The sequence below is a fragment of the Chiloscyllium punctatum genome, chromosome 20, assembly GCF_047496795.1.
Source record: "Chiloscyllium punctatum isolate Juve2018m chromosome 20, sChiPun1.3, whole genome shotgun sequence".
Taxonomy (NCBI): domain Eukaryota; kingdom Metazoa; phylum Chordata; class Chondrichthyes; order Orectolobiformes; family Hemiscylliidae; genus Chiloscyllium; species Chiloscyllium punctatum.
The window spans coordinates 44,126,931-44,199,019 of record NC_092758.1 but is presented as its reverse complement, the minus strand read 5'-3'; the positions used below and the strand labels follow the sequence as shown (position 1 = coordinate 44,199,019).

At 40.4% G+C, this 72,089-nt stretch overlaps 1 protein-coding gene across 4 annotated transcripts; it reads right to left on the bottom strand.

Annotated features, from left to right (window-relative positions):
- Window positions 1-20,197: 20,197 nt before the first annotated feature.
- Window positions 20,198-57,958, bottom strand: LOC140492094 (uncharacterized). Of its 4 annotated transcripts, none has more exons than XM_072590826.1 (5): window positions 57,774-57,958; window positions 49,958-50,101; window positions 48,724-49,389; window positions 23,555-23,630; window positions 20,198-21,662 (listed from the first exon to the last, which is right to left on the bottom strand). In XM_072590826.1, the coding sequence occupies exons 2-5, from the start codon at window positions 50,007-50,009 to the stop codon at window positions 21,578-21,580; spliced, it is 879 nt and encodes a 292-aa protein (XP_072446927.1). In that variant the 5' UTR covers window positions 50,010-50,101; window positions 57,774-57,958; the 3' UTR covers window positions 20,198-21,577. The 4 variants fall into 4 exon arrangements, with proteins under 4 accessions (XP_072446927.1, XP_072446926.1, XP_072446928.1 ...); XM_072590825.1 differs by lacking the exon at window positions 57,774-57,958 and adding an exon at window positions 50,465-50,544; XM_072590827.1 differs by lacking the exon at window positions 57,774-57,958 and adding an exon at window positions 50,242-50,260.
- Window positions 57,959-72,089: the final 14,131 nt, after the last annotated feature.

Genomic DNA, 72,089 nt, shown 5'->3' with positions numbered 1-72,089 from the left:
TTTTTTTGTTTTTGGCTTAATCCTTCATCTAAATTTTTCATTCAAAAGAAAAATAATAGGAAATATCCTTCTTTAGGACATCCAAATGTTTGTTAATTATGGACAAAATATTTTGGATACATAAACTATAGACTCAGTTTAAGGAATCTGGGCACAAATTTGTAGGTGCTAATTTTAGTTCATGATGTCATTCTCCTTTCTTCCCTGAGAAAAGAAAGAGGCCACATGACTTTGTGAACCCATTCTGGGAATGGCACAGTCGGACAATTAAAATACCTGTGCATTGATTTCCCTTTTTGATCTTGCTCAATTCCTATATACTACCTAGTCAGTTGGTCCCTTTTATTAAGCGCCAGAGGTTCCAACCTACCTCAGTTAGGAGCCTCCTTTATAATTAGATCTTAGAACCTATAACATCCAAAGAATTCCAATGATATTTCTGCTGCTGACTGAGTGGGCCTTGGCAGCCTGTTCAGTAAAACCTGGTAGCAAAGGAGGGAGACCTTCTAAACAAAATCAAAAGGTTGCTTCTGGTTTCTCACAATTGGCGATTCTACTGCCTTAGATCTTCTCCACCAAATAGATTGCCACTCATGTAGCATCTACATATTTAACCTGCTCTCAGTCAGCCAGCTGCCCATCCAAAACAGGTAAAGAATAGAAAATAGTTTTTTTTTTGTTTTTGGCTTAATCCTTCATCTAAATTTTTCATTCAAAAGAAAAAATAATAGGAAATATCCTTCTTTAGGACATCCAAATGTTTGTTAACAATGGACAAAAGATTTTGGATACATAAACTATAGACTCAGTTTAAGGAATCTGGGCACAAATTTGTATGTGCTAATTTTAGTTCATGATGTCATTTTCCTTTCTTCCCTGAGAAAAGAAAGAGGCCACATGACTTTGTGAACAAGTTGTGCAATAGCAAATACGTTACTGTCTAATATCACATGACTAGAAACTAATTTGATTTCCAAGTGTTTCACAGGCTGGCTCTGATATAATTCTGACTGCTCCTTGTGAAACTACGACAAAAGTATTTAACTTTCATGTTTCTGTTCCTCTAGCAGGTCTTAATTGAAGTCTAGCATACGTGAAATTTTTTTCAAGCATTTACTAAAGAATTTACTGGAAAAAAATTGATGTTGACTTTTTCATAATTTCTATCTCCAGGCAATCCAAGCAAGGCGAGGTGACCTGAAACCAAGACTATAGAACACTTGCAAAGTGTTTGCCTAATATTGATGGCATTTTTAAGATCTTGTATGTCAAATTGAAATTTCCAAGAAGCTGTCAAGATGTGTTTTTCCTTCCAAAGTCCCCTTTCCATGATCTTTTCAAGGAAGAAAATTATCTTAACAACTAATTTGTGGATACTGAGTTAATTCATGGGCTCTGCCCCCATGATTAGTAACTTCCACAAAGGCTGACAATATTCTACTTACAATGCTGATGACTTCAATTCTGTTTCAAAATGATCTGTGTCCCTTGCTAAGCTGATCTGGTTAATATATTTAATCAACCTGTTCAGATATGCTACAACATCGGTGAAGCAGGTAGTATACCCAGTTTTGTGAATCAAACATTCAGGCATGTTGTGACACAGTTCCTGTGCTGTTAGTACTTGAAAACAGAGCTTGCAGTCGAGCGGCAGAGACACTACCACAGGATCCTTCAAAGTTATTTTTCATTAGTCTGTTCAGAAAGGTTAATACACACCTCTGGGGCAAGTGGGACTTGTACCCAGATATACTGATGTTGTCCCTACCGCTAGACCAATGTGCCACATGAGTTCTCCAATCTGTCTGGCACTGCTGCAAGAATTACATCCACCCAATGATGTAGAAATTTGACTGGGTATGTATTATCCACAATAAACAATAGAACTTTAATCCAGCTAATTATCACCCCATCAGTCTATTCTCAATTATCAGCAAAGTGAGGTGTCATTGATATTGCTGTCAAGCAGCACTTACTCTGCAGTAACCTGTTCAATGATGCTTAGTTTGGGTTCCTCAAAGTGTCCGTAGCAGAAGAATCGTTGACAATCAACCAATCAGGTCAGAATGGTTAGTCAGATTATGCATAATCTCCTTTAAGTTTTTGTCGCCAGGCCTTGAGCAGTGTTTGAAACAATATAAAATGACATTTAGAAATTTGCCTATTTGTTAATTTGATAATTATTGGTATTTGAGTGATATTTTAATTTAGTCATAAAATGGGTTGTGGAGCTTAGCATTGAGACTCTGTTTTACGTCTAATCTTCAAATATGGGGTGGGGATTCATTTGCTTTTTATTGAACCTTTTTTTTCCTAATCAACCTGATTGGACATGATATGGTGCAGGTGGTTCTTGAATCCAGATCTCTTAGTCCAGGCAAAATGACCTCCCGCTGTGCCACAAAAGGGCCCTAATGGAGAGTTTGTAAAGCTTGTGAATACACTATACCTGTGGCATTCAGAAAAACAATCCTAATTGCCACTGGGTGAAAATATTGGACCGCCATCTCTCAGAACAACATGGGAATACATTCATCATACAGATTGTAGCAGTTAAAGGAAGCAGGTCCCTGCAACCTTCCTAAAAGCAATTAAGGACAGGAAACCTTGATGAAGAAGAAAAAAGTAGTGCTGTCTAAGTAAATAATTGTGTCACTGATTCCGCTGCCTTTGACAGATTGTCATATATTATGAAGGCAGCTGGAATTCCATTATATTCCCAGCAATTGCATTTTCTTCTTGTTCCATGTGACTTGAAGACTAATTCTGGATCCCACTTGGTCAAAGACTATTAGGGCTTTGATAAAAATGCCCATAACTTCAGCCAAAGCCATCTCCAAATTTACATCTGTCCATATAGTCATGGATGGTCCCACCTTCACTTTTATTTTCTATTTTCAACTTGCAGAATAAATATCATTTTATTATGATGTGTCTACACCTGTCCTAGAATAATGTTAGGAGAAGACAAAGCATTGACACTGCAGCATTAAATGCAAAAGGCACAGAGAGCTTTACATTAATTTTAAAAAGACTGCTTAAGTGGGTGTACAACTCACTAATAAATCAGCATCACCAGACTTTAGCTATCCAGGAAGCCAAAAGCATATTTTCAAATCAATACCAGCATTGTATAGTGGTTCATTATCCTGTACTGTTTTTCTTTTCAAAGAAGCATTTACTGGAACATCCTCAGAAGAAGCCCCAGCAGTTTGTGTGAAAATAGCTGGAAAAGAGCATCATGCATCATTATGACCATCACAGAGGACTCCTTAATGACTACTATAAAGGGCATCAGAGCACAGCTGATTACTAAGGCTCCTCATTGTTTAATAGAATGTCTTGGTCTTGATTATCTTAATTATTTCTTCCTCGACTTCAAAACAGGCAGTTCCAATCCAGTACCCATCCTAGAACATGACAACACACCAACCTCTTTGATTCTGAATGACAAAGTCAATAATAATCTGTTTGTATCTGCATGGTTTAAACACATCCTTTCCTGTATGACCTTAACCTACATGACTAATAGAGTACAACATCAGTTACCATTTTATTGCGATTCTTGAGAAGATTTGTTGCTCAGTTTGGGGTTCAGGTTGTAAGTTTGCTCACTGAGCTGACAGGTTTGTTTTCAGACATTTCATCACTATGTTACATAACTTCATCAGTGAGCCTCCAGTGAAGCACTGGTGTTCTGTCCCACTTGCAATTTATGTCTTGGTCTGTTACGGTGGGTTATATAATTTCCAGTTCTTCTTCTCAGTAGTTGGTAAATAGGGTCCAAATCAATGTGTTTATCGACGATGTTCCAGTTTGAATGTCAGGCCTCTAAGAATTCCCGTGTGTGTCTCTGTTTAGCCTTGTCCTAGTCGAAGTGGTGTCCTCCTTCATCTGTATGTAAGGATACTAGTGGTAGTTGGTCAGACAGATAGTGATAGACAGGCAGAAAACTAACCACCATGATACATGAAAATCAACTAGCCACCAAAAGACATGACCCACTATCACTAGTATCCATACAACTAGATGAAGAAGGACACCACTTTGGACAACATTTTAATTCTAAGGCAGGCTAAACAGAAACACACACGGGAATTCCTAGAAGCCTGGCATTCAACTTCTTCAATAAACACATTTGGACCCCATTTACCAAACTCTGAGAAAATGAACTGGAAATGATATCACCCACCGTAACAGACCAAGACACACAAATAGAAAGCAGGACAGAACACCAGCGCTTCACCAGAGGCTCACTGATGATGTTACCTGGCATGATGATGAAAGGTCTGAAAACAAACCTGCCAGCTCAGCGAGCAAATTTACAATCTAAACATTCATTTTTTAAACAACAAACTGCAAAGTTAATATATGCCAAACTGCAACTTTCTAACTTTGGGGAGGAACGTTGCACCCTTCAGGATATGTCTGTGTGTTGGTGGGGAGAGAAGGGGAAGGGGCAGAGGGATACAGGTAACAATAGGAGCCATTGTTGAAGTGCTGGGCCTGTCATCTACTCACTTCTGTTTCAATTTTACCTGCAGTGGGAGAGACATTGGACAACCAGCTCACCCATGGGCCAATTAATGGGTACTTAAGGATATCCACCCACCTCCACTAGGATTTTATCCATGGTGGGATAAGGGAAAGCCTTCATCATGCAGCCTTTTTGTGAACTGAGGAGAATGGTCCTTTATGATAAAGGACGCTGTGCTCAATAGAGGACCCCATCAAGGTAATTCCCACCTCCCAAGTTCTTACAATTCCCCAACCTCTCACCAGGACTTGCTAACCTCGTCCAGTTAAACCGCAGTCTTAAGTCTAGGTTGGAGGAATTTTATTTTGTATAATGGTCTCAGTGAATGTATTATAAGAAGTTGTCGTGCTTTATGTCTATTTATGTTGGTTAGAAATGTGAGACAATGAAATAACAAAAGCAACTGTTTTCACTGAGGGAAAATAGAGTCATAGAGTCATACAGTATGGAAACTGGCCAATTGGTCCACGTAGCCCACACCAAACATGTTCCCAGACTAAACTAGACCCATTTGCCTGCATTTGGCCCATATCCCTCCAAACCTTTCCTATTCATCTACTTATCTGAATGACTTTTAAATGTTGTAACTGTACCTGTATCCACCACTTCCTCTGACAGTTCATTCCACACATGAACCACTCTGTGCAGAAATGTTACCTTTCATGACCTTTTTAAAACTTTCTCCTCTCTCCTTAATATTTTCCCCCTAGTTTTGAATTCACCCATTCTAGGGAAAACACCCTTGCTACTCACCTTAGCTATGCCTCTTATGATTTTATAAACCTCAACCCCTCATCCTCCTAAGCTCCAGTGAAAAAGGTCCCAGCCTATCCAGCCTCTTCTTATAGCTCAAACCGTCTATTCCTGGCAACATCCTGGTAAATCTTTGCTGAACCCCCTACAATTAAATAAGATTCTTCCTATATACAAGTGAGTGAATTACACAGGGACGATCCAAATTGGTTCTTCTGGCGGAGTCCGCTGGAGACATTGCTGCATAAGAAGCTCTCTTTCCACTACCTGATACAATGGAGAAGATGTAGAAGAAAGCGAAAATAAAAATGAACAAGAGAGAACTAAGAACTGAAGACTGTAGTGAGGACAAAAGGGTGCATCTCCATCCAATTTTAACACAGGTAGTATATAGCTTGTGTTGCTCTGACAATCACTTCCACAATCCTAGGTATATGTTTGTTCTGCTTTTCTCATGATAAAGTTGCTCAATAATGAACATTCATTGTTTTGTTTAATTCTGAAGCAGGAAGAGATTAAATTCTGAGGTATATGGAATCTCTTTCTAAGGGATTGCTATTTGATTGGTCAACAGCTCTTGGAGGTGAGACTTATTTTGCAGAAATAGTCAACAGCTTTGGACTAATTAACAGCTCAATGACCAGATGACGGCTGCAGAGTAACTTCTCAAGTAGGGTAAGGCAGACCAGCCCTAGGTGTAGTTTCATGTCAACCCTTTCTGACTTCCTTGCTCTATACTTCAACCCCCTTAAACATATCTTTCTTTCTGATGGTTCAGTGCTTGTGCTAAGTGAAAGCTGAGGATTAACATTACAAAGTATGGCAAAAGAGTTATGGGAGTGAGATTGGTTAGTTTATCCTGCGTTATGATCATTTCCCTAGTCGCCACCAAAATGTTAAATATCAAGACATGCAGCATGGGTCTGAAGTCACATGTAGCCCAATCATTGTTGGGGTGGCAGATTTCCTTCTCTGAATGATGCTAATAAATAAGTTGGGTAATAACAACTAATCCAGCGTGTATTATAGCAGTTTCTTATACCAGCTTCTAATGCCATTTCACAATTACCCCTTCCATTATTCCCACTATCATAACTTTCCCAAAAGATTACATGGCTGTGGGAGGACAGAAATGGGGAGGGTAGAGAATGGGGGAGAGAAGAAGAGAGGAAGCGTTTTGGCCAACTTGAGTGTTGTACAGACCAGATGGGCCATTTGTGTGTGACAATGGGTATAGCTTCTGAAGATTTGTACTGGGAATCCTAACAGCAGGTTTTCATGGCATAATACATGATCTAATAATCATTTTTCCACAACTCTTGAGTTAATTGTATATATGTGAGCTTCTATCATAAGCAGCAGAGCTTAGAAAAAAACAGTCGGACTGCAGTTATTGTGATATTCAGCTACAGACTATATAAATCACTATATTATGCTCACATGCCCATTAGTTAAGTAAGATGCATTAGGGTTATACAGAGCTATGAGTGTGAGGTGTCTGATTTTTTTAAAAAACATTCTGCAGAAGAAGAATTTTCCAACACAAGACAGTGACATCAAAATCCAGAACAGTGTAAAGATAGCATGGGCCTTGTTAATTTTGATAAGGTGCAGCTTAACTCCAATTTAGAACGACATTGACACAGGGCAGATACTGATTAAAACAATTTGAAATACTCATATCTGTACTGAAGCAATAAACATGAACATGTGCCAGATAATGGGATAATTAACAGCCTTTGTACCAAGATACTAATTATTAATTAATCTGATTGAAGCGCATAGTCTAATAAAATTATTTCAATTATGATTTTGCACAGTATTTCAGAATGCTCCAAATTTATGAAGGGATTACATTTTTAAAGAAAAGTAATCAGTGATTTGATGACCTACAGAAGAGCAACAAATGTAATTTGTTGTATTTTGTAATGTATTTTGCTCCAGCAGTGACTTGACTGAAATTTTAGATACAAGTCATGGAATGCCAAATTTATTTATTGTTCTTGTAAATATAATTAAAATTCTCATCTTAATCTACGTTTGGAACAAAGCTTCTATCGAGTCTTGAAGTGTCAAGATAAAATTGACCAAAAAACACACTTCAGCGAAGTAAACATAAAACTGAGCAGCTTCTCTGAATAGGGGCAAGCCTTCCCCGGTGTACACTGAACAGAGGCCAGAGGGTTGTTCCTACAGAAAAATATAGTTGCATTGATCTTTGAAGAAACAGTTGAGCCAATGAGAACAATAAGCAGTGATCATTTGAAAGAAGCAAAGACCATATCAGAAGTAAGAAAAGGTTATTTTCAAGATGGAGAATGCAGATGTCAGGAAACTTTAGAAATAATCAATAGATTTCAGTTCCATAAAGAGATGAGTAAAACAGTGCTGTAACACAGGTGAGTAGACTGGGTGTTTTCACCCACATGGGGGAGTCCAGAACTAAAGGGTATAGGTTTAAGGTGAGAGCAGAAGGATTTAAAAGGGACCTAAGGAGCAAACTTTTCTCACAGAGGATGATGTCTGTCTCGAATGAGCTGCCAGAGGACATGGTGGAGACTAATACAGTTAGAACATTTAAAAGGCATCTGGATGGATATATGAACAAGAAGGATATATGGGATATGGGCCAACTGCTGGCAAACAGGACTAGAATATTTCAGATAGCTGGTGGGCATGGAAGGATTGAACCAAAGGGTCTGTTTCCATGCTGTACAGCTCTCCTATATGACCAGTACCAATCAGTCTTCATAAATTTTGAAAAACACATGTTGCTTCACTAGATTTGCAGTGAATAGTTATGAGGTAGAGATATGCCAGTTTCTCTTGCAAGATGAATCTACTCTGATCCCAGTGTTCTCATTTCTAATTTACTTCCTGTCAGTATGTGTTGTTTGATGCATTTACAATAGATCTCCTTATAACAAAAATTATCAGACCATTCCCAAAAACCACAATTGATTTCTGTTCTACTAGTGTTTAAACCACAATAAACTGATGTTGAAATCTCATCAATCAGCAAATTTATAATCATTATACCTCATTGTTCACTTCTAATTCAACAGAGGTGCAGATTTTAATGCATTTATCATTGAGTGCAGTCTTCAAGATATTGCTTATGGCTGGTTAATGATAGGACGAGTAACCCAGGAACCAAGATTAATGATTTGGGTATCGGTTAAAGTCCCACCCTGCAGCAGATTCCAAAGTAACTGCCAAATTTTTCATCCTTATTTTTTGGAGGGTAGGGTGCGTGTCTCATTGGCATTGTCAACCATTAAAATATATAAAAGCTGTGATTTGAATTTGTTTGCAGTTCGGTGTTCAACACAAGGACTCTGCCCCCACAGCTCTCTTTGGCAAGGTTGAAACAGACAGATTGTTGGTCAGTAGGGGAATCAATGGTTGTGGGGAAAAGGCAGGAAAGTGGATATGAGGAAAGCTAGGTCAGCCATGATTCTATTAAATGGTGGAGCAGGCTCGAGGGGTCAAAGGGCCTATTCTTGTTCCTACCTGTTATGGTCATATAATCTGAATCTCTATGGAATGCAGAGGTCCGAACAGATCTGAGAAACAGAAAATCCCAGTCAACTTATTACTAAACTGGAGAGGGTTCAGAAAAGATTTACTAGAGTATTGCTGGTAATGGTGGGTTTGAGTTGTGAAATAGAATAGATAGGCTGGGACTTTTTCACTGGAGTATTGGAGGTTGAGGGGTGATTTTGTAGAAGTTTGTAAAATCATGAGAGGCAGAGAAAAGGCGAATAGCAAAGGTTGTTTCCCGAGGTTGGGGGAGTTCAAAACTAGGGGGCATATTTTTAGGGTGAGAGGCCAAAAATTTTAAAAAGACAGAGAGTGGAACGAATTGCCAGAGGAAGTGATGGATACAGGTACAGTTACTATGTTTGAAAGACATTTGGATAAGTACATGAATAGGAAAGGTTTATAGACCAAATGCAGGCAGGTGGGATCAGTTTAATTTGGGAATGTGATTGGTATGGACTAGTTGGACTGAAGGGTCTGTTTCCATGCCGTATGACTTCATGACTCTATAACTTAAATAAGTGACATTGAAAATTAGATACTTTTGCAGGGAGAGGCATGACACTGCTTACATTGTAGAAATGTATATCCTCTAATTTCTTTTGAGCAATGCCATAGGAAGGTTGTTATCATTATGATGAATGTAGTTTCAATAAAAATATTAAGACATAAATATAGTTAACTTACATGAAGCTATTATATATTATTAGTAGTAGATTACTTAGATGGTGTAGTTTATGCATTTGATAATATAAAATTATGATTTAAAATGTTTATTGTTTAATGATTTGAGCCTGGCATTAATGTAGTTACACTAATGGGCAGCATTTGGAGGTGCTTTATTTCCAAATCCACTATTAAATCATGTATTTTTAGAATTAAATATTTAGCATATTGTTCTTCTGTCTGGCATGGGTATACTGTGCTAATAGATATCAGATAGTTGCTGCTAATCATCCTTACTCTGTCCATATAATGTGCAGCAATAGAACTTATGGGAAAGTTGTGGGAAGGATGTGGTTTCCCACAGCCTGGTCTTGTGCAGATTAGCTCATCCTTCTCTGGAGTACAGTATGTGGTGTAGTTTGGATTCCCATAGTACATAAAAAAACAGTACAAGAGAGTGGGTCAAAGAGTCAGATATTTTCATCAAAAAAATGAAAAGCTCTTAATGAAGCCACAAATGTATTTCCTGTTCTGAAAATTGAGCATGATTTAGTTTACCTAATAAGGAAATCCTTTCCAAACTACAGGCAGGTCAATAAAATTCACAGACCTTCATGTTTCAGTTCGCTATTATATATTCTGACCACAGTACGGATGACTTTTACATTGTAGCATTTGCGACAGGAGAACCATGACAATGAAAGAAGTCATTAACACAAAGTCAATGATGGAATATTTTATTTACAGTGCTACATAACTCTAATATGTTGAAATCTTTTCATGATCATTTCAGTTTTGAAGGCACAAAACTTATAAATGTCTTTTCACAGTTCTAGGGTACATGGCAGCTGGAAAGTGGGGGGAGGCAGTGGGGGAGGGCGTATGCATGGTGTTTGGTTTGAGAAAATTGCCAGCAGCCATGTTGGGATGGTTCCCCAATGTATTCCTGCCACTGGGAAGCAGAAACAGAGCCAGCCACCATATCTATACACTTAAAGCAGCAACTACAAACCATTTGAAGTGCTCACTGATAATTTCCCAGCAATGGAGTGTACCCTTCCTGAAACCTCAACAGAATTTCCATCCCTCAATTATGGTGCTGCCCTCACCACCCCGAAACCCTGCTGCTGGAGGAATAGCCTACCTGATCACAGGGGCATTCATGCTTGGTCCCTATGAAATATTGAATTGCTTTTATATCTAGACACCTCCATGTTCATCAAACCAACACCCAACTCACTTAGTGAGCCTGCCAGATTCTGGATTTACTGGTTCTGTGAGAGGGTGAGTAGTGTTCTGCACCTGCTCCATATCCTGAATTGAACTACAAACTCCAACATGGCCATTTAGAAGACTCTGGGAAAATAGAACTCCCTTGTCTAGTTCTTAGCAAATGCAGGCTCAAACCCTTCTTTGCTCCTGATATTGAGGTCCTAAAACCTGCAGGAAATTTCTGCCCTTTCCCTCCTGCTGCTTGTAACTAGTCTTATCAGGAGATCTGTAGTTTTTCATATATATCCAAAATTTCCAAAATACTTACAAATTCTTTTCTTGGCATTTTTTTAAAGTTTGTTTTTGCTCTTGCAATTTCAAGCACCTTTTCATTGTCTTAGTGTATAATCCAATTTTAAATGTATATTTTAGCATCCACATTTCATAATCTCAATTTTCTTCCATAATCTTAACTTAATAGTTAGGCTCCTGAGGCCTCCAAGAAATTGCATAGAATAAACATTTTATGGTTTTTCTCCTTGTTACAAGTTTGAATTTCCAAGATGTTAACACATCCTTTAATGTCACACAAGTACTTCTGGCTATCTCTATCTTAACTTCTACCTCACATCTGCCTTCTTCTGTTATCACTTATCCAAAATAAACAAATTTATCTATTTTTTACAATGTGTTGTCATCCACTTCAATCTTTGTCCTAGTTTCTTGTAATGTATTCCTTCTAAATATCATTGTTTTTGTCCTGTCCTTTGTACAACACTCATGACTGTCGAAAGAATAAGTGGATAGCAGGAGGCTGGAAGAACACAGCAAGCCAGGTAGCATCAGGAAGTGGAGAAGAGTTGGGTATAACCCTTCTTCAGGAATGGAGGTAGGGTTGGAGGGAAGAGGGAAGGGTTTTGGGTGGAGAGAGGGGCAGAGTGGTGAGGCAGAGATAGGTGAACATGGGTGTCAATGTTCATAGGTCAATGGGAGGGGTGAATCTGGTTGGTAGCTGGAATCAAAGCTCGGTAGGTGGAATAAAAGGGAGGAAGTGAGGCTGGAAAGGAAGGAAATGGGGCTGGAAAGGGAGTTGGGGGATGGGTGGAAAGGTTATTTGAAATTGGAGAACTCAATGTTGAATCCCCTGAGCTACAGGTGCCCAGGAGGAAGATGAGGCATTGTTCCTCCAATTTACAACTTGATTCACTGTGGCAATGGAGGAAGGATGGACATGTTGGAGAAGGAGTGGGAAGGGAAATTGAAATGGGCAGTGACTGGGTGGTCAGGCTGGCCCTTACAACCCCGGCTGAGATGTTTGCCAAAACATTCTCGTAACTTTATGTTTAGTCTCACCAATGTAGAGAAAACTACATCAGGAGCACCGGATACAGTAAACAAGGTTGGAGAGAGGCAGATGACCCTCTGTTTCACTTGGAAGGACTGTTTGGGGCTCTGGGTGGAGGTGAGGGAGGTGGTGTGCTGGCAGGTTTTGCATCTTTTACGGTTGCAGGGGAAGGTACTGGGGGATTGGTGGGGAGAAGTGGTGCGAACCAAGGAGTGACAAAGGGAACGGTTCTTGTGGAAGGCGGGGAGGAGATGATGTTCTGGTTGGTGGGGTCTAACTGAAGTTGGCAGGAGTATTTGAGGATGATGTGTTGGATGCTGAGACTAATGGGGTGGAAAGTGAAACCAAGGGGGACCCTATCTTTATTATGTTTGGAGGGGAAGGGGTTAAGAGCAGTAAAGTGGGTTTGACAGAAGTGGGGAAAAGCGCATTGTTTAAAATAGGCGGACAGCTCGTCAGAACAGATACAATGGAGAAGAAGATTGGGAAAACTGATGGAGTTTTTGCAGGATGTGGGGTTTGACAAGAGGGGAGAAAAACATGTTGTCAAAAGAATGATACTACTTTCCACAGGCAGCACACTGTCTTTCCTTCTTCTCATTTGTCAAAATATAAATTTTGATTTTATTTCAGTGTTTATTACTATCATTACCAGACTCTAAGGAAATTAAATATTATGAAAAAATATAAGAATGCATAAATATGCCCACTTTTAAAAATCTTACAGGTCTGTGGGAACCTATTTTATGGAATGCTCAGCTGACTTTAACAGTTTGACATCGTGAATATTTCATGTGAAAAGCAGCAGCTGGGCAATGAGGGTGTAAGAGGAATATCTCTACAGATACATACTGTCATAATTCTGATAATATTTGGCATTACTTTTGTAAAGTTAATCTGCTGCACAGCAAGTTTTATGTCGAGTACTACTTCCATTGTATAATTTAGACAAAGTCTTATTCTGGTCCATGAAATGAACACAGGGAAATCTCCTCATAGTTAAAGAGCCTGATTTCGACCATTGGTAGTCACAGATGAAGTGCCAGAAGACTGGAGGTTGGCTAACGTGGTGCCACTATTTATGAAAGGTGGTAAGGAAAACTCAGGGAACTATAGACCGGTGAGCCTGACATCGCTGGTGGACAAGCTGTTGGAAGGAAATGTGAGGGACAGGATTTATTTAGATAGCAAAGACTGATTAGGAATAGTCAACATCGCTTTGTACATGGGAAATCATGTCTCACTAACTTGATTGAGTTTTTGGGGTGTGGATAGTGTAAATAGACTGGGTCTTTTCCCTGGGGTGGGGGCGTCCAGAACTAAAGGGCATAGATTTAGAGTGAGAGAGGAAAAATTTAAAAGGGACCGAAGGTGCAACATTTTTATGCAAAGGGTGCATTTATGGAATGAGCTGCCAGAGGAAATGCTGGAGGCTGGTACAATTGCAGCATTTAAAAGGCATCCTGATGGTTATATGAATAGGAATGGTTTAGAGAGATATGGGACAAGTGTTGGCAAATGGCACTAGATTAATTTAGGATATCTGGTCAGCATAGACAAGTTGGACTGAAGGGTCTGCTTCTGTGCTGTACAGCTCTATGTCTCTATGATTAGTACAATTGCAGAAATTAGCATTTTGAATGTAGTAGACACTGGACAAAACAAAAGTTGCAGACTTACTCCCCATTTGTCATTTTAACGCCTGAAGGAGCACTAAATAGGTGTCACACTGTTTCGAGTGTGTGCTGCTGGAAATGCACAGCAGGTCAGGTAGCATCCATAGAGCAGGAGAATTGACATTTCAGGCAAAAGCCCTTCATCAGGAATGAGGCTTCTGAGCCCAGGGGGTAGTGAGGTAAATGGGCAGGTAGATGAGAGTGGGATAGGTAAATGAAGATGGGGGTAATAGAGATAGGTTGGGGGGGAAGGGTGGAGTGGATAGGTGAGAAGGAAGATGGACAATTACTACAGGTCATGAGGGTGGTGCCGAGCTGGAAGGTTGGATCTGGGATGAGGTGGGGGAGGGGAAATGAGGAAACTAGTGAAATCCACATTGATGTGGTTGGAGGGTTCCAAGGAGGAAGATGAAGCGTTCTTCCTCCAGGCATCGGGCCGTTATGTTGTGGCGTTCTTCCTCCTGGTGTCAGGTGGTTAGGGTGTGATGATGGAGGAGGCCCAGGACCTGCATGTCCTTGGCGGAATGGGAGGGGAAGTGTCCTCTGCACCAACCATCCCCACCACCCCATGGCCAAACACTTCAACTCCCCCTCGTACTGTGCCAAGGACACGCAGGTCCTGTGCCTCCTTTATTGCTACACCCTAATGACCTGACACCTGGTGGAAGAACACCTCATCTTCCACCTTGGGACCCTCCAACCTCATGGCATCAAAGTGGATTTCACTAGTTTCCTCATTTCCCCTCACCCCACCTTATCCCAGATCCAAACTTCCAATTTGGCATGACCTTCATGACCTGTCCATCTTCTTTCCCACCTATCCGCTCCACCATCGTCTCCAAACTATCACTATAACCCTCACCTTCATCTACCTATTGCACTCTCAGCTACCTTGACCCCAGCCCCACCCCCCTCCCATTTATCTCTCCACCCACAAGGCTCACAAGCCTCATTCCTGATGAAGGGCTTATGCCTGAGACATCGATTCTCCTGCTTCTCGGATGCTGCCTGACCAGCTGTGTTTTTCCAGCACCACCCTCTCGACTCTGATTTCCAGCATCTGCAGTCCTGACTTTCTCCTGGTCACATTCCGTTTACCAACTCTGGATTGTCTCATTATCATGCAATCTACAGGCCAACTTTGTCAAATGGGAGGAAGTGAAGGGAACAACTTAATATAGTGCTCATATGTGAATGGAGAAAAGGGCAAGCCATCAACATCCCACATTATCTTGTGATGGTCAAAACAGTATTCCTGCTCTCGGACTTCCACAGAAATAAGTTTTTAGTGAACATTTTTGCACCTGTTATTTTGTAAACTGGTAAAACTGACCCCAGCCCATGCAGCACTTGTTCCATGCAGGTTTCTGTCAGATTTGTAACCAGGTCTGCACAGGTCTTTCTCATAAATTAAAATGGCCTGTCACCTAAAGTAGGGTGATAAGCCACCATTTAGTATGACAGTGCTGGAACAACAGTGAAAATTCATTTTAAGTGCACTTGTGTAACTTTTTCGCAGAATGGCAGTATTGTCATGCAGATTTTGGATTTTCACTACTGTGGCCAGATTTCCGAAGCCACAGACGCTTCCTCAAAGTGAGGAAGATGGGCAGGATAAAGAAGTTAAGTGCTTTCATGTTTACCCCCAGATCCAGCAGTGTGATGAAGATTCATTAATCCTAGCCCCAACAATTTTTCCCCTCCAAAGATCTCATTTCCTCCACTTAACCACCCTGGCATCAAATCAGAGCAGGAAGCCCCTCCTAAAGGACCCATTAAGGCCTTCAGATACTTCCCTACCCACAGCCTTTTCCCTCTCATGAAAATATTGTTGTGATCAACAGCTTGCCCCACTTGTTGGCCCATACTGATTGCAGTTATTGATGGCCCATATCCTCCCTCAATTGTATTTTACCTAATTGCCATACCTGTAATCAAACCTCCTTGCTTGTTATCTCTTTTAGAGACTGATAAGACTGAAGGCAGATGTAGAGGTAGAACACGACCTTTAATGGAGGCCTTTTCTTACCATTGCTTTATCTAACAATGTGTGCAGATTATGATGGCTGCTGCATCATGTTACATACTGCATCACTTGCTGTGATGACAATGACTTATGTAATCATGTGTTTACATGAGTGTATAGAATCTATGAGCATGCATTTTTATCATATGCTTTTTGTTTTAAAAAAACAATATGATCTAACATGAATATGTACAACGACTTCTAATCTGTAAGGAACACAGCTGGCAAACATTAACATGGAGTATTCTAATCATAACAAGAATGCTATTTTTTGAGGTGTTGCCGATACTCCATTGTTTCAGAAGGGCTGACTCAACCAGATATTGCAATCACAATGTGTTCCTTTACTCTGAGGATTATGTTCAGCCTGATTGTCTCTCTTTGATGTCTCTCTTTGTCTGCAAAACATACATACTTGCCCCTAGGAGATGCAGGCTTGTTTGTTAATCTAGTTGGGCCTCTGGGCAGGGAACTGATCATTGACATGACTAACACACTGTGGAATTTAACCTCAATATCACGAGACATATCCCTATGCTAGGTCTTCTCTGATTTTCTGATTAACCCACAGTCTGCAGGTCAGGCCAGTGAGAATTCTGTTTATGTACCTTCATAACAATTACTCAATCTCATTGGTTGAAAAGCCTCACCATTGCATGCCTTGCTCTCACATTCCAGAAATCCCCTGCAGAGGATGTCATTCTGGAACAGGTGCTAGAGTGATGCAAGTCTCTGTTCAAAAGTTTGAGAAAACCTTATGGGCAGCTGTCAACAAGGTGAATGGCAAGCACCATTTCTTCATGGCTGACCAAAGAATAGGGCCAACATGTTTATCTTTTCTATGCATGCAAGGGAGGAATGCCAGCTTTTAATTTGTCCTGAGCCCCATTATAGAACTTTCACCCACTGATGACAAATCAGGGAAATTATGAGTTCATAATAGCTAAACTAACCTAAGTGTAAAGTTCACAAAACACACAATATAATCTAATGGCTTTTCAACTGAAAATTAAAAGCAAAATTATTACAATTTTGGGATGAACCAAAAGCTAATTACCCTTGATTAAGTTCAACAAAAGCGATGGGAAGTTTCCCGCATTGTCATGTGTTGCTTGTGGATATCATTTTTTGTAATAAACCCATTAGTGAAAGACTCTGCATCTAAAATTTTCCTGGCCCAGAGACAACAGTTCAAATCTTGTCCCCTGCAGTACTTATTAGCACTATTGATGTTACTTCCCGATTGACTGTATGTAACAAACCATTAGTTCATATAGCAGGCTGCCTTCTAAAGTAAAATCTTTAAGATGATGAAGATATGACAATGTGTTCCAATAGCAGGAGAAAGTAAGGTACATGTATCATCAGTCAGAGTTCCAGGACTGAAAGAAAGTATTTTCAGAAAATGCAGTACAGAAGGCTACTTGGCCCATTGATCCTATACCATATCTAAGACCAATCTAATCAGTCCTACTCCCATAGCCTTAAACATTTTGCCTTCAAGTATTTATTTCAAGCATTCCTGCACTAGTTGCATAGTGGTCATTTGCAACAGAGCTAGTGAAGGAAGACCTCAATTTTTTTTAAGAAGTTGAAGGACCAAGGCCCCTTGTCATCATACCTCTGTGCCTCCTGTCCCGTGCTGTTTCTATCCCAACAGCAGAAAGTATTACAGGTGCTCGACAATCACCCAGCAGCCCTTAGCTGACTTTGGCCATTCACAGTTTGAGTCAAAGCGTTATGTACTATGTGCAGGAAAAGTATTCAAATGAGCTTTGCGAAACCTAATTGATCAGTTCAGTTCTCCAAACTACAGCACTAACCTAGCATACAGGTCACAGTAATAGTCCCAGAGAGCAAAACATTTCAATTAATTCATCCTTAAATCACAACTCCATGTTTGCAGACTGGTCCATGAACTACAAATTTGTGTAGCTCATTTAGCCCCCTTTTAGTTTTGAGTGTTCTAATTTAAAAATAATTAGAGAAAACTTCAGTATTAAACAAGTTAAAAGTTATTTATTATGCAACTATTGCCGAAAGTTAAATTTTTAAAAAGTGACAATTTTTAGCTAAAATATAGGGATACAAAGATTAAAAGTAGGTCGGGAGAAAAGAAAGCTACATATGAGGATGAAAGTAGGATCATTCGGCTGTCTTTGCATGTCTGTTGCTTGCTTGAAGGTGTCGCTTTCTGAGGTGAAGATGTTAAAAACTACATTCAGCAGCTGTTATAGCTTTTGCAATTGAATAGTTGAATGTTTCTCCCTCAGGTGAACTGAGCAGCACAGGTATTGAGAGAAAGTGGAAGGCAATCTTTCCTCTAAGCTGTACGGCTATATGCACTGTAGCTGCTCCGATGTTCTGAAAGTGGCATTGACTTCTGATTCGGAAAGTTGCTGACATACATAGGTCAGGGAGGCCCATCCAGCCAGTAAGAAAATTAGGAGGAATGCTGTTTGAGGGTCCTTCATTTTGTTTTTGTGTCACTGTGGGTTGTGGTCCTTGGTAACATGGTTAAGTATACCAGTCTTTCAACTGAATTGTTTTTCTCTGTCTCTCCACTGAAAATTCTGTCTCTGATGACATCTCTTCAAGTTATTCTTGAGATTTGAGAAAGTAATGTCTCACAAAGCTCTTATCACAAATAAAACAAAATATTTGCTATGTTAACTTTGAATCACTGTCAGTTATGCTGGGATTACCTATCGCGTCCTTCCAGTGTGTTTTTTCCAGAGGCTTTGAATTCACAGACCATTAGAAGGATCTAATGTGTTGTCTAAGGGTTTAACTGAATTCTAAATTTTCCAGTTGTGGTTCATGCTGAGATGACATGTCAGCCTGTCTGCCGCCTTGGGCATAGTGAATAAACAGGGACAAACCTATGACGTCCAAGACTCACTTTGCAGGATTCTAGAGAAGAATATATCATTTTTACAAATAGATATATAATCATGCAGTGACAATTAGTTGGAAGATGGATTATCATTCACATGTTTGGCTCCTTTCTAACACTGGATATTTTGGTGTGCCACATTTCCAAATTCATCCCCCAACCAAATGCAAAGTTAGTTGTCAGCCTTACCACCTGAAACCCCATTGATCTGAAGCAATACTACATTGGAAGCAGCCTTAGTTGTTTCAAAGTGGTCTTCTGGTTCCATTTTGGAGGAAGTGCCATCATTGTGCCTGCCAGATTGGCCAGCTTTTCTGTAGTCCCAGCAGTGCCAGAATGATTTGGCAGCCACTGATGGGAAAACAGGCAGTTCCCAAGGAGATGTAATGAAAGAGTCCAAACATGGAGAAAGGTAAATTTGTGATGTTGGGTAGAGACAGCTGGCAGACAGCAGTGAGGTGGAGAAAAGAGAGTTGTGGTATCAAGTTTGACAAACTGGCAAGGAGGGTTAAAATGTGGTACATCTTTCAGATGGGGTGTTCCTGTGATCAGCACAGGGAACCCTCCCCAAAAAGGTTCCCCTTCCTTGCGTCTTGAAAGCAACCCATACAGTAAAATCTGTCAGGCTACCCTGCCTTGCTCCACCTTTTCTTTACCACAGATAAAATAGCTGAAGAAGTGGAATAATCCATTAAATGGCTTTCATTTGGCCATTTCAGTGCCTCATGGATGTAAGGAAAAGCCTGCTGCTTGATTCCTTGCCCATCACTGGAATATGGGAGATAGATTAGTGGGAACGAATTCACAAGGAATTAAGGAATATGGGGAGAGTGCGGTATGAAGCATTGAAATGCCCATCAGCCATGATTGAATGATGAAGTAGACTCAATGGGCTGAATGGCCTTATTTCCACTCCTATGTCTTATGGTCTTAAGGACACCCACTTTTTTTCCTTTCAAAGTCAGTCAAAAACCTTCACCAAACACAAGTCTCATTTGGAGGCCATAAATTGGAGAAAATTTGGAATTTTAGGCTGCTCTTTGAAAGATTACAATAATATTTTTAAAAAACAACTATCTTTTAGTAAATAAAAATTAATATTCTCATTATTGAATAATGAGCAATATTGTTTAGTCATTTCCTTATAATTATTAGATTCGTAATTTTAATCACAAAGAACCATATGCAACTATTTTTTCATTTTTCAAAACTAAAATCATAGTCTTCTTGGAAAATGGCTTGGTCTAAATGCCTGTAAGTGGCTAGGCTAAGTCTTTATGTAAAATGATTATATATAAACAATGAGCAAATTTTTATTTTTTACATTGGGGGAGCCAAATTTATTCTGTTCTAATTTTTTCATCAGCTGTAGAGTAATAAATAAATTTGTCTGTTGATCTCTTGTCTCACCAGTTCATGTTAAGCACCAATGGTCAACTAAGATCAGGTAGAAATTTGGATTCTTGAGCAAAAAGGAAGACTGCTTTTCTTCCATTCTTTGCTGAATAGTATAGGACATAAAAAATGTGAACCTATGCCAAAATTGTTCCAAAATAGTCATTTAAAATGTATTTTATTGTAACAAATGGTGTTCCTCATCATATCCATTCTATCAGCAATAACGCTCAGGAAAACGGATAATAATGTGACCACATCCAAATTCATAGATTACATATAAATATCATTACATGTAATTGCTTATTGAATAAAAGCCTTGAAACCACCATTTACCATGTGTTTTATTTTATACTACATTCTAACTTGTATCTAGGCTAGATATTCCTTAAAATTCTGAAGCAAGCATTGAGCCCAATCATGACATCATAGATACAATGTCATATTTGGCACTCTGCACAGTAAAAACACCACCTGTATTCCTTCTTCATATTATACAGGCAAGCTAAAAAAGGACAGGTTATGATTATCCAGCATGTTTGACAGGAAGCATTATCGTGATTCCTTTTTCTGCATAAATATATAATCAAAATGTCTACATTTTGATTCCTGACTATCTTTACAGTTTAATAACCTGTTTTGGTTGAGGTATTCTCATTTTTTAAGAACTTTAGCTGTATTCGAAGATAGCTTTTGCAGTAGTTTGAAATATACTTTTAACTAATCTAAGGTAACTTGACCAATGTTAAATCATGCATCAGTGATAAGTCAAGTCAACATAAAATCAAGGTCCCTCTCTTTAAATAAATGTTATAGTAAATACTGTGCATCCAAGGTTGGCGACAAAGTGTTTAGCTTTTCAGCTGCATCTTTGATGACATCAGTTGACCACTAAAACACAAAACATTCCTGTTAGGAACAGAAACTACTTTTCTACATGCTAGTCTGTAGTCAGTCAAATTTGCTGTATGTATGTAACAATAACTACATGGGCTAGTTATTATAGTCAAGCTTGAATATTAACATTATTTACATCAGCAGAAAATAAAGTACATTTTAACCATGCAGCCAACTTCTTTCTTAAGTTTAAAGAAAATGAAGCTGTGATTTTCAAAAACAAGTCTGCAAGGTTGACATATAAAACACCAGCTCAGGTTGCAGTTGCTATATACCAGGATCTGCCACTGTAATTTGATAACTTGATCAAGTACTGTTGATGTTGTCAGGCTAAAAGCCTTAAATAGATTCCATGAGTGAAAATAAAGCTATTGAGTACTAGGGTATGACAGCACTAAATTGGACTGGGGAGTAACTCAAAGCAGCCAACGAGATAAATAAAGCGCATTGGCTGCTGAATTACAATTACCAATTTTTGCTAGTACCCAAGACTAATTTCACCTTGTTTTCCAGCTTCCAACAAAATGAAAAAGCATTCAGAATTTAACATTGTTTTCAAGAAAATGCTTGATATGTACATTTGTTGCTTAATGCCTCTTGTACATAAAAGTAATAACTTAAAAAATTGTTGTCATAAATCTTCAAACACAGGATTGTTGTAATTGCTCCAAGATCCAGTTGTATAGTCTTCCTCCAGGCGGCTATAGAACACTCTCCTACAATAAGGCAAGAAGGATTTTTAATATTTTTGTCAAGGGAATACAATTGCATATTTTCTTATATCACTGGCAACAGCAAATCACCTTCAGCTCAGAATTCTCAAATCTATCCACGATAAATCAATGTACGTTCATTAATACATCTGCACACTCTTGAAAATAAATTCAAACGAATTTTCTAAATTTTTTGGCCAGTCCTAGTTTTTGGTTTCAAATGTCTTATACAAAAATCCAAAGGTTACAACTTCTATTTAATTGGGTCACATGTATTGTTTAATGTTATGTAAGATAGAATTGATTGATGGAGGAAGGAATTGGAAATGTTTTATTGTCTGGATTTTCAGTCAAAGGAAAGCTAAGTGAAATCTCAATACACAGAAAGCATACTCCTGTCACAACAAAGTATTCCAGGCAAGAACAATTGAAATTCATCTGTACCAAGTTGTTTTAAAGACAGTTGTTTGAAAGGCAAATTTTAAAGACAGGCATGTCAATGCCAAAACACTGCTGTCATATTATTAGGAGTTGGCATTTTTTTGTTCTAGATATATTATACCAGTTATATTGAAGTAATCAGTTTCCTGATACACCTTTGTTTTAAATAACTTTTGACACCTTTAAAATGTGCCTTTGGAGTACTTGCGTGAAAAATAAGTTGAATCTTTGCAGGTTCCTCGAGAGCCTGTGGAAACTCAGTTTGTGTTGAATATTATTTGCACTTAAAAATCTGCTATTGTTTGAAGAGTTACACAAATTTTCGTTGAATTACACCATGAAAACCCTCACCACTGAGGACAAACTTTACCCCAGTCATTATTTTTATACTTAAGATGGCCTAGAACTGGGATATCTAAACTGTAGCTTATAAATCACATGAAGACTTGCAGTCCTGGCACCATGGCATTTCAGTCCTTAAAAATTAGGAAATATCATCCTTAATTAGTGTTAGATTTTTTATTTATTGGTTTGCAGTTTGAAAATTGTGGACCCAAGGAACACAAGATCTGTTAGTACTATCGACTTGAGTTGTACATTTATAAATTCATAGCAACATAGATTTAAGCTTTGCATTTCATGCTGAGACAAAGTCAATTAATTAAAACAATAAATTTCTAGTAACATCTGTAAGATGTGTATTGCCATTACATTATATACACCTAACTTTTTTTCTGGTAATCAATTTCTGACCATCATTCAATATGGTTACAGTGGGAAAAACTATTATCACTATTCTTTTATTTTTGGGAACCAGGTTTGGCTGTAACCCAGAATGACATGAAAATACTTTTCAGTGGTATCTGTGAGAATTCTACTCAATTTGTAAAAGTACTTGGAATGACAACTTGGAATGTCCATAACATTCTAGGCTATGTGCAAAGTGCTGAATGGTAGAACTAGTGTACATTTAGAGCCATTTCTGTCTGTGTTGACTGTATGTGCCGAAGGGCGTCTTGTGTATTCTATGATTCTGTAATACCCAGCATTCAAAAGACTACAGGACAAAACTGGTTAAATTTGTTATAGTCAATTTTGCTCATTTAGGAAGTAAAAATGGTTGGTATAGGAAATATGAAAATGTGCTGTCATATTATTGAAGGTGTTTTGAGGCTAGGATTAAAGCAGTTTGTTGGGACAGAGTAGATAGATGTTTATTCATCATTACAGATGTTTAATAATTGCCTATTTTAGGGTTTGCCCCATAGGACAGTGTGGAGAGAACATGGCCCAGGAGGATTGGCACAGACCCATGGTACTGAAAGGTGATCTTTGAGCATTGACATTCCCTACTTTAATAGCATAGAGTCTCTATGGAAGAGACATGTTGGCATTCTTTTAATGGATTCTGGTTAGTACTATTCCACTGACGTCATTAAATTGCATGAACCTACCGTTTCTTTAAGTATATCACCAACCCAATTATTGCAACGACAACAAGCAAACATGCTATAACAGTTAAAGCTGTTCCTGTTAATAAAAATACAAAAATATTAATAACTTAAAAACACATTATTTCATCAATGAATAGCTAGTCATCTTTCAAAAAAAAATTTTAAAATAATAACAGTATTTACCTATAATATGCTAAACCTCAATTACTTTTTTCTTTGATTTGTGGGTTTATTTAGCAAGTTAAATAGCCTAGTATTACTGACATGTTTTTTCTGCTTTAGCTGCATAGTCATAGAGATGTACAGCATGGAAATAGACCCTTCGGTCCAATCCGTCCATGCTGACCAGATATCCCAACCCAATCTAGTCCTTCCTGCCAACACCCGGCCCATATCCCTCCAAACCCTTCCTATTCATATACCCATCCAAATGTCTCTTAAATGTTGCAGTTGTACCACCCTCTGTGGGAAAAAGTTGCCCCTTCGGTCTCTTTTATATCTTTCCTCTCTCACCCTAAACCTGTGCCCTCTAGTTCTAGACTCCCCGACCCCAGGGAAAAGACTTTGTCTATTTATCCTATCCATGTCCCTCATAATTTTGTAAATCTCTATAAGGTCACCCCTCAGCCTCCAACGGTCCAGGGAAAACAACCCAAGCCTGTTCAACCTCTCCCTGTAGCTCAGATCCTCCAACCCTGGCAACATCCTTGTAAATCTTTTCTGAATCCTTCTAAGTTTCACAACATCTTTCCGATAGGAAGGAGACCAGAATTGCATACAATATTCCAACAGTGGCCTAACCAATGTCCTGTACAGCCGCAACATGATGTCCCAACTCCTGTACTCAATACTCTCACCAGTAAAGGAAAGCATACCAAACGCCTTCTTCACCATCAATATATGTAAATGAAGAATATTTTCAAGTCTTAAGTTTGCAGAATTATGAGTGCAGGAAATATAATTGAATGCATTCATAATTGAATTTTGCTTTATTTAAGGTCAACTTTAATTTTTTCAATAAAATACAAATTGTACCAAAATGACAATATGGAAGAACTTTGGGAGACAGGCAGCCCAATTCTGAAATCAGCATTAACTATAGTTACCTGGGCATAAAATAAGAAACTGAACCAGTTGCAATATTGGCTGGCTGTTTAATGGATTTCATACAATCGCACCACTAATTCAGTTAAATTGCCATATCACATAAAAGTAAAGACAGAATGGCAATATTGAGTTAGTGTACATACCTCAAGACAATGTTATAAGGATACAAGGAGTCTGTGTTTAATGTTTTCCCATTTATTGTTCTGCTGATTGTTGACATTGATAAGTTATTGTGACTGAAAACCTCATTCAGCATCATGAGATTCAGTTTAACACTGTTTACTGTGGAAAAGTACCTTACTCGATTGGTGGCATTTTGGTTCAACAGTTCCAACTGTCAGATTTTAGCCCACACCTAATAATCTGCCTTCCAAGTTGTGGCTTCTGGTATAATATATCACCTCCTGAAGTCTGCAACAGAAACTGTTCATCAGCCAGGCCTCAGACCACCTCCAGGAGCTGTTAGCCACTGCCCTTTTCCATGCTGCCTGTCAGTGTCACTTTGAGAGCACAACACCACGTCCCCCACCCAACTCCCCCAACACTGCAACCACAGTGACAATGAAACTATTGGATTACTAATGTCCTCTATTTCTCATGAGAAGGAAAATTGCTGTCCCTACGTGGTCTGGCACACACATGACTTCAAATCCAAAGCAAATTTTAACTGTCCTCCTTAAAGACCTAGCAAACCGGACCACAGCCTTTGCAGTGGTTCAAACTGGCAGCTCACCAAGATGCATGCTTCAGCCAGTGCAATCTGAGACCAAATAACATATTATTCAAATTCTCAAGTCACCAGAATGGGGCTTGAACTCATGTTATCTGAATTATTAGCCCTATCTTCTGGATTACAATCCACTACCACTACCACTACACTAACATACCATATTTAGCTTATGCTCCTTGCTTTTGTACCTCTATGACTTAACTACTGCACTTCATCTAGTATCTTTCTAGGCCTTCCAGACAAATTCTCAGAAAATAGTGGGACCAGGTAGCCATGGAGTTCAATTCCAGGAGTCAAACCCCAAGGATATAATGTTAAAAGAAGTTCAAATACCTTACATGTGGTCAAGGTCAGTGAATGTATCTTCAAATACCACATTCCATCAGCTGGACCACTTGCCTCAGACAATAACTCAAATGACTACCACATCATCATCAATCTATCAGCAATCTATCCATTGGGGCTCATTCCTAACATTATGTATTCCACTGTGCCATCACAGCAAGACTGCTGCTGCAAGCCCAACACATCATACAGCTCACACACAATGCCAGCTATTTAACCATGATGGCAGCATGAACAAAATAGATCATACAGCACTGATTGTCACACTTTCATTAAGGAAAGCATGACAATCAGTGTTGTATAATATATTTTGCAGGACAGGGTGGTGCACACTGGAGGGATCAATAACAAACCAGTGTGGACATGTGCTCCTGAATGAACTGACCTTTATGTAGGAAAGGATGCCGGCCATTATTGGAATGTTCATTGCTGAAGACTTGGCCACTATCAAAGATTATTATGCCCTTGTACCTTCGTTTCCTTCCCACATCCAACTTCTCTGCAGCACATAATCTCTTCTGATTCACAAACTGTAGATGATGTAAGCATGAAACTGTTACGTTACTTCCACTGTTAGCCTTATCCTTGTGTCCTTTCCTTTTTAGGTAAATAAAAGGTACAACCTGATCAATCAATGGAGTAATGCTAAGATGACAAAGTTAATGAAGATATGGCACCATCACTTGACTTTGCACTCGTCAGCATCAGTTCATGTGCTAACAATGCATTCATCTTGCTGAGTAGAGGGGGATTTTATGTATACTGAAACAATATGCACACATTGGCTACAATCATAGCAAGGGTAAGGATATTGTAGTTACAAGTTCAACTAATAGAGACCCCATGAATAGGAACAAATTGCTGCAGATGCTAGAATCTGTACTGAAAATGACAAATGCTGGAGATCACATTGGGTCAGACTGACCTGCTGTGATCTCCAGCATCTGTTGTTTTCACTCCATGAATAGGTTCTGCTGTTGCTGTTGCTGCTGCTTTCATGGCTGTGGATTGCAGGGACTTGCAGAATGATACAGCAGTCAGCATCTACCCTCCAGCACATTAATAAGATTACTAAGGTGCAGCTCTCTGGTGGTGGCTCTACAGAGCACAAAACCTTTTCACTATCCAAGGATCACAACAACCATCCTCACTCCCTGCCATTTCACTCGGACCCTTCTGTTGCCTGTCATCCAGCCAGCGCAGACCTATGCCATAATTAAGCCGTCTCCTCCATTGAAAGACAGCAACTTTCTGCCATCAATGCTGTGCCTACTGGGGGAGTACTGTGCAGAGACAGTTGAATTGGCATAAAAGATGTCACTACGAAAATGCAGGAATGATCAGTTGAAATTTGTATGCAATATATTCTGATTAAATTAAACTGCTAATATACAATGTTTACTTTTTTGCATTGCAGCCAAACCGATACTGTGATAATCAGTAAGAAAGGGAGGGATGCTGTGCAAGATGAATTGGGGTTCTTCAGACTGCTTTCATGCTTTGACACTTTCTACATGGAAAGTTCACAGAATCCCTACAGTGTGGAAACAGGCTATTTGACCATCAAGACCATACTGAACAGCATCTACCCCAGACCCCAACCTTATCCCTGTAACCCTGCAGTATATTGGCTAATCCACCTAACCTACACATCTATGAACCGTGAGGAAACACATGCAGACACGCAGGATGTGCAAACTCCACACAGTCAACCGAGAGTGGCAATTGAACTCAGGTCCCTGGTGCTGTGAGGCGCTAACCACTGAGCCACGGTTCCACTCTGAGCCATTGGCATTTGCTGATTACGTTGTCTCCTTCCTTCTTCTTTGCCACTCTCCATCTCCTTCTCAAGGTCCTGTTTCTCAGGAGCTAGTGGCAAGTATTATGGTAAAGTGTAGAATAAGCAATAGATTGTGAGGAATTTTGATACCCACTTTGCCGAGTGTGGCAGGGCTCCTGCAGTTCAGCAGAAAAAGTGGAGACAGTGTTTTATCATGCTACTGGGGGGTTTGCTCTATCACATTTTGTGTGAAATTAGAGTTTACATTGTTTCAATGCTGTAAGTGTGTAGATAGTTAGCACTTGCCATTCAGTATCCATCCTTTACTTTGTTCTGATGACTCAAATGCAGCTGGAGCAGTGAACTGCAGAATGGATTCATTCTGACTGCTAGAATACTGGCATTGACTTACTTGATTTTCTGCCTAGCACTACACATCAGCTAGATGTTAGGCATAGGACAGAGTTGAATGTTTTGCCTTTAAAATGACTTCCATGCAGTTAATGGCATCCTGAAACATGGAAAAGTCAGCCATACTAGCTGACTTGTTAACATACCTGCTTCTCTCTTGCAAGCGTGAACAAAATGTATCTAACTCTAAAAGATGGAAAATGTCAGTGAACTCTCTTATACAAGTGAACAACACAATGTTACAAATAACTCCAGCTCCAGCCTGGAGGAGCTAGGTGCATGAAATTTCATTGTCCATGAGCAATGAAGTCCTGTCTTTGGACTGAGAGAGAACATGTGGTTACAGCAAGTGACACAATTCAGAAAAGACATTTTTACAGAAATGGTACAAACTGGCCAGCACTTCACATGAGCCCAATCAAATGGTTGGCAGCTTTCCAGTCCAAGGAGTGCCACTGGGAGCAGTGATCATTGCTAGGACCTTAACCACACATCAGCACTGGAAATGGGTGTGAAGTGAAGTGGAGACTTACAGGTCCTAATCTTGAAGGTGGAATGGGAAACAGGGCAGGAAAGACTCAGATGGGGAGGCTTCTGATAGGCCTACAGGACATCTAAGGGGAGAGTTCTCCCTTGTCCATCACAAGCCAGAGCAGATAATTCCAGCGATAGAGAGAAAAAAACCCTTAAATGTAATTTACTTAATCACTTAAAGGTTAAGACAGACAGGCCTCTTGGCAACTCCCTCACTATCGGTAAAATTGCAGTGGGATGGAGTCAGGAAAGCAAGTTTTGGGAACATCACCCACGGCAATGCAACTCATTTTATACTTTGCCTATCCCCACTCTCCTAGTGGGGGGGGGGGGGGGGGGTCCCTACATTTCAGTCCATTTCTCCCTGAACATCCCGAGCAGATACGGCCTCCAACTGAGAGTCTTTCACCTTCTTCCTTTTCCAGCAACACATCCCACTCTGCATGGATCATGTGCATTAGATGCGCTTTATTCCAAGGGGAATGTCTATTTGCGCACTCATGTCTTAGAGTGACTGTTTTGTGAAATCAGCAAGAAGTCCTTTACCACCTGCTACATCACTCCCTGTGGATTTTACATAACTTGAAACAACTGTAAAAAGCACCAAACATTTATACAATCATAACAACAGGCAGAAATAAATCCATCAGTAACAGAGTTCTAAGTTGTTGATGATCCCTTCGATTTGTGCTGAGGGGGTTTTGCTGCTGCTGCACTTGAAATGGTGCCAGCTGGAGGGCTGTGCTCCAAAATGACATCACTAACCTCGAATCAGCATGGCAGAAAACTTTCTACAAGCACCTTAAATACAAGGACATATAAGGATGTTTAAAGCTGCACTGTAATTCTCCAATGTAAACATTGAATACCTAATACAACCTGTCGCTTTTGTATTAGCTTCCAATGTAATCTTGCAAAAGTAACAATACTGTTAAAGCACAATTATGAAACTCTAGGAAAACATTCTGGAAAAACATTTAAGGGAGGCTGATGGTCTAGTGGTATTTTCACTATACTGTTAATCTAAAGACCCATGTAAGGTTCTGGCTCAAATCCCACCATGTCAGATGCTGAAATTTGAATTCAGTTTTTAAAAATCTGGAATTAAGAGTGTACTGATGATCATGAAACATTGTTGAATGTCAGAAAAAAAACATCTGTTTCACTAATGTCCTTTAGGGAAGGAAATTGTTATCCTTACCTGGTTTGGCCTATCTGTGACTCCAGACCCACTGCAATGTGGTTGACTCTTAAATGTCCTCTGTGCAATTAGAAATGGGCAATAAATGCTGGACTAGCCAGGGATGCCCTCATCCTATGAATAAATAAAACTAAAGATGCCTAATTAAACAGGTGTAACACTATACTACAGAACCACAGAGCTAAACATCATCCTGTCCACAAAAGTATTTCTTTACATTTCTCTCCTGTCGTCAGTATTACAAATCAGTAAAATGAAACAGGATTTATTCTCTGCCATGTTCCATTCGCAAGATGTGGGAGTTGCTATTTAGGCCAAAATCTATTGTGAAGGTCTTAGTGAGCCCTCATTTTGAACACCTGAAGTTTCATGTGGTGTACTTGGTGCAGTGGTAGTGCCTCTCCTTCAAGGCCAACAGTAATAACATCTCTGAACAGGTTGATTAGACAATATCTACACTGAGGAACACATTTCATTGGTGCATTTGCAGTGTTCCTTCAGCATGGAGTCTTGTGTGGTAGTGTTTTCTTTTTATTCACTCCCAAGACATGGGCTTTGCTGGCTGGCCAACATTTATTGCTTGTCCATGATTGATCTCGAGAAGGTGATGGTGAGCTGCCTCTTGAAACTCTGCAGTCCATGTGCTGTGTCTTGATCCACAATGCTATTAGGGAGGGAATTCCAGGAATTTGACTCAGTGAGAGTGAAGGATTGATGATATATTTCCAGTTTAGGATGGTGAGTAGCTTGGAGGGGAATTTGCAGATAGTGATGTTCATGTATCTGCTGCCCTTGTCCTTCTAGATGGAAGTGGTCATGGGTTGGAAGATGCTGTGTAAGGATCTTTGGTGAATTTCTGTAGTGCATTTTGCAGATAGTACACACTGCTGCTACTGAGCATCAGTAGTGGAGGGAGTTAATGCTTGTGGATAGTATCCCTGCCTTTGAAGCAGGAGGCTAGGGTTCAAGTCCCACCTCTTAGAGAGCTGTGTCAAAGCATTGCTGAGCAGCTTGATTAGAAAACATATACCCTGAGTGATATCCTGTAGCTGAGATGCTTGACCTCCAACAATCACAACCATCTTCCTTTGTGATCTGTTCTATCCACTTTTCCTTAGCAATCTGCCATTGAAACAAGCTAGGAATAGTCTCCCAACAGTTTTTTTTTATATGGATTAGTGGTTCCACAACCTAAACTTAGGTTATTTCTTGATGATGATGGTCAAGATACTTTGGCTATCAAACATCTGAAATAATTCTGAGGGAACCCAGCAAGGTGCCTGAACTAATGGACAATTGTGCTATATGGTCTTCACAACACAAATATTGCTAAGGATGTGGAGCTACTGGAATTTCTACTGCAATGTCTCACTCAGACTACATGTGAATGAAGTTCTGACCATTGTGAGCCACTCTGAGCTGCCGTTTGGATCTGTCAGCTGATATAAAGGCCAATAAAGTTACCTGAATTTTCAAAGAGATGTGAGTTTATTCATATTTGTCAAGACACAAAACTCTAGCAAGGTCAGTACTGCTGGCTTCTGCCACCCTATCAGAGTGTTATCACAATGTGCGAGCTGGATATAGTAGGTTTGAATTTGATGCACAAGATCAGCAATTGATTTACTATTTTTCCATACGGCACAAGGTGAGTGTATTCACTGAATTTAGTATGAATTGTAATTAAGATATTGTACTTTGTCTTTTTCCACATATAGTTGGGAGCATTGACCCTTTAAGGTGGATTTGTGCCTGGCCATGCAGTAAATTGGAATGTATCATTGACTGAAATTAACAAGTTGTTCACATCTTCAAAGATGAGTGAATTTTAAAACTTATGCTGAAAATACAAGAGCAGAACTCTGCAGAGTCTGGCACCCCTGCATTACGAAGAAACTTTAATAGAAATATTGTCCCTGCTAAATTGCCCACGGTGTTAGGTGCATTAGTCAGGGGTAAATACAGGTTAGGGGGTTGGTTCTGGGTGGGTTACACTTCGGCGGGTCAGTGTGGACTCGTTGGGCCGAAGGGGCCTGGTTCCATACTGTCGGGAATCTAAATCTAAATCAAAATTAAAACTGGTCATTCCCCAACAACTTTTCTTCCTATATCTAATACCAGCTTCAGTATTTTAGAGAGTCAGTGAAATTCCCAACACACCAATAGTGCTCATTCTCAGTCTATTCCAATTTTTACATAAATTTTGTTACTTTCACCTTCAAACATTCCAAAAAAGTATGGCATGCAAACTGACACAGATATATCAAAGCAAATCCTTATATCATCTACATTAGGCACAAGAAGAATCACTTGGAGACCCCATGTACATACATGGAACCCTCAGGAAGAAGTGAAACCTATCCAACATGTTCCAGGGTTTAATACCATGAATGCATTGTAAGCACAGACACACATAAATTATTTTGCAAATGAGGGAAATACAGCCTTGACCTTCTTTTCTGCCAGTTGCACAGTTTGTTTACAGCACACATAGGGCGTAATTTTCCCAACCTTCAATTACATTGTCAATGGTGAGTCGGTTGGGAAATTATGATGAAATCAGATTCTCGATGTTGTGAAAAAAAAGTCTGATTTTCCACTCAAAGTTTCAATGTTGAGAGGTACTGAAAAGTATTGGCATCTCATTATAATTTAATCTCATCTCATTTATATACAATTTCCTATTCTCCTATGCCACAGAGAGAAACTAGATGGTTACAATTTGTAACATGAAAGTCTGACTGGTTACCTGGCAGGTCCAGTTTGCCACATGCTCTGCTGGGTGTCCAAGTTGGTTAACATTCCCCAGCATTTCACAGCACACTACAGCCTCCTGCCACCATCATGGCACATCTCTGACTCATTTATAATACACTTCACCATTTCAATTCTGCGCTTTGCAAATCATCGACACCTCTCACTGCAATCCTGCTGCCAGGCCACTTTGCATTCAAGGAGAAGCATGCACCTTACTGGGTGCATAGGGGCTCTTAGCTTGCCTTCTTAGCACTCACTCACTTTGTGCTTTTTTGTCATACTATTTTTTAGCACATGCTGTATCATTAAGAACTGGAGAACCTCATAGGATGTCTGTTTTATCTTACCTCATAGTGCAGACATAAAGCCAGGTGGCTTGTCACAGTTGCCATCAGTCAAGGGAGTGGACATACTTCTGTGGCACAGTGCTCTGTCACATCTACAACATGTGCCAGCAGCTTGTGCAGCAAATACACTGAAGGTACCAAATGACTGTGTCAAAGTCTAAAGGAAGTAGTCCTTAATCAGGTCAAAGGATACCACCAGTCATCAAGGACATTGTCCAATCATAATCTAAGGTCAATTGGCCATGTGGTACATTCAGGGTCAGAGGTTCTACATTATTAGTTTGGGGAGTGGGCCATATCAATTCTGCAAGTCCAGTGCAACTAGTTCAGGGATTAGCTGTATGTCTGTTGGGGAGCTGCACAGAGATCAGTCAGGAATCTAGTCACTCATCAGTTATGGTTGTCTTTCCAAATCTTTCAGGTATCAGCCATGGTTAGTCCAGGGGTCTGTTTGCTGTAAATCAAGGCTGTGGTGGGCAAATTGAAGAGTGGAGGGATTGGATGCTACATGGTGGAATGCAGAAGGAACAAGAATTGTCAGTAGGTGCAACACAATATATAAGAGTTGGAGATGAAAAAAAACATTTCAACTGGAACAACACATCTATCCTAAGACAGGCTAAGCAAAGACATGCCAGAGAATTCCTAGAGGCCTGGCACTCCAACCACAATGCCATAAACAAACACATAGATCTAGATACCATCTATCAACCGCTCAGAAAATGAACAGGAAATGACATCACCACAAACCCCAGGAACCCCATCCAGGACAAACATATAAATAGAAAGTAGGAGACAACAGCTTCGCTTCACTTGGAGGTCGCCACTGATGATGTTACCTAGCCAGGTAATGAAACGTCTGGATATCAAACCTACAGCTCAGCAAGCAAACCTACACCCTAGATGATAGACCATTAAAGGGCATGAGTTACCAACGGCCATCACAACCCTTTAATGGGTGGGACAGTGCATCACAACATTTGCCATAACTAAGTCAAAGGTCTGGGGTTGAGGAGGTAAAGTGGGGAGATGAAATCTTAAAACATAAGATTTGGAGGATTCTCAGAATTGATGGGATCAACAGGGAACGCAGTGGAGAACATCAAGCTTTGGGGATCACCTAGATTGACAGACTGACCTTATGACTCACTTTGTGACATGCAACCTGTGTGGCCTTTCATTTTCAACCAAAGCACAAATGTGCAAAGTATCGAAAAATGACTGTGCCGTGCCCAAGGTGGGTGGATCTTGTCTGTCTGAACACATAGACTTTACTGGTGAACAATGCAAGGACCTTAGCTGATTTTTGACCAAATTTATCCCAAAGTCTTTCTCCCAAGCATTTCATGTTGAATAGTTTACTGGGAAGAGAATATTCTTTTACCAGTGCAGTGTAATGTGTAAGTACATTTGACACCTGTATCATTCTCTCATTTTGCAGGTGTCCACATTTTCCAAATGGTCATACCCTGTATAATGTAATTTCAAAATATTGTATGGAATTGGGAAATACCTTACCCAGCATCTACAATGGTAAAATAAACCATTCTGCCCCTGGATACAGCCTCATAAGCATATAATCCTCAAGAAAGAATAGATTCCCTAGGATTTAGTTTTCTGTGCCATGAATTATTGACTTAGAAGGATGAGGAAACATATTGTTAAAGAATAAAATTTCCCAGCCAACAAATTAGCATTTCTAAATTCATTTACCAGTTAAACCAGTTTGCCTATATCTCTGAGTAGCAACATCAAAAACAAAGCACTTTCTACTTGCCAGAAGGCTCTGGGTAAAATATACTATTGGGAACTCATGTTGTTCTTTCTGATTAAAGAAAAACTGCAATGTACATAATGCTGAAATAATAATGTCAATGTTGCAAAGGACTCATGCCGCATTATAAGCTGCCAACATTCATGACTTTTCTTGTAATGTATTGATATAAGGAATACTTGTGAGCCAAAATTAGCCAATGTAAATGCAGTATCCAAGCAAATGATTAGAAAACCTGAGAAGCAGCACAAATTATGTAGCTGCAGTGCCTTGGAAGTGGTTAAAATGCAGTACTTACACAGTTTTCTTTTAAGGTTTCAGTGGCTCTTTCACAAAAATAGGTGGAACCCCATCAAGAAATTCATGACCTATCATTCGCACCAAGTTGAATGGTAGTGTATCTTTCCAACACTATCTTGCAAAGGCAATTCATTATCAAAATTATGCAAGAAGCCCCCCAAGTCTGATTTTGATATTTTCAAGAAGTGCAAATGTGGCCAGAGTTGAAAATTCTATGTGAGTAAAACATTAAAAAGGGGATTTTTAAAAAAAAATCTGAGTGACAAGAATTATGATGCTCTCTGGAGAGAGTCAACAGGCACCTGAACTTATTATGAACCTTGATCACATGTGAAGCAAATATGAATTGGCAACATCACACCCATATCCTGTGAATTAACTTAAAAAATTGACACCCAGTACTTGTGAAGACAGCACTCCGTGACCACTGCCAGATAGGAGATGCATGGCATACAGATATGGGCTGTGACCCTTATCAAGGTGTAAAGCTTAACTCTGACTTGTTACACAACCCAATTTTGTCTGCTATATCATTTGCCACTATGCCTTCAACTGTCTGGGCCCCAAGGTCTGGAAGTCCCTCCACAAATCCTTCCCTCTCCATTTCTAAATTTTTCCACCTTCATACTTTAGTCTCTCTTTAAAATGTAACTCTTTGACTAAACTGTTCTAATAGCTCTTTCCACACCATTCTCAAAACATGTCTGATAATGCACCTGTGAAGCAGTTTGCAACAAATTACTGTGGAAAAGTACTCTATAAATGCAAGTTGTTGTTATTGATTGTCCTGACACACCTTTCTTTGCATAGTAACTCTAAAATCATGATAGACTGGAACTGGAATCTTTCTCAGCAAATCCATTAACTAAGCAGTTATGCACCTTATTTTTGCCATCAGTAGATGGAAAGGAATGCATTATTACCACTTTTTTTGGGACTGTAACTATTTTACAAAAAGTGGAAAAAAGACAACAAAAACGTTAAGTTCCGTATCCTGGGTATTACTATGCATTTTCTAAAGGGTTTCCTGTTCACTGGTTCTTAAGTTTGGCAATCCCAACAAAATATATCCTCACTGTCATTTAACTAAGGCCTGTCAATTTCGCAACTGAGTAGATAAGTTTTGCAGAGGTGCAGTTGGAAAATGAGTTCTCATACACCAAATTGTTGCCCACTTTCTAGCAAATTTCAGATTGCTGTTTCGGCAGCCACAGGAAGCACCTGTAGATTTCAAGTCAATTTATTTAAATTAGGATGAAAACTTACATCCCTTCTATGTGTGATTTGTTTCGCAAAGGGAATTTTAATGGGGTTTTTAAATCGGTTTCCATTTTTAACGTGTGTCAATTTGAGGCTGGTATTATTCGCCTACTATTTTCCACAGGAAATAATAATAGTTTTCTTTACAAATGTGTCTGCATTTTTGAAGAGGAGGAGCAAAGGATTGAAATCCAAACCAATGTGTTGCCACTTGTTAAGACAAGATGCTTAACGCAGTCTTGAATACATTTCATCTCACTGCAACTGTTTACTGAATCAAAAATGGTTCTTTTCCTACACTTAATAAAGACTAGATTTAGGATAATTAAAAATAGTAATTACTTTTAAATACCAGCACAATACTACAAAAACAACAGTGGTTTGAACTTAAGGAACAATACTGTCTTTATAGGCAACTAAAATGGGAATTAATTGCAATCTTGCCAGTGCCATCCATACCCTTTAAAACATCTTTCTTCAATGAATACACAGTAAACATTTCTAAGACTGTATAGTATGCCACAGAATGACCATTACACCATGATCGAGTCAAACCTTGCTCTCAAACACAAGATTTCTATGACCAATCATTAAATGGACAGTGGGCAACAATTAAATAATGAAGTATGATCTATGGAGGCTTAACTGAGGCACTTATATGCTATACAACAACAATAGAATCTAATATGCATTTCTAATTACCCCTTTCAGAGATATCATTCCATATGGCCTGGTGAGACCACACCTGGAGTAGTGTGTGCGGTTCTGGTCTCCAAATTTGAGGGCTATTTGAGGGAGTGCAGCGCAGGTTCACGAGGTCAATTCCTGGAATGGCAGGATTACCTTACACTGAAAGATTGGAGCAACTGGGCTTGTATACCCTTGAGTTTAGAAGACTGAGAGGGGATATGATTGAGACATACAAAGATTATTAAAGGATTGGACACTCTGGAGGCAGGAAACATGTTTCCGCTGATGGGTGAGTGCCGAACCAGAGGACACAGTTTAAAAATACGGGTAGACCATTTAGGACAGAGATGAGAAGAAGTTCTTCACCCAGAGAGTGGTGGCTGTGTGGAATGCTCTGCCCCAGAGGGCAGTGGAGGCCCAGTCTCTGGATTAATTTAAGAAAGAGTTGGATAGAGCTCTCAAGGATTGTGGAATCAAGGGTTATGGAGATAAGGCAGGAACAGGATACTGATTAAGGATGATCAGCCATGATCATATTGAATGGTGGTGCAGGCTCAAAGGGCAGAATGGCCTACTCCTGCACCTATTGTCTATTGTCTATATGCCTGGGAACATTTTCCTTCAACTATAGTTGATGAACAGCATTAGAAAAAGAGGAAGAGAAGATTTACACTTAAAAGTCACAATTGCATCACGTTCAATCTCATGTTCATAAAAAAGATGTAATGTAAAAATTAAACTTCCTTTTGTCTCTCTCCCCATCAGAATTGTACTTTATAAAGTATTATTGCATCCAAGTTTGATCTCATATTGATAAAACACACTTACTGTCAAGATCTGCTCCCTTGTACATATACATAATTCATTCAATTTATCCTGCATTTCTCATTCATTATAACATGCTATAAACATGAGGCAATGTAGCATGACTCAACAATATGCTGGTAAATGAACAACCAAATGTTTGTTCGTGCTGAACTTAAACATTACTGAAAAGAGAGACTAAAAAGACATGTTTCCTCAGATTTTCATCTTGCATTCATCAGAATAAACATAAGAATGCCAAGACTCAAATGATCAGGATCAGTTGTACTATAGAAGAAAAGTTTTTGTAATAAGTATTTAAATGTACACATGTGATGCCAAAAGGCATAAAAGGCTGTGGACCAAGTTTTGGAAAATCAGGTTAGAATAGTTAGGCGGTTGTATTTGACCAGTGCAGATTTGGTGGGTTGGAGGGCTTTTTTTTTGTACTACAGATCTCTATGATTCTAGTACTAATTAGTTGACAAGACAACTCTGATTGGCTGAGACATTGACACAGAGAAAGCAACAGGGAATGCAAATATATGTCACTTCTAACAAATGTAAATGAGCCATGTTACAAGTTCATCTGATTATCTGAAATTGGTTGTCACTGTAACTATTAGCGCACTCAGAATTGTTCAACAATGCTGCCAATTGCAGAATCAAATCTAAAGGTAGATATTTTGTTTTGTATTTTGTAAATGCGAGATTGTTGAGTGTAGTCTGTATTTTAAAAAGCCAAAAGAAAGCACCGTTTGCTTCAATCAGCCAATCGTTGGGATGTATGATGTACATATTTGGCATTGCACTGGCACTGAAATTCAAATTTTCCACTGATCAGTTGTGTGACAGACAGCAAGTCTTTGTGGAATGACAGCAGCATTCTGTTAAGGGAAAATATCATATGTGTAGCCACTGCCTTATAGCAATGTGAAACAACTTGCTTAACATGTTCACATTTTTAGACATTTTTGAGAACCAACATGCTCGATAATCCTGAGTGTGTTAATAACTACACTAACAAAGTTAAAAATCACACAACACCAATCACACTACACTAACAAACAATTTAAGATAATCAATCAAGCCCATAGTGTAGCTCATTTAGTGCTTGCCAGATGTGACATACATTCATTAGAACAGACCTGTTCTCTACAAACAAAAGATATACAAGCAAGCCTTGTGCCTTTCTGAATTAAACCTACAGTCCCATTGCTTTCTCCACAGCAACATCTCAGCCAACCAGAGTCTGCTTAGCAACCAATCAGTGCCCTCCTCTTCTGCAGTATGAATTCTTGTGAACATTTGAGATTTGGCAATGATAAGTGCAAGATGAAAAGCATCAGAAACTTGTCTCACTTTTCAGAAAAACAAAATTATGAGATAAATATGGGTCAGCAATGCAATTGTTCAATCAGGTTATCTCATTTAAAAATGATGGTACTGCAGACACAATTCCTCACTCTAAAATTGATTTTTTTCCCTGCACCATCTAACTTAATTCCTTCAGTAAATAACTAAATATTTCTTTAGAGTCTGATAAGTATGATTGGAACTTTCACATATATTCAAGCAAATTATATACTAGCACTTCCTTTTTTATATTTGAATGTACAGCCACACACAAACCCTAACTATCTTAAATATCCTCTTAAGTTCATTTGCATTGTATATCTCTACTGTTGGAAGGTTCTGTTCAAATACATCACTTATACTTGGCAGCTAACAAGTCATTTCTAAGCACTCTCTTGTGACTAAGAGGTTCGTTTGGTATGTTATATGGAATCCAAATATTACAAAGTTACTCCCAAACATCACACCAAATTACAATTTCCAACATCAACTTCCTTCTTTTTAAAGAGGGATTTTCCATTTGGATCTCAGTGTGGTTTGGCTGTCTGACCACACATTGTTGTGTTGAAACAAAGTCAAAAGTATTTATGTTCATAAGTAATATATTCCTGAAAATGCCAGCTATGGTTTCTCCAAAATATACCAATTGAAATCAAAAGGGCTTTTCTTAAACTTACTTTTACATTTCTTAAATGTCACCTTTTGAAATTAGGATTTTATTTGAACTGCTGAAGTCAATAGAAATATAAATCTGGGGAAATATAAAACAGGAACTACTAATTCGCAATCACCATTTATTTTACACTGTTGCATGCAGTAAAAATTAAACCCCTCGACCCCTGCTATTCCTTGTAATGTGAATCAAAATCTTTATTTTGTTAGGTAAGTTGGATAACTACTAAATCTCTCAATAAATTCTAGAACTAGTTAATTATATATTCAATGCATGTTACTCTACAAAATGTTGCTAAAGCTTTTATCTAATAGAAACCCGTGTTTCTATATAGTGACAAAGTTCAATACAATTGAAAGTAGAATATCACCAATAGTGCATTCCTTCAGGGCCTGGATTTTGCTCTCTGCTGGCAATATTGGCTGTTACTAGGAGAAAATTGTTGCACTTTTTACCTTTCCACTAACATACCCATTACTTAACTATTTAAATTTTACATCTCAGTAGTGGCAATCAGTGACTTTTATACCTAAAGTTTGAATTCCAACAAGTTAAAAGCAATAAAAGAAGGATAAAGTGGAAAACAGAGACCAACATTATTTCTTATTCCACCTTTGTCTTAATCTCTAAATGGAATTTATAACTGCTATTTCAGTTTGATTGTTGTTTAATATTTTGTTTAAACTATTTAATAACCTTTAGCAAATAGCTCATTAATACACTCCTCCAATTAGTGGCCACTAAAACTTTGCTAATGATTGAGTAATTTTAGGTATTCAGTCACATTATCATCAAATGGACACAGGGTTGGATAAGAGTTTCTCACAAAGATAGAATCTCTTGCAAGTATTCAAGGATTGCATTTCCTTTTTCATGGAATAAATTGAGGCATTGAAATTATAGTGAGTGACAAATAAAACCTGTGACTAACTTCAAAGAGCTCCCTTTACCACTGCTCAAGTACATCCCCAGTTTTGTCTCATACTAATGCTGAACTCATATACAAAAGAAACATCACAATTTAGAAGATTTTCAGACATGAAGACAATATGCATATCCCAATCCCAATGGTATTTGAGTTCGCCTTGATGATTGATTTTCCTGGACATTACAAGCAGGGGGCCCTGATTAATTAAGGATAGCAGTCTGTCTCTGTAGGTAGGAGGAAGAATAGGTGTGCCTGAGGCTCCGGGCAGTCATCAGCTAGTCCCCTGCCAGATATGAGTGGTGTAGGAGGCAGTGGGCATTTCAAGATAAAGGGACACTCTGATTGTGTGAGAAACAGGAAAAATAAGTGGTCATAACTGGCAGGTCTTCCTTATGGAGGAGCATTTTTATGTCATCCCTTGACAATTAAAAATCTAACTCAGTCTTAAACAGATTCAATAACTTTTCCTCCACTTCTCATTAGGGAAGAGAATTCCGCAGACTAACAACCCACATAGATACAATTTCTCTTTATATATGTCTTAAATATGAGACCCCTTATTTTTAAATTCTGACTGCTAGTTCTAGACTACAAGAGGAAACATCTTCTCATCATTGACCCTGTCAAGACTTTTCAGGATCTTATACATTTCAATAAGATTGTTTTGCAGTCTACTAAAGTCCAATGGATATAGGCCCAATGTCCAACCATTTCTCCTAAGAAAATTTGTTATCCTAGGAATTAATTAACTTTTCTGAACTGCTTCTAATATTAATTATATCTTTTCCCAAGTCAGGAGACTAAAACTGCACAAAGTACTCCAGATGTGGTCTCACCAAAACCCTGTAAAATGTCAAAAAATTTCCTTACCTTTAATCTCTACTGCTCTTGTAATTAATAACAACATTCCATTTACTTCATAATCACTTGCCAAACTTGCATATGGACTTAATGATTCAAGTACCTGGATCCCTTTTGTACTGTAGAATTCTGAAATCTCCCTCGTTTAAGTAATATCCTGTTCTTCTACTCTTCTGCCAAAGTTCATATTTTCTGACATTATACTCCATCTGCCAAATTACTGCCCACTCATTTAACCTATTTTTCTTTTACATCCTTTTCACAATTTTTTCTTACTTTCCTACCTATCTGACTGTGTTAATCAGCAAATGTAAAAACCATACATTCTGTGCCTTCCAAACAGTCATTAGTGTGGATTGTTATCAGTTATGGCTCCATTGCTAATCTCTGAGGCACTCCGCTAACTTGCTAACACCAAAATTACCAATTTATCACTACTTTACTTTAGTTAACAAATTTGTTCACTTTAGTTAACAAATCCTTCATCTAGATTAATATATTACTCCTTACACCATGAATTCTTATATTGTGCAGTGACCTTTGATGTAGCACCTTATCAAAAACCTTTTGGAAATCCAAGTACACCAGATCTTCAAGTTCCACTACAACTAAATTGATTAGGCATTGTCAAATACAATCTCCCAAAAGAATGTTAATTCTGCCTGGTTGTAATAAGCTTTTCTAAGTGCCCTGCCATAACTACCTTGATAATAAATTCTAACATTTTCCTTTTGAGAGACATTAAGCTGGCCTATAGTTTCCTGGTTTCTGTCTCCCTCCTTTCTTAAATAGAGGCTGTTTTCCCTGGAGCGTTGGAGGCTGAGGGGTGACCTTATAGAGGTTTACAAAATCATGAGGGGCATGGAGAGGATAAATAGACAAGGTCTGTTCCCTGAGGTGAGGGAGTCCAGAACTAGAAGGCATAGGTTTAGGGTGAGAGGGGAAAGATATAAAAGAGACCTAAGGGGCAACCTTTTCATGCAGAGGGTGGTGCATGTATGGAATGAGCTGCCAGAGGAAGTGGTGGAAACTGGTACAATTACAACACTTAAAAGGAATCTGGGTGGGTATATGAATAGGAAGGGTTTAGAGGGATATGAGCAAAATGCTGGCAAATAGGACTTAATTAGTTTAGGATATCTGGTCAGCATGGATGAGTTGGACCAAAGGGTCTGTTTCCATGCTGTACATCTCTATGACTCTATGAGTAGAGTCACATTTACTAGTTTCCAATGTGGTAGGACCTTTACAAAATCTAGGGAGTTCTGGAAAATTATGACCAATGCATTTACTATCTCCATGGCTTCTTTCTACAAGATCAGAGGAGGTAATCGATCAGCTCCCGGGACTTGAGTCTTTTGTTCCAGTAGTTATCTCAGCATTGTTTTGGTAATTATAATTGTTGTAAGACCCTGCATCCCTTTAAATATTTTATTTATGTTTCTTCATGGGTCTCAACTGTATCTTTTACAACGAGTGCAAGCAAACTTTAGATTCGCTTTGCCTTCTTGAGTACCTGCAAAAACTGTCAGTGTCTGATTTTACATTTCTAGTATTTTTTATTACTTTAATTTCTCTATAACTTTTTAAAAGTCATTCTTTGCAAGTTTTTGAATTCTGTTCAATCTTCTGAACTGGTGTTCAGAACATTCTGGATATGAGGGTCAGGAGTCACAGTGCTGTGGATATCTGGATGAAGGGTCATACATCAAGATAAAAGATGGAAAATTATAGGCCGATTAGTCTAATCTCGGTTGTAGGTAAAATTCTAGAATCCGTCATTAAGGATGAGATTTCTAAGCTCTTGGATGTGCAGGACTGGATGAGGACAAGTCAGATGGATTTAGTAAGGGAAAGTCGTGCCTGACAAACCTGTTACAATTCTTTGAAGAAGTAACAAGTAGGTTAGACCAATGGATGTTATCTACCTAGATTTCCAAAAGGCCTTTGATAAGGTGCCTCAAGACAGGCTGCTCAGTAAGGTGAGGGCCCATGGTGTTCGAGTTGAGCTACTGGCATGGATTGAGATTTGGCTCTCTGACAGAAGGCAGTGAGTTAGGATAAAAGGTTCTTTTTCAGAATGGCAGCTAGTGACAAGTGGTGTCCCGCAGGGTTCAGTGTTGGGCATGCAGCTGTTCACTTTATATATTAATGATCTGAATGAGGGGACTGGGGCATTCTGGTGAAGTTCAGCGATGATATGATGTATGCGGACAGGCAGGTAGTTCTGAGGAGGTAGGGAGGCTGCAGAAAGATTTAGACAGTTTAGGAGAGTGGTCCAAAAAATTAGATTAGATTACTTACAATGTGGAAACAGGCCCTTCGGCCCAACAAGTCCACACCACCCCGCCGAAGCACAACCCACCCATACCCCTTACCTAACACTATGGGCAATTTAGCATGGCCAATTCACCTGACCTGCACATCTTTGGACTGTGGGAGGAAACCGGAGCACCCGGAGGAAACCCACGCAGCACAGGGAGAATGTGCAAACTCCACACAGAGAGTCGCCTGAGGCAGGAATTGAACCCGGGTCTCTGGCACTGTGAGGCAGCAGTGCTAACCACTGTGCCACCGTGCCGCCGTGCCGCCCACTAATGGCTGATGAAATTCAAAGTGAGCAAATGAGAGGTGTTGCACTTTGGGAAAAAAGAATACAGGCATGGACTATTTTCTAAACAGTGAGAAAATTCATAAAGCCAAAGTACAAAGAGATCTGGGAGTGCTAGTCCAGGATTCTCTAAAGGTTGACTTGCAGGTTGAGTCTGTGGTTAAGAAAGCAAATGTAATGTCATTTATCTCAAGAGGCTTGGAATGTAAAAGGAGCGATGTAAAATCTACTGAGACTTTATAAAGCTCTGGTTAGGCTCCATTTAGAATTCTGTGTCCAATTCTGGGCCGCACACCTCAGGAAGGACATATTGGCACGAGGGTGTGTCCAGTGGAGATTCACACAGATGATCTGTGGGGCGGCACGGTGGCTCAGTGGTTAGTACTGCTGCCTCACACCACCTGGGTCCCAGGTTCGATTCCAGCCTTGGGTGACCGTCTGTTTGCACATTCTCCCCGTGTCTGCGTGGGTTTCCTCCCACAATCCAAGATGTACAGGTCAGGTGATTTGGCCATGCTAAATTGCCCATAGTGTTAGGTGCATTAGTCAGAGGGAAATGGGTCTAGGTGGGTTACTCTTCGGAGGGTCAGTGTAGACTGGTTGGGCCGAAGGGCCTGTTTCCACACTGTAAGGAATCTAACCTAATCTAATTTAATCCCTGGAATGGTAGGCCCAACATATGATGAATGGCTAAGGATCCTGGGATTGCATTCATTAGAGTTGAGGGGAGATCTAATAGAAACTTACAAGATAATGCATGGCCGAGAAAGGGTGGATGCTGGGAATTTGTTTCCGTCAGGCGGGGACACTCGGACCTGGGGCACAGCCTTAGAATTAGAGGGGTAAAAACAATGACTGCAGATGCTGGAAACCAGATTTTGGATTAGTGGTGCTGGAAGAGCACAGCAGTTCACGCAGCATCCGAGGAGCAGCAAAATCAACATTTCAGGCAAAAGCCCTTCATCAGGAATAATTTTTCTGCTCCTCAGATGCTGCTTGAACCGCTATGCTCTTCCAGCACCACTAATCCAAAAAAGAATTAGAATTAGAGGGGGTCAATTAAGAATGGAAATGAGGAGACATTTCTTCAGGCAGAGAGTGGTGGGCCTGTGGAATTCATTGCCACGGAGCACAGTGGAAGCCGGGATGTTAAATGTGTTCAAGGCAGAGATTGATAAATTCTTGATCTCACAAGGAATTAAGGACAATGGGGAGAGTACGGGTAAGTTGTGATGAAATACCCATCAGCCATGATTGAATGGCTGAGTGGACTCAATGGGCCGAATAGCCTTACTTCCACTCTTATGTCTTATGATCTTACTCTCTTAATATCGGGAGTGTGGGATTACATGCTGTTGATAATGGGGGTGAGTGCAGTTGTTCAGATTCTATCCAACATCAATAAATTGCACTTATATACCATCTTTAAATAGGTAAACATCCCAAGGTGTTTTTTTTTTAAATTAGATTAGATTAGATTACTTACAGTGTGGAAACAGGCCCTTCGGCCCAACAAGTCTACACTGCCCCGCCGAAGCGTAACCCACCCATACCCCTACATCTACATCTACCCCTTACCTAACACTACGGGCAATTTAGCATGGCCAATTCACCTGACCTGCACATCTTTGGACTGTGGGAGGAAACCGGAGCACCCGGAGGAAACCCACGCAGACACGGGGAGAACGTGCAAACTCCACACAGTCAGTCGCCTGAGGCGGGAATTGAACCCGGGTCTCCGGCGCTGTGAGGCAGCAGTGCTAACCACTGTGCCACCGTGCCGCCCAGCCTTGGGTGACCGTCTGTTTGCACATTCTCCCCGTGTCTGCGTGGGTTTCCTCCCACAATCCAAGATGTACAGGTCAGGTGGATTGGCCATGCTAAATTGCCCATAGTGTTAGGTGCATTAGTCAGAGGGAAATGGGTCTAGGTGGGTTACTCTTCGGAGGGTCAGTGTAGACTGGTTGGGCCGAAGGGCCTGTTTCCACACTGTAAGGAATCTAACCTAATCTAATTTAATCCCTGGAATGGTAGGCCCAACATATGATGAATATGTTTTATAGGAACATGAGAGCACTCAAGCAGTGAGCAAAATGAATACTTAGGTAGACCATTGAGGATCACAGTCATTACAGCACTGAAACAAAAGAGTCTGAAATGAAGAAATAAAAACAGAAAATGCTGCAAAAATACAGTAGGTTTGGCATCATATGGGGAAAGAAACAGAATCAACTTTTTTTTTGGAACAGAAGGTACATGGAAAAGTGATGGATTTTATAATGTAAAAACTGGTGGGGAGATGCAAGTGGAACAGAAAGGAAGGTCAGGGAACGATTGCAGAGTAAGGGAGATTAGAAACCAAAGTACGAAAGGTAAAAGGAGTGGCAATGATTACAGATAGGTATCCAGAATAATAACCAGATAACATATATCCAGAATAAGTATTAATAGCTGACGTTAATATGAGGTGCAGCATAAAAGCAAGGGGATGGAGTATGATGAGCTTTGGCGGGTTGATGGAATAGACCAGGGTGTCAGGAAGGCAGCAATTCCTTTGGGACAATTGACAGAGAAGGGGAGAGGAAGATGTGTTCAGTAGTGGCATCATGTTGAAGGATGGTCCTTTGAATATGAAGGCTATTGGGATAGAATGTGAAGCCAAGGGGAATTGCAACGTAGCTTGAGGAGAAAGGGAAAGAAGAGAGGACAAAAAGCAGGGAATAGACTGAATACCACACATCAAGAAGTTGTAGAATCCAAGAAGTAAAAGCTCAGTTTTCAGCAATTTGTTCACATTTTAGCATATAACTATATGGATGCATAATTAAGTACAAAGTAAATACAGAGAAGGTAATGTCAGGACAGGCAGATGTCAGAATTAAAGAATGTGAGAATCTCAGGACATGTGGAAAATTTCTATCCCTTGAGTCAATCCAGCTCAGTAAAGAGCTAAAGTAAGAGTTAGAAACACTCTCAACTCAAGGAAGGCAGAAAAATACCTGGATAGATTACGCCAAAACACAGTCACTGTACTTAGAGAGAGCCTCCTTCACCGCTGCTCCCTCACCACCTGATGCCTGGAGGAAGAACACCTCATCTTCCGCCTCGGAACACCTCAACCCCAGGGCATTAATGTGGACTTCACCAGTTTCCTCATTTCCCCTTCCCCCACCTCACCCCAGTTCCAACCTTCCAGCTCAGCACTGTCCCCATGACTTGTCCTACCTGCCTATCTTCCTTTCCACCTATCCACTCCACCCTCCTCTCTGACCCATCACCTTCATCTCACCCCCATTCACCCATTGTACTCTTTGCTACCTTCCCCCACCCTCCTCCCTGAGCTATCACCTCCATCCCCACCCCATTCACCTATTGTACTCTATGCTACTTTCTCCCCACCCCCTTCTCTCCTCTCACTTATCTCTCCACCCTGCAGGCACTCTGTCTCTATTCCTGATGAAGGGCTTTTGCCCGAAACATTGATTTTCCTGCTCCTCGGATACTGCCTGAACTGCTGTGCTATTCCAGCACCACTCTAATTTAGAGAGATATAGATACAGGAAACAAATGACATTTAGTATAGAAGGGGGAAAATTGCAGAAAATGGTCCTATCCAACATGTATGATTTACTTAAATAAAAGCAAAATCCATAGGTGCTAGAGATCGGAAATAAAAACAGAAAGTATTGGAGAAATTTGGCAGGTCTGGCAGTATCAATGAAGACAGAAGCAGAGTTAGTGTTTTGAGCCCAATGACTTCTTCGGAATGAAGCGAAGACAATCTCAGACTTTCAGACAGTTGGAATGTCACGGAGAGACATACAAATGCAGAAATCTGGGATGCTGAAGAAATAAAATGGTTTCAACAGGAGCCTTTCATTTTCATATATATTGTTTCTGATAAATGGGTCAACAACCTGAAATCTAACTCTGTTTCTCACTTCACAAGTGATGCCTAACTTGCTGAGTATTCCCAGCATGTTTCTATATTTATTCCAGATTTCCATTATCTGCAGTATTTTGGTTTTGTGATAATGAACATCTAGAACATTCTTGTGGACATTTTCTGGAATAACACAACATAATTTGCTGTCAACGTAATGGTAAGGCTGGTGGTGCTTGTTTTTTATGGGAAGTTCAGATGATGTAGAGTTGAACTCAAATATTCAAAAGTTGTGATCTGCGTTTTCCAATTTATCCAATTGAACTCAAGTCTTTCTCCATATTGACATTTCACCCTACCAGGAAGTAATATAATAAAATGTATCACATTGTCTCCTAAACCTCAACATCCGCCCTGTATTGTGAAACCAATACAGCAGACAGTAATCTGACATTTTAAGATTTTATATAGGCCAAGAGATAATGATCAGCTTTTATCCTTTGTACCTCTTGAGATGAAGCCTAGAAATCCATTAGCACTTTACAGCCTTATGGTTATTGAATTAAATTCTTTCCAAGAGTTATCCATTTAACTGAAATTAAAAATTCAATGCCCTTAGTCACTGGCCACTGTCCCATCTCTCTGCCAGTAATGTTGATTACATAACCTCTCCGTTTTTCAACAAAAATACACAGAACCCAATGGAAATAGACAGAGGTCACTTTAAATCTTTGCAATGATTTTACTTTTCTGAAAGTACTGGTGCACAGACTCCTCATATCCTAAGCATCTTTGAACTAGTCACACTCATTCTTACCTGCTTTGCTTGGAGATGCAATCCTTTTCTGATGTTCTGTATTGTTGGTCGTGGTACTGGTGTTTGGCAAATATGTTGTGTTTGAGGATGATAGAATGGTGGTGAAAGCTTCTGGTGTTGTAAAGGTGGTAGTAAAGACTTTTATAGTGGTAAACTCTTTGTGCTGTGTGCTATTTGGAATGGACGTTGGCTCCATACTGGTGAAAGAATTGTTGGTGTCAATAGTATAAAGTGACGTTGTATGGGTCGTGTTATTTGTCATAGGACTGTATGTTGTACTGTTTACACTGGTTGCATTATCAGTCTGAGATGTGCCATTTGTTACATTGAGTGAATAACTGGTCACCACGACTGAGCTATTCAAAGTTATGTTGGGAGCTGATGTTGATAACATGGTTGTAGCATTAAGATGCGGAGAGAGGTGTTGAGAAGTGGTGTTCAATGATGCAGATGATAACACAGTGCTCGTTACGTGACTTGTGTTTGTCAAGATAGTTGGGGTGAAGGAAGAAGGTGAAGGGTATGTTTCTACATCTGTTGCTACTGTGTTTTGTAAGTTTGTGGTGAGAGGCGTGTGTGAGCTAAAATTGGTAGATGAATTTTCTGATGTAAATGTAGTTGTAAAACCAGTTTGTGCAGTTCCGTGCGGAGCCGGGCTATCAGTTGCTAGGGGAAAAAAAGAGAACGTTTACTGGAGACATAGTTCATTGGGAAAATAACATTCACCTCTGAAATTCAAGGATGCGGAATCTAATTTGCTACATTGCTTGTTTAAACCACAGGCACTTCCTCATGCTGTCAATTCATTCGCCTCTCGAACTTCCTCCACCACTCAACTGACATTATTTCTGCTTGTTAAGCACGCAGACCCTTAATATCTCGCAAAGTTGACAAGACTTTGGCTGAACGGTAGGTCGTCAATGTCCAGTACTGTAAGGTTCACCACGAAATGACTGCATCCCAGACTGCAATCTATCGGCATAACATTTCAAGTGAATATTTATTTCCTGATTTACTTAATATAGTTGAGGTTCATTCAGTAAAAGGATGACTTCTGTGTTTAATATAAATGCATTCGCTGTCGAACAATTAGAAAACTACATTTGGAATATGGACGTCAGACTGATCATTGACAATTTGCAACAAATAGTTTTATTGTACTGAAATTTAAACGGCTTTTCCCTTGAGCTTAAATATAATAGCAGGTCACAATTTAATAACATGCTATACTTACCCAAGGAAAGAATAAAGTGCTGGCATAAAATCAGCACAAACTTCGCCCACATTGTTTCTCAGATTATTCAGATCCTTTCGGTTTGCCCACAAAATCAATCCAGTCGTTCAATTAAAGGAAAAACTTAAGACCAGGTCGTGAGATCTGAAATGCAAGCATTCGAATCTGCAATCATATCTCCCAGAACAGAAACTGCACAAATAGTGCGGCAAACAACGCAACCCATCTGAACAGCAACTGCCTGCTGCCGGAACTGAAAGGAATCCGCCGAGGTTTGTACTAACCTCAGTATAAACTGGTACGGTGCGTCAGATTGACAACAGACCCAACCCACTACAATCTCCGACATTGATCGGTCCACCACAAGAGAAGGAAATCGAGCAAAAGCGAGACATCTTATCACGCTCTAGTCCAATGTTAAAAAGGGGGATTGCGAAAAAAAAACATGAAACAGTTTGCTATCTATTAGTAATTAACCTGTTGCAGGAGATGTTCCAATCTACTTACGGATGTGCTGCAACATTTGTTTGCTGGTGTCCCAAACTCCCGCACAAAGCTGTCTGCTGTACACCACAGTGTTTGCACCAATGAGGGAAGTACAAGCCGAGGTCAGGTCAGCCTCTGCACGAGTTACAACGGCTGATGTTAGCCGCTGGCCGTGAACAATATACCATGCAATTGCCCTCAAACTCGGGCTTTAATTAATGTCAAAAGTGTTTTTGGTATAACTTCAACACCCTCACCCCTCCCCCTGTGTGCCCTTGCTAATGAACGGTTAAATTTCTACCTCTGTCCGTTGTGATGCTGCCTGGTTTGGTGTGTATGTTCATCATTTGCTCATTCTATTTAAGGGTGTTATATGTTTAGAGTCCAGTAATGTAATTTATGATGGTTATCATTGAGTGCGCTGTAATTTTCATCGTGCCTTAGAATTGTATCGAAGATATAAACCTAGAATATACTCTTTTCTTTAAAAAAATCGGCATTACAAAAGGAACAGAAAAGTCGTTTTCCGCATTTGCCACAAACTCTTTAAAAACTCTCCCGCGCCACCCGTCCATGCCATTAACTCGGCTCAAACTATTTCAACCCGAGACCGATAGTTTCCTTTTTACCTGGAAATTGTTTTAATCTCATATCTCTCATCTATTAAAATTCCTCATCAATGCATTTTTAAATAATGTGGTCCCATACATCTCATATCTACCCCAATCTACATCAAGTCTTCATTTCCAGCACAGTTTTATATTAGCACAATGCTTTATACACTGATGACATCATTTCTTAACACATCCTCTTCTAAACATCACACTTCTTCACTCTTTCCCCGCCCCTACTCCACAGAATTCTGATTTCAACCGCTTGAAATCGCCTCTCCCTATCCCCCCCAGTTAAGTCATGACTTTCGCCTTTTAGGCCTCATTCTCTCCTCCTTTAACATCCTTCCTCAAACTCATCTCATTGCTTAGATTACTTACAGTGTGGAAACAGGCCCTTCGGCCCAACAAGTCCACACCGCCCCGCCGAAGCGTAACCCACCCATACCCCTACATCTACCCCTTACCTACTACGGGCAATTTAGCATGGCCAATTCACCTGACCTGCACATCTTTGGACTGTGGGAGGAAACCGGAGCACCCGGAGGAAACCCACGCAGTCACGGGGAGAACGTGCAAACTCCACACAGTCAGTCGCCTGAGGCAGGAATTGAACCCGGGTCTCTGGCGCTGTGAGGCAGCAGCGCTAACCACTGTGCCACCGTGCCGCCCATTGACTTACCTTTAGACTACAGTTCCTTTTATCTCCTTCCTTGGCTTGACATCTTTGTAATTTCTTATGGTTTGTGGAACATTTTGGGATATTTTACTAGAAACACCATGTTAAATATAACTTTTTTTTAGTTATGATAACTAAATGATATTCCTTGACATTTTTGGGTAATGTTGATTTGACCCCATGGACTTTTTAGCTTGCATATTTGTAGCTATTTCAACCATCAGAGAAATGTCCCAATTTAACATAAAACATGCTAGAATGGCAATTGTTAATTAACATGCATAACTAGGAAAATATTCAATGTTATTATTGAGTGATCTGCCATAACCATTCAAAGCAATCTAGCAATACAAGTAAATAATTGTTGCCATATTATAAAGAGTTACAAACATGTGTAGTAAAATGAATGACAGCAAAATATTTTTAATGGTACTTGTTGATCTCCTGTGCAATGTGCACAAGGATTGAATATTAAAAGTAATTTTAATGCTAAATGCGATGAGGGAATGGCAGAAAAGTGACAATAAGAGTAGAAAAGGAACAACATGCAGAACGATGAGGGAGGCTGCTGGATACAGCAGTGGGGAGGGAGCTAGGGCAGGAAATAGGTCAGTACGGTGAAATGGGAGGGCTGGAATAAGAGGAGAGAGCAGAATAAGAGAAAGCAGTGGGAAGGAGTGGAGATGAAGATGGGTCTAAAGAAGTAGTGAGTTAGATGCAATGTTTTTACTTCTTACAACCATGTGAATTAGGAGCATTTGGCATTCAATAATATCATGGCTGATCTGTTTGTGCTTTGAATTGCACATTGCCATCTACCACTGGATAATCTTTGAAATGCTTGCCTCACAAGAGTCTGTTTCTGGATTAGTGGTGCTGGAAGAGCACAGCAGTTCAGGCAGCATCCGAGGAGCAGTAAAATCGACGTTTTGGGTGAAAGCCTTTCATCAAGAATACAGGCAGAGAGCCTGAAGTGTGAAGTGGTAAGTGAGAGGAGAGTGGGGGTGCGGAGAAAGTAGCATAGAGTACAGTAGGTGAGTGGGGGAGGGGATGAAGGTGATAGGTCGGGGGGGGGAGGGTGGAATGGATATGTGGAAAAGAAGATAGGCAGGTAGGACAAGTCATGGGGACAGTGCTGAGTTGGAAGTTGGGAACTGCGGTGAGGTGGGGGAAGGGGAAATGAGGAATCTGTTGAAGTCCACATTGATGCCCTGGGGTTGAAGTGTTCCGAGGCAGAAGATGAGGCGTTCTTCCTCCAGGCGTCTGGTTTTGAGGGAGCGGCAGTGAAGGAGGCCCAGGACCTCCATGTCCTCGGCAGAGTGGGAGGGAGAGTTCAAATGTTGGGCCACAGGGTGGTGTGGTTGATTGGTGCAGGTGTCCCAGACATGTTCCCTAAAGCGCTCTGCTAGGAGGCGTCCAGTCTCCCCAATGTAGAGGATACTGCAGTGGGAGCAACGGATACAATAAATGATATTGGTGGATGTGCAGGTAAAACGTTGATGGATGTGGAAGGCTCCTTTAGGGCCTTGGATGGAGGTGAGGGAGGAGGTGTGGGTGCAGGTTTTGCAATTCCTGCGGTGGCAGGGGAAGGTGCCAGGATGGGAGGGTGGGTTGAAGGGGGGCGTGGACCTGACCAGGTAGTCATGGAGGGAACGGTCTTTGGAGGGAAGGCAGAAAGGGGTGGGGAGGGAAATATATCCCTGTTGGTGGAGTCTGTTTGGAGGGGCGGAAATGTCAGCGGATGATTTGGTTTATGCGAAGGTTGGTATGGTGGAAGGTGAGCACCAGGGGCATTCCATCCTGCTTACGGTTGGAGAGGTGGGGTCTGAGGGCGGAGGTGCGGGATGTAGACGAGATGCGTTGGAGGGCATCTTTAACCATGTGGGAAGAGAAATTGCGGTTTCTAAAGAAGGAGGCCATCTGGTGTGTTCTGTGGTGGAACTGATCCTCCTGGGAGCAGATATGGCGGAGGCGGAGGAATTGGGAATACGGGATGGCATTTTGTGGAGGAATTGGGAATACGGCATGGCATTTCTGCGTCAAGCTTAAAAATATTCAATGTCTTCTGAGGCAGAGAGAGCTCCAATGTTGGACAAGTGGTTAAGAAGTGATATGGGATATCTGCTTTTATTAGTCAAGACATTGAATACAAGAGTAAGGAGGCTATGATGAATTAATGTGTGCAGTTCAGGTGGCCACACTACTGGAAGGATGCTTGAGAGAGGGTGCAGAGGAGATTCACCAGGATGGTGTCTAGACTATGAAAAAGACAACATAGGAGAAGGATTGTTTTCCTTAGAACAGAGAAGGCTGAGGGGGATCTGACTGAGGTATGCAAAGTTATGAGCAACATGGATAGAATAGATAACCTTTGTAGATAGGTCAATAACTAGGGAGACCAGTTAAGGTAAGGAGCAGGAAGATTAGAAGGGATTTAAGGAAAAAGTTTTTTCATCCAAAGTGTGATGGGTATTTGCCGAGAGGTAGCAAACGTCATGACATTTAAGAGTATTTAGATGAGCACTTGAAATATTATTGCATTTGAGGCTATGGGCCAAGCACTGGAAAATAGGATCATAATTGATGACTGGCACAGACATGATGGGACAAATGACCTTTGTCCATTCTGTAAAAACAGTATGACTCAACCTCTAAGAAAATATTTCTTCCACATCTCTATCCTAAAAGGGCATCCCCAAAATGGTGCACCCAGTTCTAGATACACCCACAAGAGAACGTATTCTTTCTACATCCAGCTTGTTAAGACTATTTAGGCTCTTACAGACTTCAATCAGTGAACCCTCACCTACTAAACTTCAGTGAAAACAAACCCAGTTCATCCCAACTTTAATATTAAGACAACACACTCATTCCAATTATCAATCTAATGAACTTTCTCTGAATTGTATCCAATGCATTTCATCTTAAATAAGGAGTCTAAAACTGCACACAGTATTTGGGATGTTGTTTCAACAATGGCCTATATAGCTAAAGCATAACTTTGTTACTTTTGTGATCAATTCCTATCATAATATAGGAGAGTATCCATTATTCTTCTTAATTATTTGCTGTACCTGTGTACTAACTTTTTGTGACATATGCACTAGAATACCTAGATTCCTGTGCACCTCAGAATTCTGTATTCTCTGTTTAAATAATAGTTTTATTTTATTCTTCCCAGCAAAGTGAAAAACTTCACATTTTCCCATTGTGTATTTTATCTGCTGGAATTTTTACCCACTCACTGAACTTATGTATATTGTTCTGCATACCCTTTATATCTTCTTAACAATATACTTTTCAACCTGTCACTTGCATATTTAGCTACCATACCTTCACTGCCCTCATCCGAGTCATCGATATAAATTGTAAAAAGCTGAGGGTCAGTACAAAACAATGCAAAATTACTCTCATTACATTCTGTGAATCAGAAAAAAAAAGAATATTCTTTGATTTTGTGGCAGGTAGCCAATCTTCTATCCATGCTAATATGTAACCCTACTCCTTGAGCTCCTAGATTGCACAATAACATTTTTTTTGTGGCATCTTGTAAAATGCCCTCTGGAAATCCAAGCACAGTCTCTTGCTAGACTCCCCTTTCACCATCAAAGAGCTCCAACAAATCAATTAAAACACGGAAATGACGCTGCTAGTTGATTTGCCGTAGAAAAACAATCCAGAAAGAAAAGGTAAGCACGTGGATGTTATAATCATATTATTACAATACAAAGTGAACAGTTTATCATCTCAGCATTGTATTCATATATATTTTATATATACATATATATAATATTCATATAAATATCAAATTTAATCACTATATGTTGTGACCTCAACAGATTGCATTTCTTTCTTGACACCAGGGTGAAGATATTAATGAATGTTCTCAGATTTCTGTAGATATTCTAAAATTCTGGACACTGCATGGTGGCACAGTGGTTAGCACTGCTGCCTCACAGCGCCAAGAAACCCAGGTTCACTTCCCTCTTCAGGCGACTCTCTGTGTGGAGTTTGCACATTCTCCCCGTGTGGTGCGTGGGTTTCCTCCGGGTGCTCCAGTTTCCTCCCACAATCCAAAAATGTGCAGGTTAGGTGAATTGGCTGTGCTAAATTGCCCGTAGTGTTAAGTGAAGGGGTAAAGATAGGAGAATGGGTTTGGGTGAGTTACGCTTCGGATGGTCGGTGTGGACTTGTTGGGCCGAAGGGCCTGTTTCCACACTGTAAGTAATCTAATCTATGTAACGGCCAATGTTCAGGGGGAGTAAACTTTAATACTGATGCACACCTCATTACCTGAAATTTGTTTTACTCGTGTATCAACCCAGGTGGCTCCTCTCATTTTTTTCAGTTCAATGATATGGGTTCAAATTCTACTCTAGCAACATAAGTATATAACCTCTGACAATACTTCAGACTAAAATGAGGGAGTACTGCACAGTTGGTGGTGGTTTCTGTCAAATGAATCGCTAACTCAAAGTCCTATCTGGCTTCTAATGTGGATACAAAAGGTCCAGTGGTACTATTAAAAAAATAGTGCCTTAGCCATTATTTATTCTTCAATCAACATCTAATAATCAACATTACTGGTTGTTTGACCTTATGTGCATGTTTGTTGCATGTTTCCCCACATTATAATTCAAAAGCTTTTAATTGGCAGTGAAATGTTTTGAAATATCATGAATGGTGATGTATAAAAACAAATTATTTCATTCCTTGCTTCCCAAGGAAAACCTGTTTGCTCTGTTGCAAACTATTGTAAATAGTATTTATTCTGCATATATCAATTGCACGTCCTCAATACATATGGGAGGAGACCAAACTGTCAGGTTGCTTAGGTGTGTCATCTTATGACAACCTTTGTAAGAGAAAAAAGAAAACATGTTTTAGTCATATAGGCCTCAGGTATTTCCTCAGAATGTATCTGCTGTTTTGTGTTTTATTCTGAATGTTTCCTATGTTTTCACACTAACTGCAAAACAACCTTGCACACTTTGTCAGTCTTCAAACCAAACACAATTATATCAAAGCTATGGAACACTATAGTTAATTGAACAGACTCAGAAGCAGAACAATAAGGAAATAATTTGACAGAAATAAACACTACATATTCGATATTAGTATACAATACTTCTGCGATATTTCTTTTATTCCATGTTATCTTTCTTGTCTTTCCTATTCTTATTTAAGCAGTTTTCATTTTTCCCTCATTTTGTACACTATTTCTATTGTTGTTGTGGCTGCTGAACTGCTGCCTTTTTTCAGATAACATTCCTTTTACTCTAAGACCAGTAAGACAATCAACAGCCAATTGAATTTCAATTATTTTCCATATCCATTCTCTACAGAGGATGGAAGGTTTTGTTTTTAATTCCAATATTTATGTTTGACAATCAGACTGAGAAATTTCTGTGCAATATTTCATTGCTCCAATGATTGTTTCTAGTCATAAAGTAGAAAACCTTAATGTCTCTACTTATCAGGCTACCCTATCAAGAGAGCACTGTTTTACTAAGCTAATTTCTGTTCCAAATAAGCACAATTAATAATTTAGCTAACAATATGCAAATCACATTATGTTGGTAGTTTCAGAATGTTTAAGACAATTATTCCTCCCAATTCTTGACAGTTGAATTGCTGCAAAATGGTTGCTATCTTAAAAAAAATTAGGTGCAGCCACTACATGAGGTAACTTTTCCCTTTTTGGTAAAAACAATGACTGCAGATGCTGGAAACCAGATTCTGGATTAGTGGTGCTGGAAGAGCACAGCAGTTCAGGCAGCATCCAAGTAGCTTCGAAATTGACATTTCGGGCAAAAGCCCTATGAAGGGCTTTTGCCCGAAACGTTGATTTCGAAGCTACTTGGATGCTGCCTGAACTGCTGTGCTCTTCCAACTTTTCCCCTTTGTTGAGGTAATTGTTTTAGATTACAGCAAATTTAACAGTTGCTGAGCAGCATAATCAAGCACAGGAGGAGAAACAAAATAGTGGTACTTAAACAAAAGAAGAAAATTTATCAGGATTTTTAAAATATAGACTTACGTTCACATTTCTGATCATGTTGAATGTAAAGTAAGGGCCTGAGCCAAATGCACACCAGTTAGTACATGGAGGTCAGTTAAACTTGAGCCTAAGTAATAACAAAATGCAGCTAAAAGCCAAATCCAAATATGCACAAACCTAGGTGTGCACTTATACCAAAATTGAGATTAATTTGCAATCTTTTTCCCCAGTTCAATAGAGAATGGTCTTCATAAATGCATGCTGAAAATATGCCAACTGCTTCCACTGTTCAATCTAAAAATAAAACAAAGTTCATGATTGACAGCACAAGTGGATTGTTCATATTTCACTTACCACTTTAGGTTTCTCCTGCTCAGAGATGCTAAAAATAGCATTTACATGTTTTCTAGAAGAGCTATAAATAAGGGATTCCAGCATTCATATACCATTTGTTTGCCAAGTTGTTTGAAAATATCTGCAGAGGGTTACTTTGCAAACCCGCTCAGCAAACAATTTCAACTTTGAATTGTTGTTAAATGGTATTTAGTTGTCAAAGCTACATTATATCACAGCTGTTGCAAAATTATTTTTATCTATCAGATGCCTATAGAATTGCAATGCAGGTAAGAGAAAGGTGATTCCACCTCCTGGTTCCACATTCTGATCAGTGTGGTTTTGAGCTTATCTTTAAGATAAACACTGACAGCAGTCCCTATTATAGCATTGCTGCTTCAATTGCATGTAGATCTGATGAACCTTTTATTAATATTATTTAAAGAAATCTGATCAACTTATATAAAGCATATGCTTCAGCTGAAGCAACTACAGGTACTGTATGATTGCAACCATTCATTCCCTCCAACACACAGCTACAGTAGTGTATACTATCTATAAGATACACCACTAGAAACACATATTAATGCAAGTAAACACCTATACCTTTAAGTTCCCCTCTAATTGATACATTGCCCTGAATTTGAACCACTTTGCCATTCCTCCAATGTCACTGGGTGAAAATTCCAGTCTTTCCATTCTAACAGCATTGTGGGTGTATTGACACCAGATGGATTGCAGATATTCAATAGAACATCACCATTTTCTCATGGAAAATTCCTGGAATGTGGAAAAGAGGATTTTTAGACCAATATAATGGGGAATGAACTAGAGAAAAGATTTTCCTGGATTTAGTTTGTGCAATGAGAAGGGATTTATTAATGATCTTGTTGTGAAAAGTCCTTTTGGAAAATTTGAACCTTTCATTGGGGTAGAAAGTGAAGTACTCCTGTACAAAATTAGGATCCCAGATCTAAGCAAAGGAAATTGCTTTGAGGGATGACTTGGCTGTGATAGACTTGGTGACATCATTAAATTGACAGTGGATAGGCAGTAAGTAATATTTAAGCATCAAATGCATTGAAACAATTATACATTGCTCCTGAGTGAAAGAACAAACCAGGTATGGTGGCTAAACAATGTCAAACAAAACAAATTAAAGAAGTTATATGAAGTTCCTAGAAAAAGCAACAAATCTATGGACCAGGATCAGTGTAGAGTTTGGAAAAGGAGGACCAAGATGTTGATTAAGTATGAGATTAAGTCTCATGGGACATAAAAGCGAATTGTAAGAGCTTGTATATGTATGTAGAAAGAAAAGAAATGTGAACATGAAAACCTTACAGTCTGAAATGGGAGAATTGGTCATGGAGAATAAGGAAATTATAGTGTAATTAAACAACTACATTAGTTCTATCTTCACAGAAGAGGACACTGATACTTTTTAGGAATGCAGGGAAGCAAGAGTTGGCCTTGGAGAGAGTACAACAGGGGTTTTCCAGAACGATACCTGGACTTCAAGGGTTAAGTTCTGAGGTGAGATTACACAAATTACGTAAGCTTTTTCTAGAATTTAGAAGTATAAGGGGTGACCTGATTGAAGTATTCAGTATATTACCAGGAAATGATATGGTGGATAAAGATATACTATTTCCACTGGTTGGGATTCTAGAACTAGGGGGCATAATCTAAAAATTAAGGTCAGACCATTCAGGAGTGATGTTAAATCACACATCTATACACAAAGGATAATAGATGCTTAGAATTCTCTTCCACAAATGGCAATGGATAGAGGATCAATTGTTAATTTTAAATCTGTGAAATTATTTTGTGAAGCAAAGGTATTAAGGGATATGGGCCAAAGGCAGCTATATGGAGTTAGGCCACAGATCTGCCATGATCTTATTGAAAAGTGGAACAGGCTCAAGGAGCTGAATGGCCTACTCTTACTCCTATGTTCTTATGCCTAATTGGAAGGAGGAATTGAAAAAATATTGTTAATAAATCCACAGGACCTAATAATCTGCAGCCAACAAGCAGTTAGCAAAACAAGTACATTTGCCTTCATATCAAGAGGCAAGCATAAAGGAGCAAGGAGTCTTACTCATCTGTACAAGGACTTTGGTAATATTAGTCCTGTCGTATTGTGTGCATTTTGCTATAGAGGGAGTGCAATGAAGATTCACCAGACTAATTCCTAGCATTGCACATTTGGTGTATAATCAGAGATTGGGTCAACTATGCATGTATTCAGTGGAGTTTAGAAAAATGAGAGCGGTTCTCATTGAAACATATAAAATTCTATCGGGGCTGGACAGACTAAGGATGATGTTTTCCATGGCTAGGAGGTCAAGAAAATGGTCATATTCTCAAAATTCAAGGTAAGCAATTTCCAACTGAAAAAGGAAAAATTTCTTCACTTGAGGGTGGTGAGACCGTGGAATTCTCTATCACAGAAGGATGTGGAGGCCAAATCACTGGATGTGTTTAAGAAAGAAATACATGTTATAGAGGCTAAAAGTGTCAATGGGTATAGGGAGAATATAGGAGTATGGCTTTGATGTAATGATTGGGATTGTGGTAAAGATCAGCCATGGTCATGTTGAATGAGAAAGTAGACATGATAGGCCAATTGGCTTTTTACGACTAACATTTTTTATTGTTTTTGTTTCTAATTATGAATGTGTAACAAATGCTGATCTTAGCAATGATGCTCACATCCCATCAACAAATTAACACTAAATTCCTGTCAACGAATGTTTCTTGAGCTTAAATATGTGAGAAAGTACAGTCAGAGAAAAAAAGACAATTTAGAGTCACAGAGATGTACAGCACGGAAACAGACCCTTGGATCCAACTAATCCATGCCAACCAGATATCCTAACCTAATCTAGTCCCATTTGCCAGCATTTGGCCAATATCCCTCTAAATATACACATCCAGATGTCTTTTAAGTATTGTAATCATACCAGCCTCCACCTCTGGCAGCTCACTCCATACGCGCACCACCCTCTGTTGCCCCTTAGGACCCTTTTATATCTTGCCCCCTCTCACCCTGAACCTATGCCCTCTAGTTCTGGACTCTCCACCCCAGGAAAAATACCTTGCCTATTTACCTTATCCATGTCCCTCATGATTTAATAAACCTCTAAAAGGTGACCCCTCAGCCTCTAACATTCCAGGGAAAATAGCCCCAGCTTATTCAGTCTCTCCCTAAAGGTCAAACTCTCCAACCCTGGTAACATCCTCATACATTTTTCCTGAACCCTTTCAAGATTCATAACATCCTTCTGATAGGCGGGAGACCAGAATTGCATGCAATACTCCAAAAGTGGGCTAACCAATGTCCTGTACAGTCGCAACATTACCTTCCGACTCCTATACTCAGTGCACTGACCAATAAAGGCAAGCATTCCAAATAGCTAGTTCTTACTGTATTCAATGTTATCTGTCCTTGCTAATCAGTCTACCATGAGGAACCATGTTGAATGCCTTACTGAAGTCAATACAGATTACATCCACCACTCTGACCTTATCAATCCTCTTTGTCACTTCTTTCCCACATGATTTCCCAAAGTCATGTTGACTATCCTCCTTAACCAGTTCTTGGCTTTCCAAATACATGTAAATCCTGTCCCTCAGGATTCCCTCCAACAACTACCCAACCCTCGATGTCAGGCTCACCGGTCTATACTTCCCTGGTTTTACCTTACCACCTTTATAAATAGTGGCACCACATTAGCCAAACTCCAGTGTTCCAGTACCTCACTTGTGGTTATCAATGATACAAATATCTCAGCAAGAGACCCAGCAATCTCTTCTCTCCCTTCCCAGAGTTCTAGGGCACACCTGATCAGATCTCAGGGTTTTATCCATCTTTATACATTTTAAAATGTCCAGCACCTTCTCTTCTGTAAAAATGGACATTTTCCAAGATGTCACCATCTATTTCCCTATATTCTAAATCTTGCATATCCTTCTCCACAGTAAACACTGATGCAAAACACTTGTTTCGTATCTCACCCTTCTCAAGCAGTTCCCCATATAGGCTGCCTTGCTGATCTTTAAGAGGCCCTATTCTCTCCATAGTTACCCTTATGTCCTTAATGTATCTGTAGAATGCCTTTGGATTGTCCTTAACCCTATTTGCCAAAACTATCTCATGTCCCTTTTTTGTCCTCCTGATTTCCCTCTTAAGTATACTCCTACTGCCTTTATACTCTTCTAAGAATTCACTCGATCTCTGCTGTTTATACCTGACGGTGGCACAGTGGCTAGTAGTGGGTGGCACAGTGGCTAGCACTGCCGCCTCACAGCGCCGGAGACCCGGGTTCAATTCCTGCCTCAGGCGACTGTCTGTGTGGAGTTTGCACTTTCTCCCCGTGTCTGCGTGGGTTTCCTCCGGGTGCTCCGGTTTCCTCCCACAGTCCAAAGATGTGCAGGTCAGGTGAATTGGCCATGCTAAATTGCCCGCAGTGTTAGGTAAGGGGTAGATGTAGGGGTATGGGTGGGTACGCTTCGGCGGGGCGGTGTGGACTTGTTGGGCCGAAGGGCCTGTTTCCACACTGTAAGTAATCTAATCTAATATGCTTCCTTCCTTTTCTTGACCAAAACCTCAATTTCTCTAGTCATCCAGCATTCCCTGCCTTGCCTTTCTCCCTAACAGGAACATATTGTCTCTGGACTCTTGTTATCTCATTTCTGAACTCTTCCGATTTTCCAGAAGTCTCTTTACCTGCAAACACCTAGCCCCAATCAACTTTTGAAAGTTTTTGCCTAATAATGTCAAAATTGGCCATCCTCCCCGATGTAAAACTTTAACTTTAAGATCTGGTCTATCCTTTTCCATCACTATTTTAAAACTAATAGAAGTATGGTCACTGGCCCCAAAGTGCTCCCCCACTGACACCTCAGTCACCTGCCCTGCCTTATTTCCCAAGAGTAGGTCAAGTTTTGCAGCTTCTTTAGTAGGTACATCCGTATACTGAATCCGAGAACTTTCTTGTGCATACTTAACAAATTCCCCTCCATCCAAGCCTTAACACCATAGCAGTCTCAGTCTATGTTTGGAAAATTAAAATCACCAAACCATTACCACCCTATTATTCTCACAGATAACTGAGCTCTCTTTACAAATTTGTTTCTCAAATTTCCTGCTGATTATTGGGGAAGGGGACTACACTACAATCCCAATAAGGTGATCATCCTTTTCTTATTTCTCAGTTCCACCCAAATAACTTCCCTGGATGTATTCCCAAGAATATCCTCCCTAAGTATAGCTGTAATGTTATCCTATCCCTCCTGTCTTGGTCCCTTTTCTTTCCTTCCTGTATCATCTATATCCTGGAACATCAACATGCTAGTCCTGTCCACCCCTGAGCCACATCTCTGTAATTGCAATGAATTCCCAGTCCCATTTTCCCAATCAAGACCTCAGTTCATCTGCCTGACCTGTTAGGCCTCTTGCATTGAAATAAATGCAGTTTAATTTATCAGTCCTACCTCATTTTCTACTTTGTGCCCTCATTGTTTGGCTTACTGCTTTTCCCAATTGCATCAGTCTCAGATTGCTCTCTTTCCTCATTACGTTTCCAGGTCCCACCACCCCTCCCCATGAGCTAGTAAGAGATTGATGCCAAAATCAGGATTTGGCTGATTTCATGGGTGCTGGGATTGCGTTGTAGAATTAACCCATCTCTGATCAAAGTGAGCACACACATACTGTGTTGTCTATTCATTTCCTTGATTGTGGTGTGCAGTCCAGCTTTAAACTCAGAACTGAGTGGCTGCACACCATCAGAGATCCGGGTCTGTGGGAGACTGTCACAAGTTAAATCAGCCTAAACCTCTTCTTAGGAAGGAAGATTCTGGCTGCAGCAGATGATGGATTTATCTCTACAATCATCTCTCACAAGAATGAAAGAAGAGCAAGACAGCAGCACAGCAGATGGTCTGCATGGTCTCACCCTTCAGGACAACATTGACCACAACACCACACAACCCTACCACAACAACTTATGCAAGTCATGCCAGATCATCAACATGGAGACGACCATCATATGTGGGAACACCATCCACTGCATACACAGCAGGTACTCATGCAACTTGGCCAGTGTTATCTACTGCATACATTGCAGGTAAGGATGCCCTGAGGCATGGTATGTGGGCAATACCATGCAATGCCATGACAACAGATGAATGGACACTGTGCAACAATTGCGATACAGGAATGTTCCCACCCAGTCAGGGATCACTTTAGCGGTCAAGGATATTCAGCCACCAATCATCGGGTAAGCGTCCTCCAAGAGATACACAATGCAGAATCACTGAACAGAAACTGAAAGCTAAGTTCCATATCCATGAAAACGGCCTCAACTGTGATCTTTGGTTCATATCACACTACGTGTGACCTCACCATACTGTTTTGTATCTGTAAAATCTTCCTTACTGTCTTGTTTTTACATCATTTAGGGCACTAGGAGTTGTGAAGCACAAGTGGCAAAGTCAGGTAACATTGGACTCTGTAGGGTCAAACAACACAAAGTCCAGTTAGAGTTTAAGTTAAAGATTGGGTGCTGTTTGTATTTGTAATTTCCAATGTGGTGAAGGAGAGGAGCTGATCACTCTGACCAAGAGCCAAACCTCAGTGGAGTGCACATTACCAAGGTGGGGAGCGTGGACACTGTGACTAACTGTGATACCCTGTCAGTCCATAGTAGAATGACAGAGCTTGAATAGTGGCGGTGGTTGGGAGGGTAAGAGTCCCACTGGTAGAGAGCACACGCGCTAGAGGTAGGTTTCTGGGCCTATTGGGAGGTGTTGGATCAGTAGAGGTGGCCAGGAGGGTAGAGGAGTCCCAGTAGAGAGCACACCCTATTGACCCAGCATTTCCAGCCAACTGACTAGTCGTAGTGGCTGGGAGGGTAGAGAAGTCCCACCGGTAGAGAGCACACCTTGCTTGGAGGCTGCTACGACCATACAAGTGGTGTTGGGACAGTATTATTTGCCAGGGGGTAGAGAAGTCCCCACTGGTTTGGAACACTTTACTGTTGGTAGGATCCGGGGGTACACAATCTGCTCAACAATAGATCAAAGTTTTAAGGAGAATACTACAGGTTCCCTTATTGAGAAATACAAGACAGACAGACAAGGGTTGACAGAGCAAATTTAAGAAAAATGGTTGGGATCCATCCCAGACTTTAGCACAACAGAGAGAGTGATAGATAACCAAAAACAAAATAAAACTAAAAAGATAGGGGTAATGTTAGTGTACCAATTAGCAGGCCTAATTGAATAAGTAGGCGCCTCCACTAGCAGACAGCCAAGAATGAATTGAGGAGCTGGAGGACAGAATAAAGGAGCTAGAACAAAGATTACAAAAAGTACAGGAGGAAAGAGAGTTTGACTCTCCTACGAAACCACGCAGCAGGGACCAACCGCTCCCTCTGTTGGACAAACAGTGTAAGAGTATAACTTAGCGCCCGTTACAAGAGGAGGAACAGACTCACAGCCCAAAGTGAATTACAAACCCTGATTGAAATCCCGATGTTCCCACTATGGGAATATAAGGGGAGGTTTTTTGCAGGTTACCCTCATCTTGTCGCATTATCCTCCAGGCTTTGTTTGTATTTAGTACAATAGGGTTTTTACAATAGTCCATAATAACTCTCATCTTGTCCATAAATAATAGATTGATGAGGGGACATTTTGCTTGGGAGGTCTCAATATCTAATCAGATTGGGTCTCTTGTGACCCACAATCAATCAGCTACATAAGATAATAAGGAGTTCAATTGGTACCTGCTGAAATCTGGAAAGTCCAGTCCTCCCCATACTTGTGGAAGCTGCAGCTTTTCTAATTTGATAAGGGGCCATCTATGATTCCAAATAAAGGAGCTGAGCCGAGCCAGCGGTAAAGTTTACGCAGCACCTGTCTCGGTAGCATCAAGGGGAGCAATCTCATAGGATATAGAAGACAAGATAGAATATTCATCTTAACTAAGGCTACTCTGCCTACCCAGGATATTGGGAGATCTCCCCAGCGTTGAAGGTCCTGCCTTATTTTCTCTAACAAGTACACATAATTGGCTTTATATAGCTGACCAAATATTGGAGTAATAAAAATACCTAAGTACAGAAAACCTTCTAGTGACTACTGAAAGGGAAAACAAGGTCCATCTGGTAAATTAGATATACTGGCAGGGCCTCCCAACAGCATGGTCTCCGATTTCATAAAATTGATTTTGTAACCTGAGAACGTACTGAATAGATTGACCACTTGAATTAAGCTGGGCACAGATGTCAAAAGATCACTTAAGAAAAGGAGGAATCATCCGCATAGAGAGTAATTTTGTGACCGATCCAACCCTCGGAGCCGTTATATTAGGGTCAGTTCATATAGCTTCCGCGAGTGGTTCAATCAGTAGTGTAAATACTAATGGTGAGAGAGGACATCCCTGGCAACAGCCTCTGCCAACACTAAAACTATCTGAACTTAAACCGATGGTGATCACTGCTGCTTTGGGATCATTATATAAAACTGAAACCCATTTAGTAAAGACCTCTCCAACACCGAACCGTTCTAGCATATTAAAAAGATATGACCATTCTACCCAATCAATGCCTTCTCTGCATCTAGGGAGACAACTAAACCCAGTATTGTTCCCTGTTGGCAGGCTTGTATCATATTTAAGACCCTTCTAATGTTATTAGTTGACCTGCGACCCTTTATAAACCCCGTCTGGTCCTCTTTTATAATAAATGGTTAAACCCTCTCCAGTCTTAATGCTAACATTTTTGAAAGAATTTTAAAATCCACATTTAACAAGGATATGGGTCTCTATGAAGAGCAATCTTCTGGGGCACTTCCCTTCTTAAGAATGAGAGAAATATTTGCTTCTCTCAATGAAGGCGGGAGGCAGCCCTGACTATGTGAATATTGTACCTATTTATGAGTGGCCTGGGCCAGTTCCCTTATAAATTCTTTATAGAACTCAACCTGGAATCCGTCTGGCCCAGGTGCTTTGCCATTTGAAGCTGCCTAACCACTTCCTGGGTTGTCAATGGGGCATTCAAGATCAACTCGTACTCCGAGGTTCAGCCCGAGGTCTTTAAAGAAAGACTCCATCTTCCTAGTTCTATCCTCACAGTCCTGCGACTTATATAATTCAAAATAGAACTTTCTAAAGGCTGTATTAATCTTTTTACAATCTCAAGCCAGGGTACCAGCACTTTCTTTAGTGGACATAATGGCTTGGGGAGCTTTTTTCTTTCTGACAAGGTATGCTAGATACCTGCCAGGCTTGTGACCATATTCAAATAATCTCTGCTTCGTGAATAATATTTCCCTCTTTGCTGTTTGAATAAGTGTGGTATTCAAGGCTGTCCTAAAGGCTGTGATCCTCTGTAGCTTAGTAATGGAGGGCTTATCAACATACACAATTTCAGCTGCCTTCAGGTGAGCCTTGGGCAGGCACTATTGCTCTCCCTTTTGTCTTTTCCGGGTCACAGAATATGAGATGACCAAGCCTCGCACGTATGCCTTAGTGGTCTCCCACATCATCGAAGGGTTATAAGCCATACCTGAATTGATATCCCAGAAGGTTTTGAATTCCTGCAAAAAATACTTTATAAATTTGCTATCCTTCAATAAGAAAGGATCTATATGCCAATGCCGGGGGCCTATCCCATCATCCCTAGTCTTAACTTCCATTTATACTGCGGCATGATCAGAAATAGTTATATTACCTATTTTACAAGACAGTATCGAATTCAAAAAGGTCAAGGGGACAAAAAACATAGAATAGAATAGAAAGTAAAGTCTCTACCCTGGGGATGAAGACACCTCCACACATCTACTAGTCCTAGCTCCTTGTTCAGATCCACTAGTTGCCTAGATCTCAGAGATATGCCCGCAGTGCTCCTAGGTATCCTATCCATTTCTGGGTCAATAATACAATTAAAATCTCCCCCTATAATTGGCCCAGACAGGACAGTCGAAAGACCAAGATTGGGAAACTTACAAGTCACCTTGAGACCATTAAAGTGGCTACAAGCACCAGTAGGGACTGGAACCTCGAAAAGGGGGTAGAAACAAAGAGCATGGGTAGAAACAAAGTTAGGTACATGTCTAGTTCACATAGACCCAATAAGATAATCCAGACCAAATCATAAGCCCGTCTGGCAATACCCAATAAAACCTAAAGCAGAAAAAGCAGTTGTGGAGATAGTGAAAAGACTAGTGAGTCAGGGAATCCTGAAAGCAACCACAAGAACAACTAGTTCCCCGACGTGGCCAGTAATAAAGCCTAATGGGAGCTATAGGTTCACTATTGATTATACAGGATTAAACAAGGTCACCCCCAAATTGCACCCCATTGTAGCAGATCCCTCCACCATTTTACAAGATATTTCCTGTTTTAGACAGAGCCAAAGGATTCTGGTCTATCCCGCTACACCCTGAATCCCAGAATAAATTTGCTTCTACAGTAAGGGACAGGCAGTATAAGTGGCCTCACCTGCCACAAGAGTTCCACAACAGCCCCACTATTTTTCACAGAGTGATGAGTGACATTCTGAAGAGAGTAGATTTACCAGAGAGTAGCACTGCCCTCCACTATGTAGATGATATCCTAATTGCCTCAGAGTCTGAGTCAGGACACCAGGAAGCTTTGTGTCTAGTATTGCAGGAATTGGCAACCACCGGATTAAAAATTAGCCTCACAAAGGTACAAATTAGCAAAACATAAGTCTTATATCTGGGACGCCTCATATCCCAGGGACTCAAAGAAATGCCCAACAACCGCAAGAAGGCAATCTAACAGATGCCCTGACCTGCCACTGTCAGGGGGGTCAGAAAGGTCTTGGGGCTATCTTGGGGATAGGTTTGCAAAATTGGCTGAACCTATCTAGAGATTAATTAAAGGAGGCAAGCCTGCCTACGAACCTGTAGCCTGGGGGCCAGAACAGGATGAGGCATACAGTCACCTTAAAACTTGTCTCATACCAGCCCCCAGGCTAGGGCTGCCAGATCCCAGCAAGGATTTTCATATTCACTGTAATAATGAAGGAGGATTTTACTCCGCAGTGGTCACCTAAGACCATGGTAGTAGGAGAAGGCCCATAGGGTACTACACAACTATAGACAGGCTAGGAGTCACTGGGTTGCCCAGGTGCATATCAGCCTTAGACTGTGCTGCTTGGGCTGCTAGGGTTAGCGAGCCCATAGTAATGGCAGGGAATGTCGTCGTTCACACTAAACACACCCCAGTAGAGATGCTAAACACAGGGAAAGTGAGGGCTGTCTCTAAAATGAGAAGGGCAAAGTGGAATGCAGTTCTTTTACCCCCATGTCAGTCCATGGTAATAGTTAGGGATACATGAGAAAATCCAGCTGAAGGAATTCTAGATGCAGGGAAACTGCACAACTGTGGGGATATAGATGGGGATGAGGATAGGGGACAAGTAAAAGATACGCCCCCAGACACAGCCGAGGAGACCCTCTTCATGGACGAGTCACAAAAATACGTAGCAGGATAGCCCCGAACAGGATGGGCTTTGGTAAATGATACGTTAGAAACAGTTATGTCTGGAAGGATTAGTGGAAGTCAGTCCGCACAGGTAGCAGAACTGTTAGCACTCACCAAAGCACTAGAACTAGCAAAAGGAAAAATCGTGAATATATATACAGACAGTCAATATGCCTTCAGTGTAGTCCATGACTACATGGTGGCATGGGGGCAGAAGAGGGTTCACCACTGCAGGGGGAACCCCTATCAGATACCAATTAAGAATTCAGGCACTATTGCGTGCCAGTGAACAGCCAAAAGAGGCTGCAATAATAAAAATAGAAGCCCATCAAAAGGATCCAACAAAAGAGAGTCCAAGTTGGCTAAAATTCAAAGGAAACCAGGCACCAGACCGAGCAGCTCTGAAAGCCCAATATCTAGAAGCCATTGACGAGGCTGCAATAGCCATTATTGAATTAGCAAAAGACACTATCCACATTCAACAGCCACAGGAGGACAGCCTGCAATAAGAAAGAGAGCAATGGAAACTGCAGGACGCATTCAAAGGGGACGATGGTATCTGGAGATGAGCAGACAAGGTGGTAACACCAGCATGTATACAGAACACATTGCTTGAACTGCACCATGGGCTCTCCCATACAGGTAGAGAGGCCATGATAGCAAGCCTAGGGAGACAGTGGTGGTGGGAGGGAAGGGGAAGAGACATGGCCAAGTATTGCCGCAGATGCATGCCTTGTGCACAACATAACCCAGGGAGAACCATAAAAGTTAGGATGGGACACCAGCCCAGACCTAGGGGACCCTGGGAACACCTTCAGATAGAGTTTCCAGGGCCACTACTACCTTCCCATGGGAAAACATACTCCTGGTCATCATAGACCAATTCAGCCGATGGGTAGAGGCATTCCCAACCAAAAGCTGCACTGTGACCACTGTAGCCAGAATATTAGCAGAGGAGGTAATCTAAGGTCGGGGGTACCCCTCCAGATCGATTCCGACCAAGGGACGCATTTTACAGGCAAGGTCAGGAAGACTGTCTTCAATTACTCGGCATTAGACAAAAATTTCACATTTCCTATCATCCCCAGAGCTCAGGGATGGTAGAGAGAATGAATAGAACGCTCAAAAATACTTTAGCTAAGGCTGTGCCAAGCTCAGGCAGATCATGGGCTGAGGGGCTGCCAGCCATACTAATGAAGTTAAGAGCCACCACGAATCAGGCAACCGGGCTAACACCATATGAATTAATGACCGAACGAGCAATGCAATTGCCAGAGACAATAATCACAGGTGGCACTGATATGGGTCCACTAAAAGACAAAATTTGGCAGTATGTGATAGAATTAAGCGCCCACTTAAAAGGGATGCGGAAATCTGTAATTGATAAACAGGATAAAAAGGACCCACTCCATCAGTCAGGAGTTCTGTGCTGTCTGTCCACCACTTTGGGGACATCACTGGAATATGGATTCTTGGCATCTCTATCTTTAGGGGGTGCAGCAGGGGTCATCAGCACTAAAAAGTGAAATTACCTTCTATGTGGCCTGACTATCTTAGACAATAATACCTCAAAAGCTCTGGAAGCAATTAATGCAGAGTTGGCTGAACTCAGACTCTACAAACAGCAGACACATTACGCAGTGGATTATCAAATAGCACAGCAAGGGGGAGTTTATACAATTATTGGTAACAATTGTAACACCCATGTTATTGGTGCCGCTTCCAACATTACAGAAGCCATCAATAATATCCAAGACCAGCTAAACAATTTTCAACAGGGAGCCACAATTACAGACAGCTGGCTAAATTGGTTGATAGGTAAATCTTGGTGACCCTATTTGGCACACAGGCTAGTTCTCCTCATTGCACTCATGCTGGTATTCTGTGTGGGCCTCAGGTGTTTAAAGCTCTGCTGTAAGGCACTACTGATCAACAGCAAGTGTCACCATGGAAGAGCCCCCAACGAAATTGGCAGCTCCTAGGGATGACCTACCTCTACATGTAAATTGGGTGGTCTGCAGGAGATCTCTGAAGTTGCCTCCTTGACCACAAAAGTGAAGTGGGAGATGTCATGGGGCGGGGTGACACTAGGCACACGGACACACAAGATGGCCACAGGAACACAATGTGGAGAGAGACAGCAGACACTGCCTGGAGCCACCAGAATGCCAGCACAATGTACTCACAACCTAGTTGATTAGTTTACGGTGGGTGGGGGAAAGAATACAGATGAGTAGCATACACTGCCTGCCGAAGTGTCTGGGTCCAGCCAACACCTTTGATGAAATGCTAACTGTTTGATACGGTCTCAATACAAAGTGCTAATAGCCAGGGCTGCAGGAATCATCCTTCTCAGGAAGAGCAATTAGCGCCCATTACCACAGCAATGGACTTCCACGCAGACATTGAAACTGACAATGTCTGCACTGAAACTGACAATGACCAAACTGAAATTAACAAAGGCTGCGCTGGAACTGACATTGACTGCACTGAAA

What these genes read in the sequence shown, in the direction of transcription:
- LOC140492094 (XM_072590826.1), bottom strand. Translation starts at nt 50,009, where the DNA reads ATGTGGGCGAAGTTTGTGCTGATTTTATGCCAGCACTTTATTCTTTCC. An exon ending in GCACTTTATTCTTTCCTTGG is followed by an intron (nt 49,390 to 49,957) that starts GTAAGTATAGCA and finishes TTTTTCCCCTAG; the next exon opens with CAACTGATAGCCCGGCTCCG. An exon ending in TGCATCTCCAAGCAAAGCAG is followed by an intron (nt 23,631 to 48,723) that starts GTAAGAATGAGT and finishes TTTTATTAACAG; the next exon opens with GAACAGCTTTAACTGTTATA.